Source organism: Lathyrus oleraceus, chromosome 4, assembly GCF_024323335.1.
Source record: "Lathyrus oleraceus cultivar Zhongwan6 chromosome 4, CAAS_Psat_ZW6_1.0, whole genome shotgun sequence".
NCBI lineage: Eukaryota > Viridiplantae > Streptophyta > Magnoliopsida > Fabales > Fabaceae > Lathyrus > Lathyrus oleraceus.
The window spans coordinates 426449692-426521780 of NC_066582.1; the positions used below are offsets into that span (position 1 = coordinate 426449692).

The following is a 72089-nucleotide window of genomic DNA, read 5'->3' on the forward strand; positions in this document are numbered from 1 at the left end:
AATTTACCATTGAAGACTCTTCATCTTCTTATTTCTATAATGTTTGACAAGATTCCGATTTTTATTTTTATTATTATGAGTAAATAAACCCCTCAATGCTAGGGGGTGCCCTGTTCTTGAATTGTTGATTATTATGAATTGAACCTTTTAATGACATATATGATCTATTGATCATATTTAGTTTTATCTGATCTTAATGCTTTCTCTTTCGGTCAAATTGAGATTTGATTTACGGTTACCTGTTAGAAAGTACTTTCAATAGTAATGCTTGATTCAAGTATTTATAGTAGATATCACCCACGACTAGGGTACCCTATAGAAATCGATTTGTTTTGGATAATTAAAGGCTTAATTTCATCGATATTTCACTATGAACATATATGTTATAGTGGTATTGACAAATTGGTTTTTGTCATGATTCTGATCAATGACAATATTATTGGTATCTACAAATGATTGAGAATGTAAGGAATTGTGTCATTTTGGAGATTTCTGGAAAACATAAAGGTTGTTAAGGAGTCTAACATGTCCAATCGTCCTTAGGGTAAACAAGTCCTGGATATAACAAGAGTCAGGGGAGAAAGTGAGTTGACAATTCAATTTTTTAATGAGGTATGAAATAGACATTAATGATAAAGGAAATAGGGGTAGAAACAAAATATTGTGTATGATGAAATGATCTAAAATTTGAATTATCCCACAATAATGAGTGAGTAAAGTGATGCTATTTGAAAAAAAAACAAAAAGTGGTTTTGAAAATCGTTTTGAAAGAATGTAAATCAGGGAAAACATGTCCATTAGCACCAGAATCTAATATCCAAGTAGAAGGTAAATTTAGGATATTACCCGGTTTGTTGATGCTTGAAACAAAGTGATTGTTGTAGTTTGCATCATTCTATTTTGTTTTTAGTGGAGGACTTTGATCTTGAGGAATTCAAAAGATTCACTAAGTATAGGTATTCATCTTTAGATAGGGCAATGTTGGTGTCATTTGAATGATGATACCCATGTTGTTATTGATTGAAGGGTTGAAGTTTCTTGGGTTGGTGATATGGTTGGAGGCGTTTGATTTATCTGTATTGGTTTTGGGTTGATAGTCGAGGGCCAAAACCATGTTTGAAGTAGCAATGGTCCACAATATGGTTAGTTTTATTATAGAGAGTGCATATCATATGTGTTCTAGAGTCTCTTCCTTGACCTTTGGAGGGATGGGACGTGTATTTGGGATTATTTATATTGACATATAAGGCAGTGGAATCTAAAGGTTTATCAGAGGCATTAGATTCCTATTGAGATACAAGGGAGTATACCTTGTATATGGAGGGATGAGGATCCATTAAAAGAATTTGTGTGTGAACATTATACTAGTTTCCATTGAGTCCTTTGAGGAAGCAAATGATATACTCCATGTTCTTGAAGTTTCTGACTGGACTTGAAAGTGAGCAAGTGCATGTTACCGGACACACGCAAATCGAACTAGGGAGAAGGTCTTCCAATTCATACCATAAGATATTCATATCAGTGAAGTAGTCTGAGAGTATTCGTTCACCTTGCTTAATTGAGTGAATATCACAAAGAAGACATGAAACCCTATAAAAATTCCATTTTGCAAATCGATCCTCAAGATCTTTCCAAAGCTCAAAAGCAAAATCGATACAGATGGTGCTCTAAAAAATATGAGGGGAGATATTTCAATTGATGTAAGAAATTAAAATATTTTTGCATCTCTCACAAAGATCAAAATTGAAATCAAGAGGTGATGGTTTTGGAAGAGATCCATTGGTGAAGGAATTTTGTTCTTGGAGAAGATCACTCTTCTCATTGAACTGCTCTAGTTGTGGTAGCTTTGATTGGTGAGAGAGTTTGCAACCAGAACGACGCCTGGATTTTCGCTTGGATGGAGAAAATAATGGATTCTTAGGTATTGATAGGGGTCTTTGATAGTTTTGACCGGAGGAAGTGGTGGTGGTTCATTTTTTGTTCAGAGGTTTCAGAGCTCATGATTGAGGGTGGAGAACGAAAGGAAAAAGCAAAAGGGCTTTAGCTACAGCGAAAGAAAAAGGTGGAAACCCTAGGGTTTTTGTTGATACCATATTACAACCACTGAGCTGAAAGACTAAACATGATAATTAAATCCCAAAGAAAATGAAAATATTATTTCCCACACAGTATTTCAGTCATAGGCCTAATTTATATAAGTACTGATACAATATTTATACAAGGAGAATTTCACTTACAACCCCCTAGTTATACCTGACATTGTAACACCCCAAATTTAATTAATTAATTTGATTGAATTGTTTAGAATTTTATTAGATTAATTCATATTTTAATTATTTGTTGTGTGGTTATATGGGGTAACTATCCTTGAGGTAAAGGTAAAGAAAGAGTAAGACATTGACATATTTGTTTAGAATAAACTAGAATTTTAATTAATTATTAGAATAAATAGATTTTTATTCAAATTAATTAAATAAAATAGTAAAATGATAGAATTGGGCCAATATGAAGAATTTGAAGAAATAGAGGGGAGCAATGAGTTAGGGAGTTAGGGCATTAGTTTGAATTAATAAAATTGATGATTAATGAGGTAATTGAGAAGGACTGTGTAGAAAACCCTAAGTTATATTTGAAGGAAGGGAGTTTGGAGAGTTTTACGTAAAACTAAACTTTATGGTGAGAAGAGGAAAAGTCTAGGGCTAGAGGAAGACTCCATTGTTAGAGCTTGAAGTTGCATATTGTTAGAAAGTCCAAGGTAAGGGAGGATAAATGAATACCAATTTAGGGGCATTGCATGATGGGGTAGAGATGAGAAGCCCTCAATCTAATTAAGGTTCTATGTTTTCTTTGGATGATGTGTTATATGATGAAATTCTAGAAACTGGTTGGTTGATCTTGTGTTTATCTGTGCTATTATTATTGAATCCATGTGTGAATGATCATGAATATGTATGTATGAGGTTATGCCATTGATGAGGATTTGAAGGCTTGAGTTTTATTCATGATTGATGATGAATTTGATGTTAAAATTATTGATGAGATTGCTATGGATTGTAGTGAAATAAGTGTTGTTTATATTAATGATTATGCAAAAATAAATAATTGTCGAATTCGTTTTTAAATCAATGGATTATGGGGAAAATAGTTGGATACATGTATGAAGGTTTAGAGGTAAGAACGGTGGAGATCGTATGATGAAAGTTGGAATTTTTTAAAAAACCTACAGTGGCAATCGAATGCACTAGATGACAATTGATTGCACCATATGATAATTGTTTGCCTATCCCCAAAAAGTGATTTTTTTGTGAAGTGAGCATCGAAACTTGTTTTCTTACAATCGATTGTCACCCTATGACAATCTATTGTCATAGGCCAAATGGTGAAAAATTTTGCTTTTGTTTTTGTTGCATTGTCCGACGATGTTACCCATATCTTTCATTCTGTAGGTCCAATTGAGACTCTGTTTGAAGCATTTGAAAGCTAACGCACAAAGCTAGCTCATGGTAGTACTTCCTGAAATGTTTGAGTGGTAGTCATTTACCTACTGTAGGGATGTTTGTAATAACTTGTATGATCGGTTAGCGAATCATTATGTTTATACAATTATGTGTTATTGTTTAGGTGAAGTAACATGAATGAATGCTTTGTAAGTTACATATGTTGAGTTGCTTCTATTTGTTATTGTTTATTGATGTCGTAACATTGATTGATCGTTGCGTATGATGAATTATGTGGTGCATAAATTGTGAGATGTGTATGGTGATTCTTTTGGTGAAAATGCATGTTGTTTTGAGTCATGCATTATGGTGTATGAACTTCGGTCCAGTTTTGGTGTGCTTTGGTCCAGTGGTATGGATCATGAGCAAGACTAACTCTAGTGAAGAATCAGTGAAGTGTTACCTATGGTGATGGTAACAAATTTTGGTGGCATTCAAGACTCGACTGAGGTAATATATGGCCCTTTCGACGTTATTATCATCTTCTTCAGCTAACATACTTCCTATAGTCAAGTCTTAGACAAAAACATACAACCTCGTGCACCTATTTCTAACTAGAGGGGACAAAATCAGAGGCTTCATCGAGTACTCCTTTTTTTCGTCAAAAACTCTTTGATGCTCTGACTTCCAAATGAACACTTCCTTCTTCAGGCGGAGTAACAACGAGAACGCTTGAGTCCTGCCACTTAGGTTTGAAATGAACCTCCTTAAAAAATTAAATTTCCCCAAAAGAGATTGAAGCTCTTTCTTGGTCGAAGGCGATTTAATTTCCCTGATGGCCTCAGTTTTGTTATGGTTAATCTCAATGATCTTCTTATGGACAATGAAACCAAGAAAGTCTCCAGACTGCACACAAAAAGCAAACTTAAGAGGATTCATTTTTAGTCTGTATTTTCTCATCCTTTCAAACGAGTGTCAAAGATGGTAAAGATGACTAGTTCACGATGCAGACATATTGACTATATATTCGAGATACACCTGCATAAACGTTTCGATTTAATCATGAAAGATAGAATTCATCACCCTCTAGTAAGTCTCCCCAATGTTCATCAAGCCAAATGGCATCACTACCCACTCGTAGGTGCTTAAAGCTCTTGGGTATCGAATCACCGTCTTCTGCATATCTTGATTTGCAATAAAAAATTGGTTATATCTAGAATAACCATCAAGCATACTAGGATACTCAAAACCTGCTGCTGTGTTGACCAACACCTCGGTGACAGACATTGGGTATTCATGGTTTGGGGTTGCAACTTTCAGATCTCTGAAGTCGATGCACACCCTCAATGTCCCATTTTTCTTAATTACTAGAATGATATTCACAATCCATTCAACATATCTTTCCTTTATTATGAACTTGCTTCTTATGAGTCTTTTGATCTCCTCATTTATCTTGAACATGACCTTTGGTGCAGAGCACTTAAGCATCTGCCTGACCGGTTTTCCCCCGGTTTTATTGGTAGTTTTAACACCACCAATTCCCTACTCAAACCTGGCATTTATTTATAATCCCAAGCAAAAAAATATTTAAACTCATGAAGTATATTAATTATTTCTAACCTCAATTTTGGATCTATGTTGGCACTAATGTAAGTCGGCCTTTTGGTGGATCCATCTCCCAAACCAATTTCGTCAAGTGGATCTTAAGGCTGCATCTTTGTGGTAGGCGCGACAAGATATTTTTCAAAACCCAAAAGCTCATCATCATATATGCAGTCGAGCATCTGGTCTTCTCGACCATCCTTTCCTTGGCCTGCTGACTATGAATCCTCGATTAGTTTCGGTCCAACACTTATCCTTTGACTCACGTCGAACACTTATAACTCATTGGCTTTGACAACCATGTGTCGTATTTCGGCCTCTAAGGCCACTTTTAATCTGTTTTCGGCCACATAAGCCAATATTCGCTTCAATATGTCTAATTCAGACATTGTCATTAAACTCGTTGCCCTATCCAGTTGGCGGAATTGTATCATAAGTCCTCTCGCCCATTATTTATTATCCCATGTAAAGCCATGGATTGGGTGGAGTCTCGAACAGTGCAATTGATTGCACCAGATGATAATCGATTGCCTATCCCAAAAATGAGTTTTTTTGCGAAGTCATTAGCAAAACGTGTTTGTTGACAATCGACTGCCATAGGCTAAATGGTGAAAAATTTTGCTTTTGTTTTTGTTGCATTGTCCGACGTGCAAATTGAGACTCCGTTTGAAGAATTAAAAAGCTAACGCGTAGAGCTACCTAATGGTAGCGCTTGATGAAAAATTTGAGTGGTATTCATTTACCTATTGTATGGATGTTTCTGATGACTTGTATGATCGGTTAGCAAATTGTTATGTTTATATGATGATGTGTTGTTATTTTGGTGAAGTAACATGAATGAATGCTTAGGAAGTTACATTTGTTGAGTTGCAGAATTTGTTGTCGTTTATTGATGTCATAACATTGACTGATTGTTGCCTATGATGAATGATGTGGTGCATAAATGGTGAGATGTATATGGTGATTCTATTGGTGAACCTTTTGGTGAAAATGCATGTTGTTAAGAGTCATGCATTATGGTGTACAAACATTTGTCCAGTTTATGTGTATTCTAGTCCAGTGGTGTGGATTGGGAGCGAGTATTTAATTCTAATAAAGAATTAGTGAAGCGTTACTTATGGTGATGGTAACAAAATTTGGTGTGCTCCGGTCCTATGATGGGGCTCAGGTGCGAGTAGCCGGTTCCAGGTAAGGACTGGTGAAGCGTTACCTAGGGTGATGATAACGATTTGGTGTATTTTGGTCCTATGGTGGGGATCGAGAGCGAGATGAACCTGAGTGTTCATGAATGGTACCGCATACATAATGAGACAATTGTGGAGTAAATTTGCATACTTAATTGCATATGTAGTTGATTGTTTCATAATGTTGATGATTGGTTGTGAATTTGTACATGTTGATGTGAAACTATGTGGTGGTTGATTGTGTATTGAATGTGTGCTTGTTGTGTATTGTCTATCTTAGAATTCTCTACACTGTTTATATTGGTTTGTTGTTTCTCATGCTCTTTACTTCCATGTTTTCCACCATGGACTTCATGTAGATTCTCAAGAGTAGAGTTTGCCGCTTAGTTCTTGGAGCTACTTAGTTTAGTTTCATCGTTGTTTTAGAAGTCTTACTCTGATCCTATAACATCGGGGATGAGAACGTTTGTTTGCTTATTATGTTTTACTGGAGTTTAATTGTTTATTCGGTTTATGCTGAGTTTCTTAAAGAGTTGAATATGATAACTCTTTATTTTGAAAATAGTTTATTATGATTTGAATACTGAGACTAAAAGTCTAAGTTGTAATGTTTTATCATTTGAAATAAATTGATACCGCCACAATGATACTCTAAGTGAAGATGAACATGTAATGACAAGTGTTGTATGACGTTGATTTTTCTGCTGCGTGTTTGTCAATTATTTGATTTATTAAAAGATGGTCGTCGGTGACACCTTCGATTGTCGAATAATTCTTAATATATAATTTTTAGGGTTTATGATGTTACAGGCACCCCCAAATGTTTAAAAATTCCAAAACTACCATGTCAAAATATTGAATAAAATGTTCGTACAAAATTTTTCGTAGGAAAATCAGAATTTCCGGTACAAACTAAATTTCTGCCAGTGTCTTTTAAATTTCCGATATACTAGAATTTATGAAGTTTCCGTGAATTTACAAATACTACCGAAAATTCTAAAAGTACCATTTTGTATTGGAAATTTCAACCTAAGTGAAATTTTCGGTAATGTTATTTGTTTATAATTTAAAACGCTAAGGATTTTGCCGACAGTTTTGAACGGTTGTGGTTGCATCGACAATTTTGTGTGGTCGAAAATAAATGCAAAGTTGTATAAATAGGGGGGTCCCTTGTTATTTGATAAAAACATATCAATATGTCTCTTACTCAATTTTTGATTAAGGCATAAGTGTACTTCAACGGAGCTTCATACATGGTCAACATACTAGATAAGCACCGACCGGTCAATGGGTCCTCCCGAAAATCCTCCATCAATGGATATAAATGACTCTGTCAAAGGAGTCGTAACCTTTATGTTAGTAGTAGTAGATGAGACCGGATCAACAACAACGACATATGGCTGGACCACGTCATTTGCAACAACGACATCTGGCTGGACCATCTCATCTGTCACCTCATTAGTAACCACCTCATCAACAATATGTGTCGCATTTGTCTCAACCGCTGGGTCATGAATATCCTGAGCATGAATATCATCGGCATCATCTCTGAGCTACGGGGTGCATGGAACTGCATCTGCTCAACCAAGTGTATTCAGTGTGAATAGATTGGAACCACTCGTCCAACTCGTATCTAGGAATACTCAGCCTTATCAATCCTGCTCTGCCTGCAATAGTGTTGTCTCTGCCCCTGTATTTCACTGCAAAAAATAGAAAAATAAAAAAGATTAATAACTATCAAAAATTTTACTAAATTTAAAATTTTCTTAATTTTTCCAAAAAATGTGAAATTTCTGAGAAAACAAAATTTTTATAACTATCGAAAATTCTGAAAGTTTCGGGGATTTACAGGTTATTTTGTACGATAAATTGTAAAATTTCCAGAAAAAATGTTTTTACTCTACTGTAAATTTTGAAATTTACGATAAGTAATCATGCAAATTTCTAAATTTACAAGAAGAAAAACATATTATTTTTCAAATTTCCGATATTATCCCAGAGATTTCAAAAATCACATATGTGAGAGGTCAATTTCAAAAAATGAGTAAAAATGGTTGCAGGAGACAATATTATCTATTCATATAAAACGGGGGTGTCAGTTTCAAGTGGGTTGTAACAAATTAAAGTTAAATCATACACGAGGCCCAAATAGAAAAATAAGGAACATTTCTATATACACTAATATAACATTGATCATCACTCGGATGGATGTTGATCTTCAAGCTTCAATTCCACGCCTCTAAAAGTAATTTTTCTTCTCTAAAAAAACCCTAACAACTGATTTTATTTTCAACTATAAAGGAAAAATTATGTCTTCAAGCAAACGCGCCGCAGACTATGTACTTTTCCCATAAAACACCACACTCTTGTACACGGCGTAACACGAGTTCCAATAATGCACAATGAACACCAACTTCAGGAAAAATTATGCAAAATTACTAATTTCTCCAGTTTTATTATTTTTCTTACAAATGTGTTTAACTTTTACTAAAAATCTTATATTTTTTTTATTTTTTTTTAAAATAATCACAAATTTCAAATTAAATCCGTAAATGATCTATTTTTCAAAATAACCATCTTTTATAACCGATGCGTCAGTTGAATTGGCACATCCAATAAAATTTTAAAGGAGACGCCAGTATCCTTGGCGCATGCTTCCAATGGTGGGCAACCTAGGTGCCACATGCATTGGCGCATGCATACACTACATAATGTATGCGCCAATACATGCGGCGCATGTATTTGGTCAGTTTTTTTTTAAAATTCAAATGTTAATATTAAAATTAAATAAAAAATATTGGAAATAAAAATTAAAAATTACACAGAATTAACAAGAAATTCAATGACCAACCCGATTGAAACGCCTGATTAAAAGCTATTAAAAAGTTTTACATAGAACTATCAACTGATTACAGAGTTGATAGAACTAATGCAATGAGGTACAAGATTTATTGTCGAAATGAGCACTGCATTTTCAAGTTGTCAGCTTTGTACAGGAAGACGAGTGATTCTTGGGAGATTGGATTCATGGGTCCAGTTCACACATGCATGCTCACGAACCTAATGCAAGACCATCAGAAACTTAGCTCTCAGTTAATATGCAATGAAATTTTGTCTGTCATTAGTGACAATCCGTCGTTAAAGGTGAGTATAATAATCTCGCATATTGTAGACAATATAACTATACTCCATCATACAGGAAGGTTTGGATAACTAGGACAAAGGCGATTGAAAAAGTGTATGGCAATTGGTAGGAGTTTTACAAACAACTTCAAAAATACTTGATGGCTCTCAAACAATATGCTCCAGGGACTATTGTTAAGTTGGAAACGTTGACGGTGTATACCCCAGATGGGACTTGTGCTATTGAAAATGGAATATTGCACCATCTCTTCTGGGCGTATCAACCATGCATCAAAGGTTTTGCTTTCTGTAAACCTATTATACAAATTGATGGTACATGGTTGTACGGGAAATATAAAGGAACGCTACTGATGGCAGTGACACAAGATGGTAACAACAACATTTTTCCAATCGTCTTTACCCTAGTTGAATGGGAGACTACTGAGGGATGATGTTTTTCCCTAAGAAGTCTCTGATTGCATGTTGCTCCTCAATCTAACTTATGTTTGATCTCTGACCGACACCCTTCAATAGTCAGTGCATACAAAAACATTGATAATGGCTGGCAGGATCCTCCGTCGACGTATGTCTTCTGCATAGACATATCGCTCAAAATTTTATACAGGAGATCAAAGACAAAATGTTGCGGAAGAAGGTTGTCAACGTAGGTTACGCATTAACAAATCCTTCTTACAAACACTACTATAAAGACATCGGATTGTCAAACGCAAATGCAGTACGGTGGATCGACAGTATTCCATTGGAGAAGTGGACTAGGGCATACGAAAACGGTCAACGTTGGGGCCACATGACAACAAATCTTGTGGAATCAATGAACTCTGTCTTCAAAGGCATTTGAAACCTACCTATAACCGATTTAGTTCAGACAACATATTTCAGGCTAGGGGCGCTGTTTGAGACCAAACGTTCCAAATGGAGTTTAGTGTCGCAATCTGGGCAGTTGTTCAGTGATGCTTGAATGAAATTCATTAGACACGAAGCTGCCAAAGCAAACACACACGTGGTCACAGTGTTTGACCGTACTAAGAGTTGATACAATATTGCTGAGTCCATGGATCACAATGAAGGCATACCGATGAGACAATAAAGAGTGGAACTAGATAGAGGTTGGTGCGACTGCGGAAAGTTCCAAGTCTTTCGTACGCCCTGCTCCCATGTCATTGCAGCATATTCAAAGGTTCGAAGGGATCCATCCTACTTACTATCTGACGTTTACAAAGTCATAAGCCTATTCAATGATTACAAAATTAGTTTTTCAGTTGTTGCAAAAGAGGATTACTGACCAGAATATCAAGGGGACATTCTCTGGCACAATGAAGTTATGCAAAGAAAGAAAAAGGGTCGCCCAAACAGCACCCGTATTCGAACCGAAATGGATAGGGCGGAAAAAATGGTTCGATTATGTAGTTCATGTCGTCAGGCAGGTCACAATCGTACTAACTCTCCTAGTGTTGGAACGAGCACAACGAGATAATTTTACATGTATCTTTTTTGCAATATATAAAAAACAAAATTTATTTCATATGATAACTTTGTGAGGAAATACCATCACAAACAAATACAACACATTCAACACACAAACAACACATAAACAACAACACAAACAACTACAACAATTAAAATACCATTACTATAACTAAGCGATTACAACCATCAAAATAATTTTGAATATATTATGCATCATCCTACGAACGTCTCTGTCAGTCTTAATATTCACCCATTCATGCATTTCTCCATTTTGATTGAACGTGGACTCAAGCCATTGAATCATTTTAATCCTTTCACCATCTGCAATTTTTCCTTCTAATCAACGGTTCAACGTCTGATTAAGACGTTCAAATGAATCTATATTTCAAATTCGAATCTTTATCGGAGGTGTGACCGCTGAAAAAATTAAATTGGTATTTCTCTTGTGAATGTATTCAGACATGGTTAAAGAACAAAAAATTTGAAGTAGAATGAAAGAAAATGGGGTTGGAGGGTAAGAAGTAGTGTGCAAAAAATATGGGAGATGCGGATGTTATTTATTGATGAACCATGAAATGCATGCGCCAAAGCCCTAGGCGCCACACACACAAACACATGCATGGACGCATTTACTAAATCACGCATGCATGCGCCAGCTACCATAACACCTGCATGCAATGAAATAGGGAGTGTGCGCCAATAAAGCTAACACCTCCCTTGAAAGTTTATTGGATGCGCCAACAACTGGCGCATCAGTTAAAGAAGTTAGTTATTTTGATAATTATTTTGAAAAATTGATTATCTTGATAATTAAATTGAAAAATATGGTTATTTTAGAAAAATATTCTGTATTTTTTATTAGAGTGATTTCGACCCAAGTGAAACTTTTTTAAAATTCTTTAAAATCTAATTAAAAAAAATTATATAAACTATTTGTACAAAAATGCAAAAAATTAATATAAACTATTTTAAAAATCATGTAATCTCATATCCTACTACATCTCCAATAATAATAGTTACTATGATAAATTATAAATAACAATCTTATACTAAAAAAGAGCATTTACCAGCAAACAATCGAAACCTGGCTTTGGGAAATGAGTTGGAAAAGTATGAAATAAATATCATGAATTTATTAATAACACTACTACCTAAATCTGTCCATGCACCAACAAATACTCCTGCACAATAAATAAAGAAACATATATCTGTCCTTTCTCTAATTAAACACATACATAATAATTAATTATCAAATTCATTCATTCAATTTTATATTCTACTTTAGTTTATTAATCAATACGTTGTAAATTTAATATTTTCCTTTAATTTTTTAACTTCATTTTCGTTATTAATTTAATATTCCACTAAAAAATATTATAATTTAAAGTTCCACTTTACTCATTTCATAAAAAAAAATTGACAGTATCATTTTATAAACACTATAGAGTGTAATCTAGGAATTTCTTTTTTTGGCCAAGTAGAGTCTGATTTTACCAAAACAAGCTAAATATGAGGTTCCATTTTTAATATATAAAAAATGATTTGTTTGTTATTATGGTGGCCGGTGGGGTAGCAAAATGGGATGAGGTTGATTATTATGGAAAGGTAGGTCTGTGTATTTGCTTTCTCTCTTAGCTAAAAAAACAGTCAAATCCAAAAACTACCCTTTTCTTTGAACTTACCTAAATTATATGTATTACTACTTTTGGGGATACATTGTTTCTTCTTTCTTTTGATTCCTTAGCTCTTATTCATTTTTAACCTTCTTTTCCTTTTTTAGACTCAACACTTTATTCCTATCTCTACTTGCTGGTAAGTTTACTTATATTATTTATCATACAGACTTTGACAATTATGTTAATGTCACTTTCTTTTCTTTCCTGGTTTTGTTTTTTATACTTTTTTCATTATAAGTTCCCTTTTCTTTGTTTCTTTCATCCTTCATTTTTCAATCAACCCTAAGAATATTTGTTCTTTTGGCTTGATTTGTTGGTAAGAAACTCTAATAAATCTCCTGCATTTTTTTCCATCTCCCATAGTTTTTCTAGATCTTGAAAGCTATTATACTTTCGTCCTCTTTTCCTTTTAAGATTTGAATTTCATTTTTTTTCTTCATATTTTTTGTTGTTGTTGTGATTTCAGCAAAGATGGTGAGAGGAAAGACGCAGATGAAGCGTATAGAGAACCCAACAAGCAGACAAGTAACATTCTCAAAGAGAAGAAATGGTTTGATGAAGAAAGCTTTTGAGTTATCAATTTTGTGTGATGTTGAAGTTGCTCTTATTGTTTTCTCACCAAGAGGAAGACTTTATGAATTTGCAAGTTCAAGGTATTTTCTATGTCATGTACTTGTTTTATATTTTATTTATTAACTACTTTGTTCTCATTGGTGAATTTGTGTGTGATTGAATCTGATTGTGTTTTTTAGTTATTGATTTATTCTCGTACTTTTTTTTATTACAGATAATGTGGTGTTCCAATACTTTTTTTTATTACAGATAATGTGGTGTTCCAATACTAATTGATAAACTTTTTTTAAGGGTTAAACACTCTTTTAGAAGATATTGACAACAACAAAAGATATACATAAATTAAAATTATTGTAAGTAGTGTTTTTTTACCTTAACTTAAGAGAATACTTTAAAGTAAAATTTTGGGAAGATTTAGAAGACTTATTTAGGATATACTTTAAAGAGAGAAGTTTTTTTAGGAGGAGATCTAAATTAACATATAAAGAGCGTAATAAGAGATTTTGAGGGCATACACAAGAGGTATGGTCTCGGGGAGTTAAATGTAGAGGGTAAATCTATCCTGGAGTTTTGACCGTGTTTTGACTTTATTATAGCTCATATCTACTTTAGAAAAAAAGATATCATCCACTACAACAAAAAGAACATTTTACCATAGTTGAAAGAAAGATTCCACCACGGATGGTATCACTACGGTGGTAGAAGTCAACCGTAGAAAAATGTGGAGGTCAAGGGTTCGATATCCAGCACCAGTATTTTGAGAGATTTTTCAACATTTCACCACGGTTGATCGTTTCAACCGAAGTTAAAGACTTAACATACAACTTTTCACCACTATTATACATTACAACCGTTGTGATCACTTGAGTTTATTATAACTTATGTGGAATACTTATTTCACCAACGGCTCAATAATAATATATTAGAAGAACAAGTTATATTAATCAATATTTTTGAACTTTTTACCATCCATTATCCATATCTCATTCTTTAACTGTTAGATTTTGATTAAATGTTTATAATTCTTCAACCAACAGTTCATTCTCTACTAGTACATTCTGAAAATTATTAATAACATTGCAGAATATACTAGTAAAAAAAGAAGTGTTGATTAAAGAACTACAAGTATTAAACCAAATTATAATAGTCAAATAGAGAGATATGGATAACGGACCGAAGAAAGCTCATAAAACATTGACAAATATAAGTTGTTTTCTAACATAACTTAAATTTTTATATCATTATTTTCTAATTTAATTCGAAAGGTTATATATTCAATGAGGGGTTGATAAAACACTCAAACCACATACGATATAGTAAACTCATCTTCTAGGACATGCTAGTTGAACGAAATGATAGCTGTAATGTACAAGTAATAACATAAACAATAACTTATACAAACACATCTTACAATAACACAATCAACAACATTTATCAAACATACCTTAATAAACAACATTTATTAACATACCTCAACAAAAACATCTAAACTAAAACAAATAACAACATTTATCAACAAAATACAACAACTTATCTTAACAAAACAACAACATTTATCAACAAAACATCAACATACCTAGCAAAAACATATACAATAACACAAACAACAAAATTTATCAACAAAAACAAAACTTACCATAACATAAACAACAACTTACTTTAACAATACAACAACATACTTCAACAATAATTTAAACACTTTACTTATCTCAACACTAACAACAATATAAAACTTATAATATCATCTTAACAACAAGAAAACAATAAATCCTATGTTGGACGAAGATAAATTTTTGACGTAGTTGTTGAAGAAGAAAAACAAGAAAAATAAGACTAATATTTTGAACAATAACAATATGATATTGTAACTCATAAAATATTATACCGAGAGAGAGTTTGATTACTCATTATAGAGTATAGATTATAAATGTAAGAGTTAAGAGGAGAGTGTATAAATTTTCTTGGACTGATAAGTTATCTAGGGATCAAGTGGTGGCATTTTAAGGGCGAAAAACTAGGGAGTTTTCAACACGAGATTCTGGAGGGAGTGTTCGTACACCCACACGAAAGTTCAAATGATATGAGGAACAAGATGGTCCGAGAGATTAGAAATGAGGCTAAAGAGACGTTGGGAGAATCAAAAGGTTTTGAACATAAGGGTAAAGAATTGTGGTGGTGGAATCAAAGTGTTCAGAATAAAATTAGAGTAAAAAAATGTTTTAAAGAATGGTTCAGGTTTATAAATGTCGAAATTTGAGGAAATATAAGAAAAATAAGAAAGAGACTAAGAAGGTGGTGAGTCAGACATGAACACAAGATTTTGACGGTTTATACTAATCTTTAGAAATCAAGGAGGGAGAAAAATCTATATATAGGCTTGCTAAGGGAAGAGAAAGAGACACAAGAAAATTGTAGTGGAAGACAACGTCTGGGTTCAGAAAAAAGATATAAATTAAATGTGGAAGACGTATTTCGACAATTTGTTTAATGAAGAATATGAGAAGAGGATTGAAAATATAATTACTACGGTTAGATTCAAAAACAAGAAGTGAAAGAAGTGTTGAAAATGATGAGTAAAATTAAGACGATTGAGTCCTACAATATACCTATTGATGTCTGAAAAATGGTTGGAAATAGGGTCATTGAGTGAATCACCAAACTCTTTAACGAAATTACGAGGTCAAAAAAATGCTAGATGAATGGAGAATAAAGACTTAAATTTTAATCAATGAAGACAATGGAGTGTGCAAAACTTTTACTAAGGTACAAATTTTTTTATGACCCACTACTTCGGACTAATATTAACACACAATGACTTAAGTTTCCCATTTTGGTTGAAATGGAGGAAGCCTCTTCATTTTGGTTGTTCTATTGATTTTCATTTTACAAAAATATTTGTTTCCCATTTTTTACAAAAATATTTGTTTCCCATTTTCAGTTTCTCCTTTTCTAACAAATATTTAGTACCTACTTATAATTTACATAATATTTTGGATCCTGAATTAATCTTTATCATTGGTTTTAAATTTAATTCAATTTTTTATTTTATTTTAATGTTACAGCATTCTAGAAACAATTGAACGATACTGCAGTCATAGCAGAAATAATAATACTTCAACACCATCTGAATCAGTTGAAAATACCCAGGTTAACTTAATAATTTTCTTGATGTTTGGTTAAGAAAAAAATTATAGATGCTGAAATGTATGTATATATTATTACAGCATTTGAAGGAAGAAGCAAAAAACATGATGAAAAAGATTGATCTTCTTGAGACTTCAAAACGGTGAAACATGTTCAATTTCTTTTCATTTTTACAATTATTTTTACACTATTCTATATATAAAAATATGTTGCATTTGCAATAATTTCTTACCCTCAGGAAACTGTTAGGAGAAGGTTTAGGGTCTTGTTCCATTGATGAACTACAAAAGATAGAACAACAGTTGGATAAGAGTATAGCGAAAATTCGAGCAAAAAAGGTTAGCATGATCAAAAACCCTAGAAAATTTTAAAGTTTATAGTTATTTCTTTACATAAGAGCTTTCTCTTTTTCAGACTCAGGTTTACAGGGAACATATTGATCAGCTAAAAGAAAAGGTAAACATTTTTCGCAATTATGACCTGATGCGGTTGCTAATATACCATCTTCAGCGCCACGAAAAATCGGGTGTTAGATACAATGAAAATAGTCCAACTTATCATTTCATTAAAAAGACTCTTACTAAAGCCATGTTTTGAATGCAATTCAGGAAAAAGCCATAGTTGCTGAAAATGTTAGGCTCTCTGAGAAGGTGAGTTATCACTTTCTATTTGGAGCATTCATATTCAAAGTTTTCTAGTCATGCCTTTAACTTTGATATTAAACTTGAAATATACAAGTGTTTTAATTATGGAATGAAAATCTAAATTTGTGTGCAGTACGGTAATTATTCATCACAGCAAGCAAGAAAACCTTATGCAGATTATATTAGTCTAAGTTCAGATGTGGAGACTGAGTTGTTCATTGGACTTCCAGACACAAGAACAAGAAACATGTCTCATTAATATTGTATATTGGATTTGTTTCCTTAGTTATGCTTTCATTATTTTGATGATAAATAATTGAGAGTGGAGATTGGTTTCATTCATATTCCTATATATTAAATCATGTATTTTTGACAATTAGTACTAAATTAAAATTATAGATAATTCAACTTTAAGTGAATCAGTAACTAAACATGTTAGACACATATTTGTTATTGACAATTTTCTAAGAAAAATATGGAAAAATACTTATCATTGAGATATAAAAAAAATCCATAAACAATATTGTTAATATTTGTTATTGACACTACTATAAAATATAACTTTCGTAACACCTATTTTACAACAGTTTTCTTGTTAATTGTGGTAATAACTCTTTTTTGGATGTTTTTTTTTGTATTTACTAAAAGACATTTCACTACGGTCATAATTAACAAACGTAGTGAAATGTATATGAAGTGAAAATGTTTGAATCTTAACACCAATAATTTTCCATTTATCGTGACATAATGGGTTTGACCTTGTATATCACCACGATTCATATTATCAACTTTGGTGTAAGGTGCAATCATTTCATCACGGTTAATATTATCAATCGTGGAGAAAGGTGTTACTTATTTATATATTTGAAATTATCTCTTGTTTCAGTACATTACAAACGTCTCTCTCAAACAAAATCCTTAACATCTATTTCACTCATCTCTCTCAAAACAAAATCCTAACATCTCTATCACTCGTCTCTCCCATATGGAAACATCAAACATATGCAGCGAACTCGTCTTCTTCGAGTGATTACATTTGTTACATCAAATCTTACAAATGACTACCTTACAGGTTTGTCTTCACAATAGTTTATGTTTTAAAATCTGTTTATTTATTATTGTTTATGTTTCAATAGTTTGTTTCATAATGTTTGAACTTTCTGCTTGTTTTGACTTGTAGGTAGCGATGTTTGTTTCAGTAACGAGAATGAAGTTAAAGTGAACGCTGCAAACTTGTATGAAAGACCAAAATGACATTCATTCAAATTTAATAGAATTTTGAAGCTCTCACTTCAGTTTTATCATCATTTTATTGTGGATGTCATTATGGGACATGTATGTTTCTAAAACATTCTATGAGTTGATATGTTGTTGTTATTATTAATAAAAATTGTATGTTGTATTTAGTTTATGCTATCTATTGACGATTTTCTTGTTTTTAATAAGAGTTGTATGTTGTTTAAGGTTTGTTGTTGATGAATGTTGTTGTTAATGTTTGTTTAAAACATGAGTTTATTATATCTTATGTGGTTTGAGTGTTTTTCCAATCCCTTATCGAATATATAAATTTTCAGATTTTATTAGAAAATTATAATAATATGATAGATAAAGTTATATTAGAAAACAAATAAACGTTCAATTCTAGACAAGAATTCTTCAGTCCGTTATCTGCATTTCGTTCTTTAATTGTTTGAACTTTATTTAATATATTTAGTTCTTCAACCACCCATTTCTCCACCTCTAATTTTGTTTGCAGAGTAAATAATATTTTACAAAATGAACCAAAGGTGAAGGAATGAGAGGTTGAAGAACTAGGAACATTAAACAAAGTTCTAACTGTTAAAGAGAAAAATATGGATAAGGAGTTGAAGAAGTATTGTATTGCATTGAATGTGAACTTATTCTTCTAATATAACTTAATTTGTCATATTATAATGTTCTAGATCAGATTTAAAGGTTATATGTTTAGTGAGCATTGATGAAATAAGCATTCAACATAATTTATAATAAACTCAGTGTACATATCACAATAGATGTTTATAACAACCGTCGTTAAATGTTATACATTAAAGAATATCACAATGATTGTTTAAAGTAATCGTTATGGCCGGTATCGCGTTACATAGCTTATAATCATGGTCGCACGATCGTAGTGGAAATCATCATACATACATACAACCACCCCTAACATCACAACAATTGGACAGACGTGGTGGTATCCATTTTTCAACCGTTATGAAATGACTTTTACGTAGTAATGTGATAAGTATAAAAAATACTTGACAAATATTTATCACTCATAAATAAAAAAGTGCAAGATAAATTTTTCACTAATTAATTTATAAAAAGATAAATATTTGTCATTAATACATAAAAAATTGACTAAATTATAGTTTTAGTCTTCTATTTTATCTGATTCACGAAATTAATTCTCTTTATTTTAAAATTAAATAGTTTTGGTGTCCGTCTCACTTTTTTTACACTACAAATCAATGAAGTGTCAGTTTTTTAAAATATATTTTTTATTTATAACGTTCTACCAAATATTCCTATATGATTTATCAAATTTCACAAGTGATATATTATTTAAAAATAAATAAATCTTTAATATGAAATAATGATTAATACTATTTGATTTTAAAATAGTGGGACCGATTTTATAAATTAGATCAAATAAAAAAAACAAAACTCTTTGTTAAACTAAAAAATACAAGACACAAATTTTCACGAAAATAAATAAATTGAAAAACGAGGAATACAATTTTTCTTAATATATAAAAAAATAGCATTATTATTCCTACACCCTTTTTTACACCAAATACTTACACCGTATACACTATTCACCATATTTATACGGTGAATAGTGTATTTTTAAAATAAAAAATAATATATTTTTGAACAGTACACGTGAACAGTGCGTGAACAGTTACTTAAAGGAGGGAAATAAGTTGGTTAATTAAATATAAAATGTTGGTTAATGAAGTAACAAAGTTGGTTAATAAACGTTCAGATATTAGAAATAATTTTTATTAATAAATCAAAGTTGGTTAATGAAAAGTAAAAAATTGGCTAATGAAGTTACGAAATTGGTTAATAAACGTTTAGATATTAAAAGTAACTTTGAATAGTCACAAAAGTTGGTTAATGCAAGTTATGAAATTGGTTAAAAAAATTATGAAATTAGTTAATAAACATTCCGATAATAAAAAAATATTTAAAAAAATATTTTTTTATATTTTTTTAAAAAAATGATATATTATTATAATATTTTACTGTTCACCATATTAGTAAACAGTAATATATGGTGTAGATGTACAAGGCAGTCTATGAATATCATTTTTCATAAAAAAATATGATACAAATATTTGATCTCTCAAATAAAACTCGACTCAAATTTGTAAAAGCTAGTTCACAAATTGATACCTAGTTGTTCCATAATAAATATTTCTTCTACTACATTTTGTTGTTTAGTTTTAATTGTATTAATTCATTCTATGTTACATTTTTTAATTAATCAAAGACTAAATTATACATTCTTTCTTGGATATGCTTAAATTATATTATCCGTCTTAAATTAACATCTATAGTGCTTCAATAAATACTCAATTTAAATATCATCAAATCTATAATGCTTTTTTATTTATATATTTTTTAAATACCAAATAAAAATTATAGTATCAAATTTGATATTAATTAGGTAAAAGTGGTCTAAACCTAGAAAAGCCTCTACTAGGGAAAACGAGTGAAGGGAGGCGGGCAACCACCGATGAGGATGACCAAAAATCAAGAAGCATGAAAAGGATTAAAGGAGGCAACAACGATGAGAAACAAGAATATGTTTTTCGTACCTCGAAAAATAAGAACACTCGCGAAGCGTATTGTGCGCTCGCGGGATGGATTTAATAGAGTCGTCACCGAACTTTATTTATTCCCAAAGAGGGAAAAGGAAAATATCGATAAAACCCCTAAAAAAATGACAATGATATTGCTCACCGCAACCAAATTAGGGTTCGGGAGTGGATTATGCAAGGGGAAGGTTTTAACACCCCTCACGTTTGTTGTACTCAACGGGAACCATTTGGTTGGTTGTGTGTGTTAGTGTTTGCTTTAAATGTTAGACTTCTCGAGTTATTAAAAGGGAAAAGAAAAAGGACAGATAGGTGTATGTTTTTTATTAGGGTGTCTGACGAGACTTGGAATCTCGCTCTTATGTATCTCCGGGTGCGATGGAGAACTCAAGACTACGTAGTTCTGGATAGAAAATGTTTGTTTGTTAGTCGATTTTACCGATAGCTATTTTGTCTCAATCGACAGAAAAAAATTGTTTACTACCCAAAACAAGTGGAGGAGGGGATGTTCGAATCTTAACCGAATGGATTTACAAATAAACATTCGCAGGCAACGTCACTAGCTTACTCACATGTTCAAGTGGACGAAACATAACTTTTGCACGTCTCGAGACAAAATATCTTTTGTTTGAGAAAAGGATTTGAGGATCCATCGTACGGCGGCGAGAAAAGAGTTTGATTAGTTTGAAGTATTTTTGGATGATGAGAGAGTTTGGATGGGTGAGAACTATATCTCATTTCCCAACTCTCGGGAGCTCGTGGACTACACCCCATTCTATTTTCATCTTATTTGAGAAAGAGTTTTGATATTTTTAGATATTTTGAAGTTCTGACTGAGAAAATGCACTCGATGGTGATCGAGGTTTATTACACAGTGTGGAATTGATTGGAGGATGATGAGTGTGTGGATTGGCGAGAACTATATCTCGGATCCCAACTCTCAGGAGCTCGTGGTATGTTATGCATGCATAAAGGACTCCTTTTTTTGTTTGCTAGGAACATTATGTGATATGATATTAGGCATGACAACGGGGCGGATCGAGGACGGTTTTTACCTTCCCTAAATCCAAATCGAAATCCCTAAACAATCCTCGTTCCCCGCCCCAAACCCAAACGGGGATGAAAAATCAAAACCAAAACCCGTCCCAAATGGGTTCGGATATCCCCGCCCCCGCCACCATTCATTTAGTGAAATCAATTTTTTTAATAGAAATAGTTTCCAAAATAAAATTACGTTATAGATAATAAAATAAAACATTCTAAAAAAATTTAATACATACATTTCAAATATTTTAAATAATAAATTCAAATTAAAATATCAAAATATTGACCATATATTTAATATTCTAAATTATCAAAAATAAATAATAATGTACATAATGAAATAAACGGGGCGGGTTCGGGTTGGGTACTAGTGTCCCCATTACCCGACTCGTCCCCATATTTTATAATTGGGGAAAACCCAAACCCAGTCAAAGTGGGTTTCCCCGTCAACTTCGGGGCGGGTTCAGGTGGGTACCCGCGGGTACGGGTTATGTTGCCATGCCTATATGAGATGAACCCTAGCATGATATTTTTATGATGGATGAAGAATAAAAGGTTGACCTATGGGAAATGGTGGCAATATATGGTACGTTGGCTCACATGAAATGAAAAGGACAATGAGGTGGGTGAGTACTCACTGGCGATAAGATTTATGTTGGAGAAAAGATACCAGGGAATATTCAAAGTGAGTTTTATCAATAGGTTCAGACATGACCTGATGATACCTTAGAATATATCTGACTGTTCTAGAGATTTATCATAAGAAATTCATCCAATCAAATATTTTGAAGATTCCTAACTAGGAATTTAACCAAAACAAAAATAATCGAGAATCTTCTTACGAGAAGATCATCCCCACAAAGCTTTGAAGATTCTTCTAAATGAAAACCATCCAAACAACAAGATCGAGAGTCTTCTTACGAGAAGATCATCCACACAAAAATATTGGAGTTTTCTCAAGAGAAGATCATCCAAACGACAGGATCCAAAGTCTTCTTACGAGAATATCATCCATACAAAAAGGATTGGGAGTCTTTTTACGAGAAGATCATCCATACAAAAAGGATCAGGAGTCTTCTTACAAAAAGATTATCCACACAAAAACATATTGGAGTTTTCTTACGAGAAGATCATCCACACAAAAAGGATGAGGATTCTTCTTATGAGAAGATCATCTACACAAAAAGGACCGGGAGTGTTAAAATCACAGCAGAAATACAAGATATGAGGTGAAGGAATCACAATAGTGGTTTTATTGGAGAGACAGAGGATAATTGTGAGGGGTGAAGAGTTTTAAAATCGCACAAGAAATATAAGATATGAGGTGGAGCAGGGGTTTGAATGGGAAAAATAAAGAAGGTGGTCCGGCCGGTGGATTATGGAAGTTGTGATGTGATTCATGGTGGTTGTAGGTGGTATAATAGTATTGTGAAAGGGAGCATGGTAGGGTAGGCAGAAAATGGTTGGTGATGGGTTTCAAAGGGAAGGAGGAAGTGAGAAGTAAAAATTGAGAGAGGATCCCGTTGATTGAAAATAAAAAGGAAACTTTATCAAATGCTCTCACTGAAAGCACCGTTTTTTCAATGTACCTCATCTTTCCCTATTTTCCACCAAATTTGAAAACAAACCCCCCTTCCCTATGTCAGTTGGCCGCATGTCCCTTTCTCAAGGTGGGGACCAATTTTTTTTGGATTCTTCTTCTAGTTGGCACCAAGTCATCCTCTTTTTTCTCTATTTCTTTTTATCCATTTTCTTGCAATTTGAGCTGCCAGCTGGGAGTTTAAGGAGTGATCTTTGTATGGTCTTTTGCCTTAAAAAAACTCAACATTTAATTTGTATCAAGTTAATATAGTTTTCATTTAGAGTTCCAAGAATGCCCTTAGAGTGTTATTAGTGTATAAATAAAAATTAACGAAACTAAAATAAAATAAAATTAAACTAAACTAAATAATCGAAAATGGATAGAAACAAGAACATAGAAAATTCTAATTAATTGTTCTGATTATTTTGACTAGAAAATAAAAATAGACGGATCGAAAATGAATAAAAAATAGGCATGAAAATGCCTTGAAAATTAAATTGAATCCACCAAAATGATCAACGCAAAATAAACTTCTTGAAAACATACAGGTTTTGATCAAATTTTGAAGTAAAAAATGACTAGTTAAAAGACCCAGACTGATCAAAATGGGAATGAGAAAGTAGTCGACAAAAATAAAATGAGCACGCCAGGTTAAACTACGTGAATTGTAGATCAATAAATTTGATGTCTACAAGCTTGATTTTGAAAATTTCCACCTACTTATTTCACGTACATTTGTGGATCAGTTCGATGGGTCTATCTGTAAATCTGAAAATTTATTCTGGTCAATTTTTACACATTATGCGATATGAAATGCATGATATGCTATGCTGATGATGCAAATGTTTTGACGCGTGTATCGATTTGATGATTCAGGGTCAAAACTGGGGTGTGACAATGTTAATAAGAGTCAATCTTCTCTTAGAGAAGGAAGTAGCAAGTCAAAAACCAACTATTACAAGGAGATGGTGATTGGGAAGAAATTAATGGAAGAATCCGAGCAGATTGCAAGAGCGGGGAATAAGAGGTTGCAGTTTCCATATCACTAGGAGAGATGAATATAGCAGAACAAAAGTTTAGAAACTATGAATGTCTAGAAATTGTACTCTCTAATATGAAGAGAAGCGCATATTGATTCCATGGAAGAAAAGAGTCATCGTGAAAATGTTAGGAAAGCGCATATGATACAAATCTTTGGAAAATATATTGAATCAGATGTGGGCGAGAAATGGTGTCCTAAGCATTGCTGACTTAAAGTATGAGTATTATTTTGTTTCCTTCACTAGTAATGATGATCAATACTCAACCCTAATGGATGGACCATGGATGATCTATGTTGGTTACGGTAAAGCAGCAATCAAAAGTAAGTATTTTGATTTTTATCGTCTCCATAGGGATTAGTGCGAAATCAATGTCGTTTGTAGCGGGGTATTCGTTACCATTAGAGATATTGGCTAAATCCAAGGCAAATCATACAAGTCGAGTCGCCACCGCACTTCTATTTATCCAAAGGAATGGTTAGAAAGTGAACAAAAACCTAATAGTTTTAACAAAAACTAGTAAAAGAAACAGAGATCTGGGTAAGGGGGTTGGTTATGTAATGGGAAGGTGTTAGGCACCCAAAACATCCTAGGTACTCCTAGTGAGCCCTTTTCATACTTGTGAAGGTTGTTGTTTTGTAAAAATTTGTTTGTGCAAACATGATTGAAGAGATGAGAAGAGAATATACAAGTTTATTTACATTTTTGTGTTTGGATGGATAAAACCCATTGCCTACGTACCATCTTATAAAAAGATTAGGATCAAAACCTCGTAGTTCGGGATAAAAATCTCAAAATGAGTTGGTGAATTGATTGGTCCAAAAGCCTTAAGGTCTTTTGTTATCAAAGGGAGAAAACTCAACCAAACCACAAATCCACCATGTGAGGATAGCTTCAACATGCTAGTGAGGGGTTAACCCTATAATAAGCATGGAAGACTCATTGTCCATCACTAAGGATATAGGTGAGTATTACATCTACCACAAGGATAACTCAAACCTAATAGCTAAAGTTTATGAAAAATTTTGATTAAGAAAGTGGCCATTGGAACCACAAAAAACACATTTGAATGGGTTATATTTACCAATTAGAAGTATATACAAAATGGTCAAAGTTGACTTAAGGGTTCAATTTAATATAAATGTTATGAAAAGAAAGTTAGAAAATCAAAAGCATAAGGCTTAGGTTTCTAATGTTTGAAAACAATAATTAAATGTTTGCACAAAAAGGTTTTGGCTTGGGTTAGAATGGAGAGAAGAAGAAGAATGGCTAAGTCCTAAGCAAAACAAGAGGGTAAAGGAAAAGAAATGAACCACACAAGGAGTTCCTCTCTTGAGATCATATTGATGATCCAAGTAGCTCCCATCCTTTGGAATAAGCAACCACTAAGTATAAGCAACCAATCAAGTCTCACAAGAGATCCTCAATGTATCTTGTATATTCCACTTAGATGAACATGGCAATGGTCCTCCAATTAAGCTCAAATGGAAACTCCTAGCACAAAAGCACACACATCAAAAGTTCCATGAAGTAAAACAAGAATGGACAAGAGAGAGTTAGAGATTTGGTTCTTCTAATCCATCTTCATCATTAAGATCCTTTCACTCCAATTTTGCATAAGGAAGGTCCTAGAAACTAAGTTCAATTCTCCATTTCTTTGCATAGGGAAAATCCAAGAAACTAAGTCCATTTCTTTGCATTTTGGTCCACAACAATCAAACCAAAACACAAGCACAATAATATACATACAATTATGTGCTCAAGTGAGCAAAAGGCAAATGACATTAACATAAACATGTGCTCAAATGAGCAAAGGGAAAAACAAATGGATAATATGTGTAAGAATAGTAAATTGCATTAAAGTAAATTGCATAAAGTAAATTGCATAAAGTAAATTGCATAAAGTAAATGTTAATTGTCAATAGTTAGTGTTAGTAGTTAGTGTGCCACAAGGCAAATTTAGCGCTATGTTAAGTAATCGTAATTGGACTTATGTAGAAGTCACAACTATCTGAGACCGGCCAATAATAATGTAGGAAACAAACACAAGTTAGGAGTCTTGATTAGTGAACCAAGTCCCAACAACTTGCCATGCCAAAAAAGGAGAAGAGAATTGATCTTGTATTGGTTTAAGCCTTTTGCATGATTTAAAAGACAACCTATCCTTAATGCAGAGCCATTCATTTGATCAATTGATCAAGATGAATTAGATTTGAATCAAGGAAGGTTAAATCCCTCTAATCAATGCTAACTTATCAACCTTCAACTCATTAATCAAAAAGAAAAAGAAGAAGAAGAAGAAGGAGATGGATAAGAGAAAAGGAAATGACAAAATGGTAAAAGAAATATAAATGCATAAAATGGAACATCATGTACCAATCCTCATATGTTGACCAATAACATTGAAGGTCAAGGTCAAACAATCAAAAACAGAAGTGAGATGAAGATTGGAAGTCAAGAAAAGAATAAAATATTTTTGGCATTTTTAATATTAAAAATAAACTTGAATTAAAATAAATGGAAAGGTCAAACTTCAAAATCACTTCAAATCAACCTTGAAAGGTCCAAGTGATTTATCCTAAGTTCAACAAGGTCAAACAAGGTTTGACAAAAAATTTCAGCATTTTAAAAGTCAGAAACTATTTTTAATCAATTAAAAATGAATAAAAATAACCTAATTGAACTAAAATCTCAAATAAATCTCAAATCAATTCAAAAATTGATGAGAATATTTTTCATAGATCCATCATCATTCAAATAGGTTAGGAAAATATTTTTGTATTTTTTGAATATCAAAAACTATTTAAAATGAATTAAAAGTATCCAGAAAAGAGAAAATTCACAAAAAATATCAAATGATAAAATAAAGAATATTAAAAATCAGAAATAGAAACTAGAAATTATTTGGGAAATAATGCAATTGGTCACATATTTTTTGGATAAAAAATGAAAGAGATATTGATTTTTGAAAATTATTGGAATTAAAGAAATTAAATCAGAAATTCAGAAAATGGAAAAAACCACAAGCGTCTGATCAAGCCTCATTAATTGACGTGGCTGATCAGACAGATGTGAGATGCTTATCACAAGCATGGATCCTTGAGCCAAGACATCTTCCAAAGGAAGGAAAAAGGCCAAGTTTCCACACAATACCATGAAAATGGGGAGACTTACAATCACACTAAGTAGAATGCCATGCCTTTTATGTCACAAATTTAGCGCTATGTTAAGCAATCGTAATTGGACTTATGTAGAAGTCACAACTATTTGAGATCGGGCAATAGAATTTTGGTGTTAATGCATGTTAGAGACATAGTATAATGGACTATGCTCATGAAACATACCACACACAAATATAATATGCAAAAGAGGTGGCCTAATCTCATCCATACTCATGTTAATTTTTTCAATCAACTAGCTTTAGGACTTTGAGATATCATAGGTCAAATGAGATGAATGCATAAGCAATGGGAATGAGATGAAGAGGGAGGGGAATGGATCAAAACTCAAATTAGTCAAAGGAGGACTTTTACCAAATTAATATCATCCATTCTTTTTGGGAGATGGAATGTACATTCCATAAATCCCCTAAATCCAATGATACTAACTTGACAAAGTCAAATCAACCTTGACCAAGGCCCAACAACAAGAGTCAAATTCAAACAAGTCATCACAATTGGTCAACAAAATTATTTGGTATTTATTCAAATTAAAAATACTAAAATAAGGGATTTAAATTAAATATGATTTGTCAAATTCCTAAAACCTCATCCAAACACCAAATAAATAACTATGAGATTTATCATAGGTCAAACAAGGTCAAAGGACCTTGGAGAAAAAAATTCAAAATATTTAAAGACTTAAAAGTATTTTTAAACAATTAAAAACAAATGAAAAATCAATTAAATCATGAAAAATATTAATAATGATCCAAAAAATAATTTTAATTCAGAATATGAAAGAGGAAATTATTTGAATTTTTTTGGTGAAACTCTCATATTTTTTGGATCAATATTAAAATTAATATGAATTAATGAAAATAAAGCAATTAAAATGAAATTCAAATAATCAGAAAAAACGTGGACCACTTGATCTCCCTCATTAATTGAGGTGACAGATTAAGTGGCCAGAAGCGCGCGTTCCATGGTGGATTGGAGTCAACGCGGCACATGCTTGGTATTTAAAAGCAATGCACGAGATTAAAACAATTTGAAAAGGATCAATGGCTTTGAACCATGCCAACACATCACCGGCTTCCAAAGGCCGGTCATCTTCTCTGGTGACCCTGGCAGGACTGGTTCACTTATCACCATCAAGAAAATGAAAAAAGAAGACATGATCTGAAAGAAAAAATGGCGTAGAGCACGAATCTGACCTCAATTTTAACTAACTCCACATATATTGAAAGATATGAGGAGTTGAATTTTGAGGTGTGTCAACTGAGTTGCTTCGATTTGACCTCTAAGAAACTCAATCTTCTTGCCTACATTGGAAGGACTTCAGACAACCAAATATCCAAGAGAATTGAGTGGAATTAAGAGAGAATAGAAGAGATGAAATTTTCTGGAAAATACCTTCAATGCAAATCTAGATTCAACTGTTCTTGCTTTGGCTCGTGCTTGATCTTGCTCAGGATGCTTGCAGGAGTATATTAGAATGCACAAAAGGTCTTGGATCCATGGAGTTTTGAATCTCAAAACAGTGAGAATTCAACTCAATTTCCAATGGAAATTCTCAGGATTATCCTCTCAAATGGAAGGGTTAGGGGTTTAGGATCAAAGCTGGCGCAAATGTGTGTTGAATTCTGAGCATATGGAGCTCTATTTATAGCTGGATCATGTGGTATTTGCACCTTCCAAATGACTTTCCAAAATTGGCAATGAGTGATGCATGTGTGCATGGGCGTGTACAAGCCAATGAGATCATTCCATTTGATCCACAATTGAGTGTGAGTAAGTCTGAAATCAACTTGGAATGCAAGGCAAATGTATATGGAAGCTTGAAGTTTGATCTTTGCCAAATGATGATACCGTGTTCATGCCATGTGCAGCCCTAGCAATTCTTGTCCAAAATGTATGAATTTGTACTTTTTGGAAATATTAGATCAAGAGGAACAAATTTCATATTCAACACTTTTTCATTTGGAGCTTGGAACATGAAGAATTTTGAAGTGGAAGTTTGGAAATTTTAACATGTTGAAAACTTTTCTAAGTGTCAAGCCATATATCTCAATATTCCACCTTGCTTAACATTTTATGTGCGCTTCAAATGAGAAAAGTGTCTTCATCAAACTTGTATCTCTTTTAAAGACCTTTGAGATAGTCACCAATTTAATGTAATTTGGATTTGGGATGATAGAGTTATGCATTTTTGAAGTTTGGAAAAATCACTTGATCAATGGTATAGGTCAAAAGTGACCTATAATGTAACCTCATATCACATGCTCATAAAAGTTGAATTAACTCTAACTCCAAACATAAAAGTTGAAGTAGACATCTTGAATTTCATTTTGCAACTTGGAAATATTTCATCTTATAAAAATTGAGCAAGTTATGGCCTTGGGAAGTTGACTTTCAAATTAGAGTTTAGACAAAATGACCTATAATGTTTCAACATAGAAAATGATTTTCCAAGCAAAACTAGCTCTAGGTCACAACATGAAAGTTGTTTGGAATGTCATCTAGAGTAACGTTTCTCTTGGAATCATTTTCATATGGTGAATATTGTAGGAGATAGGGTCTAAGGAGATCCAGTTTTGATCAGATGAATTCATCTGGCCAACCACCATCAACCAACTTGCTAACCTTCAATTCTCTTGACTTTCTTGGATCACGGTAGCTCATATATGCATAAGATGATGAATTTTGAAGTGTCCCTGGAGAAGTTACTCAAGATACCCAGTCAAACTAGGGTTTCCAAGGCAATTCACCCTTAAACTCATGAAGAAAACTTGATCAATATAACATGTGAGAATCAATGGAACTCATATATGATGCTCATAACCATTCTTGGATCAATTCATGGTTGTGCTCTTTATCATGAGGGTCTCAAACCCTAGATATGAACTTGATGAATTAATGGAGATCATGCCCTACCTACAAAAGAGTTAGGCAAATGCAAAGACATATTTTTGTATTTTGGTTAGTAAAATGATAATATACAAGTATGATACAATCACAAAGTGCTTGGTGATCTCTCCCAAAACAAACCCAATAGAAGAGGGGCAAGGAGGATGCCAAGGTATGATCCCAATGCTAATTCTTATGATGAAATTGCATGAGGGATCTTAGGGTCAAAATTGGGGTCTTACACATGTGTCCTACCATATTTTCAACCATTAATGTTTGAAGTGAACCGCTTCCACTTCACCCACCTATAAATATTGAATACCACCTTTCTTCAACTTTTTCCATTCTGAAACTTCTCCTAACAAAGAAAAAAGTTCCTCCTAAACTCTTAATCTCTCACAAAATAAAACTCATTTTTTTCCTCAATCCTACTGCATTAATGGTGTCTTCCACCAAAGCTACTAAAGATTCAACAAAGGCCACAAAAGATTCCAAGAAATCGTGTGATCTTGCTCCAGTTTACAAAGTATTAGGACCGAACACTATGGGTAACCAACAATATATACCCGAGCCTTCACTTGCTGAAGAAAAGAGAAGAATCTACCAATCACAGGTATTAATTCTTATTTTTGTTTATGGTAAAACGCATGCTATGTTAGGATCCTTATCAGATACAACTTCTAATCCTGATAGCCTTAGGGAATTTTTCCAACATACCATCGTTACAAACCCATAGCTAATGGGAAGAAACCTAGGGATATTGATGAAATTGAAACTGCTGAAAACCCACATCGTGACAACCAAAGTACGTCTTCGATAGAAAAACCCATATACCTAGACTATATGAAAAATAGTTTTAGGGTATTTCAATCTTGCCCTTTATTCAAGGATCCCTCAGATTATCTGGAAAAACATGGGTATCTTCGACATGATTCAATTGTCGAAGGTTGGACCTGGGTATTGCCAATCTATGTTAGTTTCTTCTTTATATTTTTGGGATAACACCCACAACAATTTTCATTTTCCTTGTGGTATGATGACACCCACACTTTTCGACACCAATGATATCACTAGGCTCAAACTAATTGGGGAAACTTACGATCTAAACCTTATAGATGGAGATACCATCTTTTTCGACACTACTAAAGCTACTTTCACCACCTACATAGCATACTACCATGATAAGAACTCCGTCGAAGTATCTGAACAAGAACACATTGCTTTCCTCGCCCTTTGGCTGTCTCGCTGTGTATTTTTCTCAAAATATCTTCAAGTAGCGAAGAAATTCCTAACCATGGCGAACCAACTTCATGCTGGACATAACCTTTGTCTCAACGAAATGATCTTGTCCAATCTCTACGAGTCCCTAGGGGAAGGCGTCATAACTATCAAGAACATTCAACCCAAAGGAAACATGTTACTTTTTGGTCCTTTCTGGCTGCTGCAACTATGGTTGAATGTTACCTTAGAAGCATCTTTCTCAATTCAAAATATCATAAATGCAGAGGCTGAAGAGATTAAAAATATGAGGGTCGAAGGAACGCACCTTGCTTTGCTGACTCCCAGTGACGAAGGACTGAATTTGAAACAAACCTTCCCTAACTATGTAATGATGTTCGTGAGATGCTATAACTTCACCCCATCCATGGCTCCCTTCGCCAATAGGATGCATGACCCAGAGTGGTTCACAAGAAAGTTTCATGCTCCGTCGAAAGACCAGGAAGCAGAATCTCTTGCTATATGGGAGGCATTTCTTACCCCCAGGCTACTACTAACCAGGCTCATGCAATCGAAGAACCAATTTACCCTCTTGAGCTACCAACCCAATCTTGCCTCTTAACAATTGGACTTATTCAAATTATGCCAAAACTAATTTTTGCCAAAAAGAACTCTCTCATCCTCTAAAACATGACACACACAGATGCCCCAAGTGACAAGTTAATAGCTCGATACTCTGGCAAAACACAATTTACTCATATTGCATTCAAGCCATACTTTGTTTGCACCAAAGAGTTTTATACTTGGTGGAGAAATTATTATACTGAAGAAGTTTTCGACGTTCCTGCTTTTACTCAACATTTGACCAAAGCTTTCACCTTTGTGCAGGACAAAGCCAAGAAAGGTACTTCAACTCATGTCAAAGAGATCAAAGCATTCCAAAAGTACTTTTAAACAGCCTATAGACCCGATGATCTTAGTCGAACCATCTGTGAAGCAGTTGTTACTCTAAAAGAGAAATTTTCAAAGAAAATGGAGGATTTGAAACTTCCTTCGTTTGTTAAACGGTACGAACTAGCTTTTAACATGTATCCCTCAAAATTTCCTCAACTGCCCAGTGCTAACTTCGGCGTGGCTTTTAGCCCTCCGTTCCCAGACTGGTTTGTCTAGGTGGTTTCGACTAAGCATACTCTGGAAAATTTCAAAGGATATCTTCATATTAGCATATAACATGTTCGCATAGAGTCTCCAATATATGAAGGTGTTGAATGGGAGGTTCTTCGACTTCATTTCTTCTCAATTCCTTAATTTTCTCCTATTTGTGATAATTATCTTGGTTTTATTTCAGCCGTGAAAATACCTGCCTAGAAAGCCACTTCCACAAACAAAGATGTCGTTGAAGAGAAAGATGAAGGAAACACCAACAAAACGACAACGAAGGTACATTTCATACATTGTTATTATATATATATATATATATATATATATATATATATATATATGTGTGTGTGTGTGTGTGTGTGTGTGTGTGTGTGTGGGTGTGTGTGTGTGTGGGTGTATGTGTGTGTGTGTGTGTGTGTGTGCGCGTGCGTATGTATTTCCTTCATGTTTTTTATTATTTTGAGACGTATTTTCTCTCAGGCAAGTCGAAAACCACCACCAACGCCCAAAAAACAAAAGCAAAAGGAACTCCAAGTTTAGATGATCGAATCAGATGATGGTGATCTCTCACCAGATACTACAAGACCAAACAAGAAGGAAAATAAGTAAATAAAGATCTCTGATGCTCATTATCAACCAAAAATAAAGGCTACCAAGACCTCAGCGAAGAAAACTTCTACTCCAAGGGTACCTTCCACTGACCATGAACCACAACCAAAAAGGACTCCGAAACAACTTGAAAGCGGAAATTCCAGCCTTGGGGCTGAAGGTCCTAAGGTAAAAAACTTTACCTTAATTTAGTAAGTTATTAATTGCTTCTCTTGGCTTTGGACTCATCCATGTTTGATTTTTTTCTCAGGGGGGTCACAGATGGCACAAAGCAACTAACAATCATACAAATCATCCCAGTAAGCAGTAGTGGTTCTTCTTATCTCCCCCTAGCACTCACTCTTATCATCCAATATCTCCCAAAGATTCGACAAAAGAGTCTACAAATGAAGTCGACAAACCTATTGAAGAAATGCCAAAGGATCACACCAGGGACTCCGAGCATGAGGATGAAAAAGAGAAAAAGGCCCCTGTTGAGGAGGAAGTGGATGTGGAGATGCATAATGCTAACGAAGTTGTCGAAGACATATCTGAAGATGTCTCTCCAACAATTGTAAACCCAGGCACTGATGACCCAGATGACGAAGAAGAAGAGGATCATTATATGTCCAACATTCACACAGAGTCTGCTGAGGATGAAAATGAGGAACAAGATAATGAACTAGAGAATGAGAAAAACAAATACATGCCCAAGACCAACCCAACTTCTGATGCTGCCAAAAGGACCATAGCACCTTCGACCGGAAACACTGCTGCTCACTCTCCAGAAGAGCTCGACGCGCTGAAAAAGAGTAAACCAGTGGAATACATGAAGACCATTATCAGTGCAACGGGTAGCTCGAATGAGAAAATCCCTAGTACTTCAACAGTGTTAGGTGGCCAATCTACAAGCAAATCTGGTGATGAATTGCTCCTTAAAATCAAATAAAAAGCCTTCAACATTGATATGGTCCAACTCTTAGAGAAAGACACTACTGCTTTCTATGGGATCAAAGATCTCTTGAAATAAGTTCACGTCTTGAACGCTTCCCCGGAAGTTACAAATGTCATCATGGATCTAGGGTTGCTGATCAATCAAGTTGTTGCGGAACTTAATCATATAAGGGAAGCTTTGAAAAAAATCCAAAACAAATCAGAGACCCAAGCAGCTGAATGGGACGTCGCCATCGAATCTACTGCAAAATTTGCAGAATTGGAGAAGGGCTCTAAGCATAACCAAAAGGAGGTCAAAACATGTGACAAAAACATCGAAGTTTGGGAACAATAGATAAAGGAATTACAATCCAAGATTACCAAGGCCAAGGAGCGCAAAGATGAACTCCAAAAGCTTGATCAAGACGAACTGGCCAAGGAAGTCCAAGTTGACATGCATCACGTTGAAAGGGCTCAGAAACTGGAAAAGGAAATTGACAGACTCGTTTCAAACAAATATGTTTATGAACGGAGCTTTAGACTTCAGAAGTCTAAGTACCACAAGATGAGGGCTTCTCATTCCTTTTAGTTTCGTTGTAATTGTTGAACCTTTAACTTTGAAGGAATTTGGTTTTTTAAGTAATGACTTTAAGCCCTTCGTGGCATTTGTGTAATGACTTAGCCATCTTGGCATTATCTATTTCAACTTTCCATTTTGGCTTCGATTGTTGTGTATGAATTATTATGTCATTATTTTTACTTCCTGAACCACCAACCTATATTTTCTTAAATATTTCCCGTTTACTCTTAGGACTCTTCGTTCTTCATTTAATTCTTTGATCTCGTATGCACCATTAGAAAAGACTTTGATAATTTAAAAGGGTCATCCCACTTAGGGGACCATTTACCCAATGCTCTATCCTTTCGATCCATGGGTAGGATTACTTTCCAAACTAAGTCTTCAGGCGAAAACATTTTAAGTTTCACCTTTTTATTGTATGCTTTCTATACTCTCTTTTTCTGCCTCTTTAATAACTTTAAGGCTTTTAACCTTTCTTCGTCTAAGTCAACTAACTCGTCCAACATCATGTTCCAATAGGATTCAGATGGAATCTCATTTTTCCTTTAAACTCTAGTTGATTGAAGATAGATTTTGAATGGTAACACTGCATCGTGATCATATGTTAGTCAAAAAGGCGTAGTATTTGTAGCCCCTTTAGGGGAGGTCTGACATGCCCATAAAATATGGTCCAATGTCTTATGCCAATTCCTTGGCTTTTTCCCCACGTGTTTCTTAATCAATCCAATAACTACCTTATTTGCTGCTTCAACTTGACCATTTTCCTGAGCATAATAAGGTGTAGATGTCAATAGCTTGGACCCCATTTCTTTAGCAAACTCATGAACCTATCGGCCAGTGAAAATTGTTCCTTGATCAGTTGTAATAGTTTATGGGATTCCAAACCTATAAATGATGTGCCTTTGGATGAATTCGATCATTGCCTATTGATCAACATTCTCCAAAGGTATAACTTCAATCCACTTGGTAAAATAATCTATACCCACTAGAATGTATCTTTGACTCTTAGATGATGATGGTCGAATTTCTCCAACTAGATCCAACGCCCAACCTCTAAAGGGCCAAGGCTTCACAATGGAGTGTAGTTCGTTTGTAGGGACATGTTGTATGCCTGCATGTGTCTGGAACACTTGGCACCCTTTATAAAATTCAATAAAATCCTTAAGAATGGTAGGCCAATACATCCCTTGTTGAAATAACAACCATTTCATCTTGTGACCTACCTGATGCGCCCCATATGCCCCATTATGGACACTAGAGAGAGCTAAATATGCCTCAGATTCGCTAATGCATTTGAGTAAGACTCCTTCAGGCGTGTTTTTAAATAATTCGTTCCCCATAAGAATAAAACGTAAAGCGCGATACCTAACTTTTCGTTCAGCAGATGTTGTTGGATTTTTCTAAGTATTCTACTACTGGCTATCTCCAATCTTCATCTACCAAGTTGTCTATCGCTAGTATCTCAAAATCCTATTTGTCAACATACCCTAACTTTGTTGTTTCCAAATATGTTTGGGATAATCTAGTTGACACAACTCTTCCTCCAACTTCGATTGCATCTTGATATTTTTCTTTTGAAATCTTATTCCAAAAGAAATTTGGGCCAAGTCATTGGCCTCTTGGTTCTCAATTCGAGGTATGTCTCAAATGCTATTCATTTCGAACCTTTGTAATAGTCTATTGGCTATTACAAAGTACATTATAAGATTTTCTTTAACACACTTATACTCCTTTTCAATTTGTTTTATGACTAAATCTGAGTCACCCAATATTTCGGCACGAGTTGCCCCCAATTCCAACAAGATCTCAAGTTCGGGTATCAAAGCCTCATATTCAACCTCGTTGTTTGAACAAAGGCCTTCGACATTGTACTTGATTTTTGTTAGGAGAAATAATCAATACTCCCACACCCGTTCCATCTTTATGACTAGAACCATCAAAGTATAATTTCCAAGGTTCAAGCTCTAGATAGTTTAGGGAGTTTTTGACTATAGAGTGGTCGACTATATAGTCTGCTACCACTTGTCCCTTAACAGCCTTTAAAGGCATGTAAGTTAAAGAATACTCAGTTAAGGCTAGTGCCCATTTACCGGTTCGACTATGTAAAATTGGTTTTGATAAGATATGCTTAATAATGTCGAAGTGAGATGAAACGTAAACATCAATTGGCTTTATATAATGCTTCAATTTTGTACATGAGAAATATAGACATAGACATAACTTTTAGACTATACTATATCTAGTTTCTACATCATTTAAGACTCTACTAAGGTAGTAAATGGCTCTTTTGACGCTATTTTCATCCTCTTGAGCCAACATGCTCCCTAAAGTCATATCAGATGGAGATATGTATAATCTCATACTTCTATTCCTACAAGGAGGCGCTAAAATCGGAGGATGAACAAGGTAATCTTTGATCTTGTCAAAATCCTTTTGTTGCACTTGCCCCTATTCAAAACCTTCCTTCTTGAGTCAAAGTATATGTGAGAAGGCTTGAGTCCTGCCACTTAAGTTTGAGATGAACCTCCTTAGGAAGTTGATCTTTCTTAGCAGCGACTGTAGTTCCTTCTTCGTTGATGGCGATTTCGCTTCCATGATGGCCTTGGTCTTGTTTTGATTAATTTTGATTCCTTTCTTATGGACCACAAAGCCTATAAAATTCACAGCATGCACATAAAAAGCACATTTAAGAGGACTCATTTTTAGATCATGTTTCCTCATTCTTTCGAATGATTGTCGAAGATGGTCTATATGAATTTTTCCTGAAACAGACTTAACCACAATGTCATAAATATAAATTTGCATGAAAGTTTCAATGAAGTCATGAAATATAGAGTTCATTTCCCTTTGATAAGTGCCCCAACATTTTTTAGGCCAAAGCGCATCATCACCCATTCGTAGGTGCCTAAGGCGTCAGGGCATCAGAATTCCGTTTTTGGCACATCTTCCTCAGCAATGAAAATCTGGTTATACCCAGAATATTTGTCAAGAATAGTACGATAATCATGCCCTGCGGCGGAATCAACAAGCATTTCAGCTACGGGCATTGGATATTCATCTTTTGGGACTGCAACATTCAAATCTCTAAAGTCAATGCCAATCCTCAAACTGGATTTTCTTAATGACTGGCACAATGTTAGCAATCCATTCGACATACTGGGTCACACGAATGAAGTTGTATTTGAGAAGCCTCTCGACCTCTTCCTTAATATTTGACAGAACTTCAGTTGTGAAATGCCTTGGAGTCTGCTTGATTGGCTTCTTCCCATGCTTTATAGGCAACTTTAGTTCGACCAGTTCCCTGTTTAGGCCCGATATCTCATCGTAATCCTAGGCGAAGCAGTTCTTGTACTCCTCCAACAACTAGATTACTTCGACCTTGAGTTCTGGGTTGATATTGGAACTTATGTATGTTAGCCTTTTGGTTGCCCCCTCTCCCAGGTCGATCTCTTCTAAAGGGTCTTGTGCTAGCATTTTTATGTCGTTTTCCAACAGATCCTTTTCGAAACCCAAAGGCTCGTCATCATAAATGGCGTCGAGCCCCTGGCCTTGAACTTTGTCTTGAACCTTATCAGGTGGTTTTGGCTTGAAGTCCTTACCATGACCTTCTAAGTGTGCTTCATTCGTTTTGGCTTCGACAACCATGTATTTGACTTCAGCCTCTAAGGACGCTTTTAATTTGTTTTCGGTTATATAAGCTGAAATATTTTTCAATGTCTTTGACTCAGACATCGTCATCAAATTCATTTCCTCAACCAGTTGGTTGGATCCCTTATGTTCTTTCGAAGCCCAAATATTCCTCACTTACTACCTCCATATCCCATTGGAAACCATGGGTTGGTGTAGATAAAGGGAACAAAACACGTTATCAGTTGGCATAAATTCGAACCCTGTAGGATTGCAAGGGGAAATGTGTGCCATGTGTTTATCAAAGTGCCTTCTATCCACCTGGTTGACTTCTACCATGTAATAACTTTGGTCCACCTCTATATTATCCACTATTCCATCATTTCGCTAGATTAAAATTCGTTGATATAGTGAAGAGGAGATTGCGCCGATACCATGGATCTATTCTCGACCCAAAAGCAGATTATAGTTGGCTTTTGACGTTATGACCATAAACATAGTCGGCCTTATGATGGTGCCGATTGTGAGGTCCACTTGAATTACCCTCATTATAGTACCAACCTTCCCCTCATAGTTCGATAGAACCATATTATGGGGTTTAGTGTCAATATCATCCTTTCCTGTTCTTTTCAACATGTAATACGACATTAAATTCACAACCGCTCCACCATCCACTAAGATTTTATTCACTCTGACGTTTTCCATTTTGCCTCTAATAAACAAAGGTTTTAAGTGGTTATTTATTCCTTCTTCGGGCCTTTCAAAAAAGGTGTTTTTCTCTTCCACACATCCATTATTCATTACGTAGTAGCAAAGTGGCATATGCCTGACCATTTCTAAATCAGTTGCATCCTCAAGTTCCTCTATCTCCATAACTTGGTCGTATTCCCTCGGCAACATAGACATCATGTTACACGTGATAACTAATGATGGCTCTAAATCTGTGTCGAAATCATCCGTCAGCATATCATCTTCTACTGCTGCTTGGTTGGACTTCTCTCCAGATTCCTCCTTTTGAGAGGAAACGAGTTTCCTTTTGACAAGCTTCTTCTCTTTGTTCCTTGTTGTGTTTGAGGGGTACATTACTACTTAATTCTACCTTTACCATTTCTCCAGCCTTTCGCTCAACCTTTCTTCTCCTCTGTTGTCTACTCCACTTAGACCTTGACATAGGGTCTTTCCCTTTGTAGTTTTTGAAGCGATATGCTAATTTTTTTTAGGTTTGGAATTCGTTACAGTATGCCAGTGAGGAACCTCTATCTACTTCAATGTTTTACCACTTCTTATGACCTTGCGCCCTTCTTTCGATAGGCTTCACCCACTTACCCTTAGGGGCATCTGTCGTAGGCTTGAAGGTGGTTGGTTTGTAGCCACGGGGTCCTGGTCTTCCTTCCTCTTGCTTCCTGGGTACCCCGTCCTATCAAAGGCAAAGCATTTGTTGGTGTCTCTCCATTTTATCCTATATTTGGCTAGTCGAACCCCCTTAACATTCTCTGTTGCCTTTCTATCAAATACTGAGCTGCAGTTTAGGCACAACATCACCTCAGATTTCTTCCTCTGGCACCGATGAAGGAATCCTACCAAGCTGTCATCTTGCTTGGGATAGGCTACTTTGACATACTCCTCTTGCCTGAGGCTTTGTTCGTCAACCTCGATTGTAGTCTCTTAGGTCACTTCGACCATGTTAACAGCTAAGTTGGCATCCTTAATGATGTCTAAATCTTGTAACTTGATTCAAAGGCCTTCAATGGCCTTAATTATGTTGTTAATCTGTATGAAACCTTCAGTAGTTTCATTTGTTGTGATCATTTGACTGGAACCTTCGGCGATTTCTTTGTTGAAGCCTTCAGTGACTCCTTAATGGAACCTTCAGTGGTTCCCTTGTCGAAGCCTTCAGTGACTCCCCGAATGGAACCCTCAATGGTTCCTTTGTCGAAGCCTTCATTTACTCCTTGACTGAAGCCTTCAGTAGCTCCGACCATTACAACTTTCTTGGCGCAGCCCTCATACGCTTCCACCATATAAACAAAAGATGGTTCAGTCAAGTGGCCATCTTCCACCTGGAAAGGATATGAGCCAATGCTTATTTGATACTTTGACTTGTATCTGAACTTAAGCATTCTATCTCTGATAGCCTTCTGCATAAGATCCCTGAAGAGTAAACGTTGTGAAGTTTTATGGTCCAAAAAATTATGATACTTACAAAACCCCCTTTTTTTTCTTTGTTATAGAGGAGGTATTTTAGCACCAGGAGGCACTATCATCTGGCCATCTTTAACTAATAAATCAAAAGTCTCGTCACACTTGGTGACGTTTAAGGTGTATGTTTTCTTAGGGAAAGCATCACTCTTTTCTGGTTCGACTAGGTTTTTCCCATTCGAAGGCGCTAGGACTTTGCAAGAGTAAGATGGTCCTTGCTTCAATTCAGTGAGGTCAACTTCGCTTTCGTCGAAATTTAAAGGACCATTTTACGTTTCTGGATCATCTTCATCCAATTCAATGTAGGATACCATTTCCCTCCTATTATTCTTATTTGCCTTAGCTTTTTCAGCCTTCAGGCGCTCTACCTGTCGAACTTTGTCAGCCAATTGGGTCATGCCTCTTAGATATTGGGTATCCAGTTTCTTCCTAATGGAATAATCAAGGCCCCCAACGGCCATTTCAACCAATTCATGCTCAAGAACTTGTGTAAAACATTTGGCCTTAAGCAAACAGGATCTATTCAAATAATCATCTATTGGCTCAGAGAGTTTTCATTTAACATTGGTCAATTCCTTCAAACTGATCTTCGATTGTCCCATGTAGAATTATTCATGGAACAACCTTTCCAGTCGAGTCCAACCATGGATTGAATTTGCTGGCAACGTGGTGAACCACATAAAGGCATTCTTCATAAGGGAACTTGGGAAGTATTTTATCCTTAGGTTCTCGTTATTAGCAATTTCCCCTGCTTCTATTAGGTACGTAGCCACGTGTTTGATAGTGGACTCATTAGTGTCCCCAGAAAACTTAGTAAACTTGGGGACTTTCTACCTAGGGGGTAATTCTGATTGCAGAATATATTCAGATAACGGTGACGTGTAATTTGGCCTACGCGGGCCAACATTCACTACAATTCGTGCCATGATTCTTTCGACCATTGTGTAGCGGGGTATTCGTTACCATTAGAGATATTGACTAAATCTAAGGTAAACCATACAAGTCGAGTCGCCACCACACTTCTATTTATCCAAAGGAATGGTTAGAAAGCGAACAAAAACCTAAAAGTTTTATCAAATCAAAAACTAGTAAAAAAGTCAGAGATCTGGGTAAGGGGGTTGGTTATGCAATGGGAAGGTTTTAAGCACCCAAAACATCCTAGGTACTCCTAGGGAGCCCTTTTCATACTTGTTGTAAGGTTGGTATTTTGTGAAAATTTGTTTGTGCAAACATGATTGAAGAGATGAGAAGAGAATATACAGGTTTATTTACATTTTGTGTTTGGATGGATAAACCCATTGCCTACGTACCATCTTAGACAAGATTAGGATCAAAACCTCGTAGTTCAGGGTAAAAATCTCAAAATGAGTTGGTGAATTGATTGGTCCAAAAGCCTTAAGGTCTTTTGTTATCCAAGGGAGAAAACTCAACCTAAAACCACAAATCCATCATGTGAGGATAACTTTAACATGCTAGTGAGGGGTTGACCCTATAATAAGCATGGAAGACTCATTGTCCATCACTAAGGATATAGGTGATCATTATATCTACCTCAAGGATAACTCAACCCTAATAGCTAAAGGTTATGAAAAAATTGCATAAGAAAGTGGCCATTGAAACCACAAAAAGACATTTGAATGGGTTACATTTACCAATGAAAAGTATGTACACAATTTTGTCAAAGTTGACTTAAAGATTCAATTCAAAATAAGTGTTATGAAAAGAAAGTTTGAAAATCAAAAGCATAAGGCTTAGGTTTCTAATGTTTGAAAAGAAGTGTTAAACGTTTGCACAAAAAGTTTTGGCTTGGGTTAAAGTGGAGGGAAGAAGAAGAATGGCTAAGGTCCTAGACATACAAGAGATAAGGGATCAGAGAACAAGACCACAAATGGAGTTCCTCTCTTGAGATCATATTGATGATCCAAGTAGCTCCCATCCTTTGGAATATGCAAGCAAAATAATAGTAAGCTCAAGCAACAATCAAACAAGTCTCTTAAGAGATCCTCAATGCATCTTGTATCTTTCACTTTGGATGAACATGGCAATGGTTCTTTAATTTGAGCTCTCATAGGATTCCCTAGCACAAGAGCACACACATCAAAAGTTTTATGAAACAAATCAAGAATGGACAAGAGTGAGTTTAGAGGTTTGGTCCTTCTAATCCATCTTCACATTAAGATCCTTTTACTCCAATTTGCATAGGGAAAGTCCTAGAAACTAAGTCCATTTGTCCATTTCTTTGCTTTTTGGTCCATAATAATCAAAACAAAAGCACAAGCACAATAATATATACACAATTATGTGCTCAAGTGAGCAAAAGGCAAATTGCATTAACATAAACATGTGCTCAAATGAGCAAAGGAAAAAGCAAATGAATAATATGTACAAGAATAGTAAATTGCATAAAAGTAAAGAGCAAAAAGTAAATGTTAATTGTTAATGGTTAGTGTTAGTAGTTAGTGTGCCATAAGGCAAATTTAGCGCTATGTTAAGCAATCGTAATTGGACTTATGTAGAAGTCACAACTATCTGAGGCCGGTCAATAACAATGTAGGCAACAACACAAGTTAGAAGTCTTGATTAGTGAACCAAGTTCCAACAACTTGCCATGCCAAAAAGAAGAAGAGAAATGATCTTGTATTGGTTTAAGTCCTTTGCATGATTTAGAAGGCAACCTATCCTTAATGCAAAGCCATTCACTTGATCATTTGATCAAGATGAATTAAATTTGAATCAAGGAAGATTAAACCTCCCTAATCAATACTAACTTATCAACCTTTAACTCATTGATCAAAAAGAAAAGGAGAAGAAGAAGAAGAAGAAGAAGAAGAATGGAAATGAAGTAAATAAAGTGCATCAAATGAAAAGGAATGTACCAATCCATAAATGTTGACCAAATATAGGGAGGATCAAGGTCAAACCCCAAAAATCATAAATGAGATGAAGATTGGAAGTCAAGAAATAAACAAAATATTTTTGACATTTTTTTAATATTTGAAAATAAACTTGAATTAAAATATTAAAGAAAGATCAAACTTCAAATTCACTTCAAATCAACTTTAAAAGGTCCAAGTGAATTATCCCAAGTTTAACATGGTCAAACAAAGTTTGACAAAAAATTTCAGGATTTTTAAAAGTCAGAAACTATTTTTAATCAATTAAAAATTAATAAAAATAACCTAATTGAACTAAAATCTCAAATAAATCTCAAATCAATTAATAAATTGATGAGAATATTTTTCATAGATCCATCATCATTCAAAGAGGTTAGGAAAATATTTTTGTATTTTTTGGATATCAAAAACTATTTAAAATGAATTAAAAATAACCAGAAAAGAGAAAATTATTACAAAATAGCAAATGATGAAATAAAAAATATAAAAAATCATTTTTAGAAACTAGAAATTAAAAGAGAAATAATGCAATTGGTCCCATGTTTTTTGGACCAATAATAAAAGAGATATGAATTTTTGAAAATGAGATGGAATTAAAAAAATAAATGGAAAAATCAGAAAATAGAAAAATCCACACGCGTTGGATGGATCCTCATTAATTGACGTGGATGATCTAATGGTCATGAGCTGCGCGCGCACCATAGTCCAAGTTCAATGAGAAACACAAGGAATTAAATAAAGTCAATAGATCTAAAGGCTATGATATAAACTGGAAAATGCATCCAACGGCTCAGGATTGATCTAGCAATGATACGGTGGCCAGCGCCACCGTCTTCTCCGGTGAGCTCCGGCGAAGGTCAAAAAATGCAGAGATTCAAATGCTCACTAAAATGGACGATCCATGCATCATCCGAAAGGTGAAGTGATGTACATCACTCCTATATCACTCACTTCCACTCTAGATTCCTATTAAGAGAGAAATCAAAGATGGAAGTTTGGTGATGTTCAACTGAACTTGCTCGATTTCAGCAATTAAACATTCAATAATGATGCCTCTATAGAGAGGACTTCAGACAACACAATATCAAGGCCAATGGATCAAAGTATAAGGAGATTCGAAGCAAAAAAACAGTTGATCAAAACCTTTGGATTGTGAAGATTTGAGTCCCTTTCCTTGGTTCCTTTTTCAAAACAAAACTTCAATAGATCAAATGATGAAGGTCTAGGAACTTTAGATCTGAAAATTCAACCAAATGCAATTGAATTTCAGATCTGAATTTTTGAAGAGAAATGAATTTTGTTCCTTTGGTATGGTTGGGGATTCACTCTTGCAGCATTTCAGGCGCCTTCAGGTTGGAGAATTATGAAGCATAGCACATGTATTTATAGCTGGAAAGGGCTGAGTGCATGAGTTAACTCGTGTGCATGGCAAATGGATTTTTCATTGCATGGGCTTGTGTGATCATGTGGAAAGCCCAATGAGGACTGAAATGACCTGCTGAGTTCATGTGAATTGCAAATGGACGTGTACATTAAGTGTAATCAGCTCATGCATGGCAATTTGAATTGAATTTCACAAAATGCACTTAATCTTCATGCCTTCGAAAATGGTGCTTCCAAACTCCAAATGCCACCTCATGAGTAATGGTTAGAGAGCATGTTGCATAAGGAACAAATGATATGTTGATCAAAGTTTCAATTGGGCCTTGGAAATTAGTGAATTTTGAGTTTAAAGTGTAGGGTGCAAAACATGCAGAAGTGAAGTTTCCAAATTTGGCCAATGTTCAAGCCATTCTGTCTCAATGATGCAAGCTCCAAATGATAAAACCTTCAACATCAAAGTTGTAGATCGTTTCAAGACAATAAATTTGGACTTGCATTTTGCATCATTTGGATTTTTAATGAAGATGTTATGGGCGCTTGAAGTTTGACTTTTTTCCATTTCAATGCATTTGGCCCAAAGTGACCTATAATGTTTTGCATTATCACATGTATTTCTTTTGAGATTTTGGAATTTTTCTCAACATAACATTTGATGTAGACACAATAATATTTCCAATGCATTTGCTTCCATCTCAAAATCATAAAAAATGAGTGAGTTATGTCCTTGAGAAGTTGACCCAAAATTAGGGTTTCAGTCAAAATGACCTATAATGTCTTGGGATGGATGATGATCTTCCATGATTCTCAAGTCAAAAACTCATATCTTGATGAATTGATGATTGAGGGCACTCAAATAAGTTCAAATATGCATGGAATGATGAATTAAATACCTTCCCTTGATGGTATTTGACCATGGGATGAGGTTGCTTCATGAGCAAGGCACAGTTGATGAACAGATGAATTAGGGTTTCCTTGGGAAACAAACCTCAAACCCTTTGACTTGCTTTGATCAAAAATGATGAATTGAGATACTAGGGAGGCATATATGATGGATGAGAACTTTGGGAACCATTGACATGCTTGCTTTCATCTCCTTTTGACTTTATCAATGCACAAAGGATCTCCTAGAAGCTCTTAGACCTTGTGATTGCTCAAGCTGCAAATAAGAAATGTTAGTGACATATTTTTGTGCTTTTGGTTAGTAAATAAAATGAGAAAAGCAATGATATACAATTCAAGCATGCTTGGTGATCTCAAACCACTCACAAGAGATCCCACCCAAAGGTAAAGGAGTCAAGATGTTATGACCCTTGAGGCTTTGCAAATGCAATGTTATGATGCCATGAGGGATCTTAGGGTCAAAATTGGGGTCTTACACATGGCTGTCAGGTTATTGCTTGTCGCCATATCATCACGTCAAATTTGACGTATGACTTCGTCAACCTCTAGGTTCATATTTGCCATTACTACTCTTGGTTGTCTTTCCCTTGGGATTTATGGCTCAGGACCTGGGGGTTCGACTCTTACTCCCTGATTTACTATGTTCGTATGGGGTACGTTTATTTGGTTTTGTTGGACTTGGTTAATGGTGGGGTCTTCTTCAAAGGCTATCCCCTGATTTTCTATCATCCACTCCCTCTAGGTATGTCGAGGAGGTTGTGGAACACCAAAAAAGTCAGTAATGCGCGTCATCTGCGCTGCCATCTGTTGGTTCGTTTGGGTAATGTTTTGGATCAAAGGGTTAAATATTGTACCCATTTGGTTAGCCAATGTTTTGACCATTTCATGGTTAATTTCATCCAACTGCTGCCTTATTACTACCGCAAAATTGTTGGTAAGATTGGACGTTTGGATGGGAAATCTCATCCCTAATGGTTGACTCATTCTAACCATGTTATCAATGGCTGAATCGGATCCTTGTAGTGGCAAAGTCGCGTTCACCACTGGTTCTATAAACATTGATGTTGTATTATGCAAACTTGTCATCATCAAAGTTGGCATGTGTAGCGGTGTATTCGTCGCTATATGATCTATCGATTAAATCATAAGCTAAGAGATACCTTGAAATTTCGAGTCGCCACCGCACTTTTATTTATCCAAAGGATTGGCTAAAAAGCGAACAAAAGCCTAAGAAGTTTTACACGTAGAAAACTAATAAAAAGATCAGAGATTCTGGGTAAGGGGTAAATTACGCAATGGGAAGGTGTTAGGCACCCACTACGTCCTAGGTACTCCTAGGGAGCCCTTTTCACACTTGTTGTAAAAGATTGTTATTTGTTATGACATAAAGATTGTGCAAACATGATTGGGATGGTGAGAAAAGAATATACATTTTTATTGGGTTATTGGGTTCGAACGGATGAACCCGTTGCCTACGTACCTTCCATCAAAGGTAAGGATCAGAACGCCGTAGTTCGGCTAAAAGATTTCCAAAAGTGGGTTAGGTTCAATTTTAAACACAAACCCTAGGTCTTACGTTATCCACGGGAGAAAACTCAACCTTATACAGACAACAACGTCCACCATGTGAGAACAGCTTCAACTGGCCAGAGAGGGGTTAACCCTATAATAGGCGAGGAAGACTTACAATTCAATCACTAAAGACAGAAGGTGAGATTAACATCAACCACTAAGATAAATCAAACCTATAGCTCATGTATGAAAAGATTAATGGACAAAGCCAAAACAAGTGAATGAGTGGAATTACTGATTATGATTATGAAAATGGAGTCAAAGTATAATTAAGATCAATTCAGATGAGTATTATGAAAATGGAGTTTGAAAAAAGGTCAAGGACTTGAGTCCAGGTTTTTAATTAGAAAAACATGAAGATGTTTGCACAACACTTATGTCAAGTTTAAAAGATAAAGTGTGAAAAGGTTCTAAGACGTAATGAATGATGAATGGATGAGGATGGAAAGTAAAACTTCTTAGAAGGTTCACTTCTTGGAATCATATGGAAGATGATTCAAGTGTGTCCTTTGGAATGGCAATTAATAATAACAAACAAACAAAGCAAGCAAAAGCGGATATCGGATGCCAATCACTGGTCTTATACCAATCTCCTAAAACAAAATGGGATATCAGAAGCCACTCAATGGTCTTACACTAATCTCCACAGGCAAAGAAATAAAAAGCGGATACCGGATACCAATAGATGGATTTACACCAGTCTCCTAAAACAGAAACAGGATATCAGAAGCCACTCAATGGACTTACACTAATCTCCTCAAAAGAAAAGCAAAGATGAGAAATGGAAGTTAACTGCCAATCTGTCTGGTCTTAGGTTAACTCCACAGTATGGTCCTAGGAAATCCAATGCCACATCACCGGGACTTACAATGGATCCTCACATACAAGAACAAAAGAAACAATATGATCACAGGAATGCAAATGCCAACTTACAGGGACTTATAATTGCAACCTCTCATACAAACAGATGAAACAAACTATGATCACAGGAAAGCAGATGCCAACTTACAGGGACTTATAACTGCAACCTCACATACAAACAGATAAACAGAAGATATGAGTGACCAATGAGGTCTTACACTCTATCCTTCCATATCACAGGAGCAAATGCCAAAAGAGATGGACTTACAATTGTCCTCAATGGGTAAGCAACAATAATAACATCACAAAACAGATGAGATGATCATGCATTAATGGCAATTGATGATGATAGATGCATAGCATACAGGCAAGCAAGTGCATATGAAGCAATCAATCAATCAATGAGCAGCAAACAACACACTCTATAGCCAAACAATGGGGGCTCACACAAGAGGGTTTGACTTTGAAAGTCCACTGTAATAGGTAAGTGTCGCTCTTAACCTGGCCATTGAGGGGCTCAGGTGAAGCAGATGAATAGGAAATGAGGGGTGTGCCTCATTGCTTCAATCTCAAATCAGAGAGAGCATCAAAGAAAGTGTGGGAGTTCAGAAAGTAGGAACTCTCTCCACATTATTGACTCGATTAGATCTTGGGTTTTTATCTCATTGCTTCAACCAGGTACTGGGAGCAAAGAGAGGACACACTGAATAGTGGGGGATAGGTTGCTTATCCCTACCTTCCACCAATTGCCTTACTTGAAGGACTTTTCCTGCTTAGGACAAATATAAACAAACACAGGCATTGCCTCTTAAGGAGGACTTCAGACAGTTTGCCTGGTCAAATAACAGACCGGGTCTCCAGACTACATGAAGAAGAAGTATTTATACCTCAAAGCAAATGCTAAAAAGCAAAGCAAGCAAGCAAGTTCAAAGAACTTAAGCAACTAAAGCACCTGCAAAAGTCAAACTCATTAGCAAACAAGTCAACAGTCAAAACCAAAAGGAAATGAACCAATAGTCACACAGTGGGACCAATAGTGCAAGGCACAAAGACTCAAGTATGAGTCACCTACAAAACAAATTGTTAGCACATGATAAACAAACCAACTCAATCAAAATTGAAAGGTCTTTGGGGCATTGGTGCTCAACCTGAAACAAACAGCTCAATTGTAAGCTCAGAAGACCACTAGGACTAGCCTAGGGTCAAAGATGAAAGAAAAAGGCCAAGGCAGCAAGCAATATTCAATCAAAGTCAAAATCAATCATGTAGGAAAGTAAACACAATTGGATTCAAACTTATATCATGCATCAAGGTCATTTCATATGCAAAAGGATGCAAAGCATGGCAAGAGAAGCATACAAAAGTCAACAGCAAAGACTTCATCCAAAAGTCAACTCAAGCATTTTCAAAAATCATGAAATAAATCACACTCAATCCTAGCATCTAACATAGCAAGCATGTCAAATTTCATGGCATTTGGATGAGAGGAAGGCAGTCAATGAAATTCATGAAGTCAAATCAAATTCAAGTAAGCATGGTGAAAGTCAACAAGCATGGGTCAACTTCAAAAAATCATATCAATTTGAAAACAGAAGATAAATGAATGAGATTAACACCAATGCAAAGCTTGAGATGTCTAGTTATCACATATGAAATTTCATGGTCATACAATATGATTTGAGAATTTCACAAAAGATTTGGCAAGGCATAGCACAAAAAGTCAACAAATGACCACATATGGAAGAAAATTCTCAATCAAATGGAAAACAGCAAGATTAATTCCAAGAAAATTCATACATCAATTAGACATACAAGGGATCATTCATGCAAAATTTGGGGTCATTTGGATAAGAGGAAGCATGTGAACAAAAATTGTGAAAATGCATGATCATGGTATGACACCAAATGCAACACACAACTTCAAAAAATCATAACTATCAATCCACAAATGATAAATGCACAAACTTTATATGGAAATGAAGATCAATGTGTCTAGTTTCACCACAAAAAATTTCAAGCTTATTGGATGCAACATGACAATTTCACAAAGAGAATGGCACAAGGTATTATTTTGGCATACATGTCAAGAAAGTAATTATCAATTAAAATCCAGCCAATGGAAAAATCATTAAAATTCATAATTAAATACTAGACTCAATTGTGAACATCATGGAAAAAGAATCATAATTTTTGGATAAAAAATGAAAGAGCAAATAATTGTGGAATTTTGATGAATAATTGATGAAATATGAACAAACAAGCATGGCAAACAAGGTCAACAATGGCATTGTGGTAATATTTGCCTTCATTTAACTAAACGACATCGTTTCAGGGGCGCCCAGGAAATGTCCTGATTGGCTCGCCCCAATGAAACAGTAACCAAAGCAATAACAAACAAACACCTTCATATTTTCTGGGTTCATGCAGCATTAGGGTTTGGCAATGGCATAGCATTCGATCACAAAACAACAAATGAATAGCAGCATATAATCATAACAATTATGCAACGAATCAAGTAGCCACAAACTATACACACCAAACACGAACCAATGGATTTCTGGACAGCTCATCGTAACAGCAACATCATGCATTCATTTTCAAACAACATCATTCATGGACAAAAACAAATTCAGCATATGGCCATGAGCCTTAACAGCAAAACAACATCTTCATAACAGCAGCACTTTCATTCATCATTCAAACAGCAAGTAAGCAATAGCATTCAACATATTTCAAATCTGCGGCAGGGTATATGCAGCCATGGCATTCAGCATCATGTTTCAACATCAAATCGAATTCAATCAACAAACACACAACAGCATGTAATACATGACATGTGGTTTTCCTGGGGAAGTTCAAAACAGCAGGGCAAGCTTCATGATATTTCCAGCAAGTTCATCATCTTACAAATAAATTCCAACATACACACACAGCAGCATGGCAATGGTTCACGCGTAGCATCAACATCATGCAGCAAATACAAACAACAATAGCATTCAACATATCATCCAATCATCAATCATCATGTAATCATCATCATGTAATCATCATCATTCAACATTTCAATGGTAACAGCATACAATATATATTTCACATGGATTTTGCTGAGCATGTGCCTAAAGTTTCAAACACTGCAGCAGGCTTAATCAAGAACAGCATTCATTATCATGTCCATCACCAAATCAAACAAAAACAACCAACAGCACATAGCAGCATAGCATTCAGCAAGCAGTGTTTATCATTGTCACAGCCACAGGACATGGAAATCAATTCATAATCAATTGAAACTCAGCATAGCAGTACATGTTCTTTAGCATAGCAGTACATGTTATCACCAACATCAAAAATGACTTAGCCCAAACATACATCAGCAAGGGTTTAGCATAGCATGGTCATCAATCATCAACATTGAAGGTCATGGCAATTGAAATTCCAACAATACACAACTGACATGGCAATTGGTAATGCTCACAATGCAACCAAACAACAGCATACAACATGTTTCAAATTTGCAGCAGGGCAGTAACAGCATGGTTTCAGTATTCAAGCACCAACCATAACCAACATCAACAATCAAAAACAAACAATGTAACAGCATCACTAAACAGCATTAGCCAACAGCAAAACAAGCAATACTCAAGGGAGAAATCTGGATATGACATCAGGTTTGAACAGCAGCATTGGCATTCAGCATTCAACTCATGACCAAAACTAAACCAAGTCTCACACAATCAACATCATCATCTCATGATCTTAATCATCAAACAACAATTGCAACAAACAAATCACACAAAAACATGGCCTTAATGCTCATGTAGCAACATAATACAAGCAAACTGAGTATGAGTCATATGGATTTCTAAGCATGTTCACACGGTTATAGCATTTAATGGTTCTTTGGGTTCAAGCATAACAGCAGCAAGGTTTAGCATGGTATCATGGTAAGTTCATGAAATAACATACAACATTTGAACAACCAAGTATAAGCAAAACCAACAATGATCATGACCTATGAAAACATCATTAGCATGTGCATTAGCTAGCAACACAACACACACAATCATGAATTCCTGTATTGGGCAGAGTTATGATTTCCAAACAGCAGCAGGTATTAACAGTATGGCAGCACATTCATCATAACAACAGGGTTTTAGCATGGCAGCATGGTATTTGCAACTTTCAAGCAATCAACATCATGCATCTTAAAAAACAACATGCCCAGAATTACAAGTTAAACACTCTGACAGCATCACTAGCAACAGGCATCAAGAACATGGGATCATATTTCATTAAATCCAAACTAACCAGGTAAATCGAACAGAAATGTGTTTGGACACACAAAATGAAAATGAAGATTTCTTGGCCAAAACACAACCAAATTAAGCATGCTTTAGTTCTCTAGAATCACCAAAAAAATCTTTCAAAACATACTATGGCATTGAAATGTATTATGCAACATGAGCACTAACAAACAACCAATGTTCATGCAAAAATGAAAGCAAGATTTCTGGAAGGAAACAGCAGGTTTCTGGCAACAGTATAACTTCATAAAAATCGAAGCATCCAGAAAGTGAAATCAAGCATGTTAATCATCATCACAAACCTCTAGCATGCATATTCTACACATAACTTTCATGTAATCATCCTCAATAGAACTATATCGACTGAAACATATTTGAGCACAGGAATGGAAATACATATATCTCAAAGCATAGTTAACTTTTTTGACATGATTCAAGACTTTAATCAACCTACTAAGTGAGACCTATATGATGTGTAGCAAGGTTTGAGAAAATAATGAAGTTGAAAAAATTACCTGATTTGAAAAACCAATGAAACAGTGCTGTCTGTATACTTCCAGCTCGATCAGATGTCCAACATGCTTTTGGAATGAAGAAACTTTGAAGAATCCTTGACTCACACTTGCTTGAAACTCTTCAAAACTTTAACTGCCACTGTTGGACTTGGTAATGACAGAACAAGAAGATGGCTGGACAGATGATATTTGATGGTTCAAGGAAGCTCACCAAGGTGTTTTTGTGGAGAAACAATGAAGGTGACTCAAGGGTTTTCAGTGTTTTAGCAGGATTTTCCGTTTTGCCAAAAAATGCAATATCCGAGTGAGAGGAGAGAGTGTTTTCTGGTTTTGTGGCTGCTGCCAAAAACTAGGGTTGGAAACAGAAAATGAAGGCTTAAATATCATCTGTTAATCATCATTTAATCATGTGGTAAATTGGTTTTGTGTGTAATGATCATTTTGCAAATTGCTAATTGTGGAACAAGTGAAAATGGTGGGTGTGTTTGTCTGCACAAATGGGCTGGAAAGGCTGCTAGCAGGCCAAACACAATGCTGCTTGTGGTTGTACAGAAAATGCTGTACTATATTTGCTTTTGTGAAGCCAATTGCCAATTTTGTCAATTTTGCAATTTGATTCAAAATGATGGGAAAATGGTGGTATGATGATGGTTTTAGGCTTGAGGCAAGTTTCAAATATGGTTTAAAGCATTTCCCAATTGACCAAATCAAGAAAAAGTCAAAAACTCAAAAAGTCAAAGTTTGGTCAAACTTTGAATTTAAATGCAAAAGGTCCAAAAATGCCATTTTGAATGGTAAGGTTTTAGGTCATGAAATTTATATTTTTGGAAAGAGGATGAAAAATGTGATGTGTAGGAAAAAACCCCACCAAATTTGGCCTTATGGTTTGTGAGTTATGGCTCTTTGAAGTTCAGAAATTGGTGAAAATGATTTGATCATATCTTGACAACCACACATGGGATTTTGATGTTCTTGGACTTTTTGAAAATGGGAGAACAAGATCTTCAACTTTCATGTTGGGCAAAAATTCATTTGAAGCTTGTATCATGATGTAAGTTTAAGATCAAGAAGTTTCCATTTTTGGCAGTTAAAATTACAGGTCCAGTTGCTATTTCTGGAAAATTTTCTGATTGACCTGATTTTCTTCCATGATGAGGTTGAACATGATATATGAGACTTATACAAGCATGAATGAACTCTTTCAAATCAATTCTATCCATCAAAATCTTGATTAAATCAACAGTTGACCAAGTTTGACTTTTCTAGGGTTTTGGATGACTGGACCACTTCTGATGATTTCCAAACCCTAATTCCTTGAGAACTTGACTTCAAATGATGTCCCAAGTTGTATGAACCTTTGATTATTGACCATGATGCCCAAATTCTGCAAGAATGGCCATCATCCATTGCTTTGACTGATCAATGACTATCTTTGACCTAATTGCTGATGATTGCTTCCACTGCAAGCAACAAGGTTAGACTGACAATATTTTGTACTTTTTGAATGATAAACATATGAAAGCAAAGATATACAAATGCAAAGTATGCTTGGTGATCAAGAAATCAACCCACAAGGCAAATCTATCCACTAGGAGGGGACAAAGACATGCAATGATCTTTGAGGTTATGATATAAATGATATGGGCCATGAGGGATCTTAGGGCCCAAAATTGGGGTCTTACAGATGCCCCTATTTAAGGTCATTCTAGCCGGAGAAGTGAAGTTTAGAAATCTTCATCTCGACGCGGTAGAATGGGCTTAAATAACAGTAATGAGACAAATTTTGGTCCCTAAGAGACCTCATGATGCAGATGTATGCATGCAAAAGACACAAACTCTGTGGGGAATATGATTCACACAGAAGAAAAGACGATCCATCGGAGTAGTACACTCACCAGGAACAGAGACTCTAACAAGACTCTATGGGGACAATACGAGAAAAAGAAACGTGTGAACAATACACGACTCTGATTAAGGAAAACAGAAAAACAGACTGGAGAACTCACTGGGGAGTGAAGGACTCACACTGGGGAAAAGAATTCCAAAGGAAAATAAATCCATTGGAGAGACACAAGCTGACTCCTGAGGAGAAGCAAAAGAAAATTCCACCGGGGAAGCAACAAAGAAATGAGATGTTACCGAGCATACGGGTAACAAACTCAGGAAAATCTGACTCCACATGGGGACCGAGGTCATAATAGGGAGCAGAAAGGAAGGAACACCAAGGATACCGGTTACTGGGTATATAATAGGTGACCGACCAAAGCGTGAATTGGATTTCACTTCCAAAACACTCATCATCCTGAAGAGAGCTAGAAAAGCAAACTTGTTTAGGATGGACATTCAATTCCGCAAGGAAAATGAATCTTACTCTGAGGGGAAAACAATCAAAAGATCGACTCAAAAGCGAACGAGATATAATATCCATTACCGTCAGAACGTGGATAGAATACTCAGATGAGACATATTATTCATTACCGGCAGACCGTGAATAATATACTCGAATGGGAAAATTATCCTGAACCGGTTACTGGGCTGTTTATAGGATAAAATCCAAAGACGTGAATTGGTTTTCACTTCCAAAACACTCATCATCCGAAAAGAGGGCTTGAAAAAGCAAAACAACTTACAGGATGGGCATTCGAATCCACAACGGGAAAACGAATCTTACTCAACTGGGGACACAAACCCAAAGAGTGCATGAGATATAATATCCATTACCGGCAGACCGTGGATAAGAATACTCGCATGAGATATATTATCTATTACCGTCAGAACGTAGATAATAAACTCGCATGGTAAGAAACACCAGAGATACCGGTTACTGGGTATATAATAGGTGATCTACCGAAAACGTGAATTGGTTTTCACTTCCAAAACACTCATCATCCAAAACACAAACTGGTTAAAGGATGGCTATTCGATTCTACAAAGAATACGAATCTTGCTCAGTTGGGGAAAATCAACAAAGGATTCCAACTAAAGAGCGCATGAGATATATTATTCATTACCGGCAGACCGTGAATAATACACTCGAAAGGAAAAGACACCAGAGATACCGGTTACTGGGTATATAATAGGTGACTAACCAAAAAGAGAGACAATCGATACCAAGCATACGGGTAAACGAAAGACAACTCAAAGGGATAAATTGCAAGCATCCGGCAATTATCCAACAACAAAGAAATATTCGACTCCACAAAGGGAAATAACGAATCTTACTCGACCGGGGAAACGCAAAAGGCTTCGACTGAAGAGTGCATGAGATATATTATTCATTACCGGCAGACCGTGAATAATATACTCGCATGGAAGATTATCCACAACCGGTTACTGGGTTAACAAAGGATAAATCAACCGAACAGAAAGGCATCGGGATACCAACTCAGGTATATAATGATAACCAATCAAAAGGAGCAACAGACATTACCAACAAAAGGGTAAATGAAAGGCGATCTGCTGAGGATAAGTTGCAAGCATCCGGCAATTATCGACAGGGACTAGCTGGGGAGGCATTGATAAAGAATCAATGATCCAGGGAACAAATCACGAGCATACGGTGAAAAGACCCATTGGGGATAAAATTGCTAGCATACGGCAATTATCCACAAAAGACTTGCTGAGGATATAAGTGCTAATCTGAGCAACTTATACAAGCAAAGGAAAATCAACATCAAAGACTAGATGAAGATAACCACAAAATTTAGGGTTTACATCTACCGAATACAGGGTAGAAGACCAACAACTCCACGTGGGGATAGAACAAATCACAAATCCGCACGGGAAACCAAAATAGGGTTTATAACAAACCACAAACTGCTGAAGAGCAGGAAAATAGGATTTACAACTACCAATAGGGTAGAAAACCAAAAAAAAACTCTGGCTGGAGAATAAAAGGTGTATAACCACAAATTCTGTCAAGAAAGCCAGGAAAGATAGGACTTACAACTACCGGTTACTGGGTAGAGGCCCAAAAACATTCCGCCGGGGAACAACCCACTGGGAAGCACAAGATATCTGACAAATAGCCGATTCGGGAACAATCCGAAAAGACAGACTGAATCAAGACACGTCCTAATGAGGATATAACTCAAATAGGAAAATCCATCCCAATATATGTGTTGGGAGGAAACGGAAGAAACCGTCATCCACGAGGATAATCTCCGTGGGGAACTGCAGAAGGAAAGACAACATTTTCTGCTTATGGGGTTGACTCTATATGGAGAGATTTTAAACACCCGACATCTGCTTGGGGAGATCTGTAAAGAGATCTATATCACCATAGCAGGAGACACGACAAACAAAAGATATATGGCAAGAAATGCAACATGAATACCTGAATGTTTATGAATATGCATGAATATGCGTGATTGATGTTTGATGAATGCTGACAAAACAGACAATTCTAACACAACAGGTTTAGAAACCAAACGTCCGGTATTATACTTCCAGGGGAAAAACCAGCTGGAAAGCCAATCTGCAGAGATCTACATGCTGTAAAGCAAAGATCTGCAAGTACTGCTGAAGAAGCAGCGAATCCTAGATATCAGGAAACGACCCAATCAGGGTACAGAAAGTCACAACGGGCAAAACAGCCACCAAGACAAATCTGTAGGGGAACAAGAGAAGTCCCAAAGTATATCTGCAGGGGATCCCAGTGTCAACTGAGAAACAAAAGAGTGCGTTAGCACGAGCGCGAACTGATGTAGAAGCAAATCCAAATAACTCCACCGGGGAACAACCCACTGAGGGAGAATGATATCATCCAAATAGAATCTGACTGCATAAGCAACTCTACTGGGGAAAACTGTCGGCTACACTCTTGGGGAACAAACCACTGAGGGAGGACAAACCAAACAGATATATTCTGCAACGAACCACTCCACTTGGGGAGAATATACAGCCAACTGATCACAACAAGTAGATTCTGCAATACAAGCCACTCTACTGGGGATCACAAACAGTCAGGAAATCAGATCCGTTCACTGGAGGCAAAAGCAATCATCCGACTATACGGGGATTGAAGGGAGTAATCAACGGGCGAAACTGCCACAACAAACATTCTGCAGACTAAGCTGAGGAAAAGATGATTGCAATACTGGGATGTCAACCCAAACAACCACTGAGTAGGAAAATAAATCCTGCTCTGCCGGAGAGAATAACTCTGATGGAGAGATAACAACAATTCCACAGACGACTTCGCCGGGGAAAAGGTAAAGTACCGGGTATCAAACCACTGACTTACCGAGTCTTCAAAAAGACAACAGACATGCTAAGGAAACAGACAAATCCTGCTGGCACGCTGCATGGGGAAGAGTGGTAACAACTCCACTTGCAACCCTGGTGGGGATGTTAATAACAGCTTTACTCGCGACTCCGAGGGGAGTATCAATCAATCAGTTACTCATGACTGCGCTGAGGCAAATAAAGTATGGGGATACGACCCACTGGAGAAAGTGACGGGGCACCAAGATGACAAACCATCAACCACCGAAACTTCTCAACAAAACACCCATGCTAGGGAAAAACTGCTGCTGGAGAAAAACGAAGTCTTCAACAACACTTACTTGCGACTGTACTGGGGAATAGCCCCAACAACAACTTTGTCTGAGGAACAACCTCAACAAAGATCTGAAGAAAGAAGATACCACCAAACCAGGAATATGAACCAATGTCTTACCTGTTGGGAATCATGCCACCCTCGGGAGAGCACTGAGATATTCTTGAGTATCCTTTCAATCTTGTGAATGTTCACTTTGTTTAAAACAAAAATTTTGAAAAATTTGATTTGTTTAAAACAATGACATTTTATCAATTTTAAAACATGCAAAACATTTGTTGAATTGAAACAAATAAGAGTGCAAATAATTGGATAAAAAGCTCAAATTGATTTGATAGAATGGTAGTCTGCAAATGGCAAGACTCCATAGATCGGTACAATTTTGAAATCAGTGATATATATTGGAAGAGGGCTACATTGAACATAATGATCCTTTCTCTACCAATTTGAATTTCGATGTATCCGAGGCTTCAGTTGACGACGAATCGAGAATCTTCTGACGAAATGACGACTGATGAACCAGAAAGTCTTGTCAGGATGCAGTTACTTGCCAAATCCCTAATTTTTTGCCTAGATTGCCCCAGGGTGAGGTACTCAATCTAGCGGGATGCAAATATATCTTTTTTTTTTCAAGCCTCTAATTTTTGCCTGGATTACCCTTGCGGATTTTCCACCGAGACGCTCATTTTTGCCTAAGCCGCCCTTTCGGGTTTTCAACTTAGCGAGCAATTCTGTTTTTTCATTCATTCTTTTTTCATTTGCATATACTTTTTTTTTAGGCAAAGTATCTCTTAACTGCATCTGAATTCACAGGACGAGTGAAATCCTCCCCATCCATTGTTGTAAGCATCAAAGCACCGCCTGAAAAGGCTCTCTTAACAACATATGGACCCTCGTAGTTTGGAGCCCACTTGCCCCTGGAATCGGGCGCGAAAGACAAAACTTTCTTGAGCACAAGGTCACCTTCTCGGAACACACGAGGCTTGACCTTCTTGTCGAATGCTTTCTTCATTCTCTGTTGATACAACTGACCATGACACATGGCAGTCAACCGCTTCTCTTCAATCAAATTCAACTGGTCATAACGACTCTGAATCCATTCAGCATCAGTCAACTTGGCTTCCATCAAGACTCGCATTGATGGGATCTCCACCTCTACTGGGAGAACGGCTTCCATGCCATAAACAAGAGAGAAAGGGGTTGCCCCTGTTGAAGTGCGTACAGACGTACGATATCCATGCAAAGCAAATGGCAGCATCTCATGCCAATCTTTGTAAGTGACAGTCATCTTCTGGATAATTCTCTTGATATTCTTGTTAGCAGCTTCAACAGCCCCATTCATCTTAGGTCTGTAAGGAGAGGAATTATGGTGTGCAATCTTAAATTCAGCGCACAACTCATCCATCATCTTGTTGTTCAGATTGGATCCATTATCAGTAATGATCCTCTCTGGCACACCATAACGGCAAATCAGCTGGTTCTTGATAAACTTCACAACCACCTGCCTGGTTACATTCGCGTACGAAGCGGCTTCAACCCATTTGGTGAAGTAATCAATTGCTACGAGAATAAAACGATGTCCATTGGACGCTTTCGGCTCAATCATACCGATCATGTCGATTCCCCACATAGAGAAAGGCCATGGTGATGAAATCACATTCAGGAGTGTCGGAGGAATGTGAATCTTATCCGCATAAATTTGACACTTGTGACATCTCTTCACATACTTGCAACAGTCAGACTCCATTGTCAGCCAATAGTAGCCTGCTCTCAACATTTTCTTAGCCATGGCATGTCCATTGGAATGAGTACCAAATGAACCCTCATGGACCTCAGTCATCAATAGGTTTGCTTCGTGTCTATCCACGCATCTGAGCAAAACCATATCAAAATTTCTCTTGTACAGCACTTCTCCACTGAGGTAGAAACTGCCTGACAATCTTCTCAAAGTTTTCCTATCTTTCACAGATGCCCCAGGCGGGTAGACCTGGTTCTGGAGGAAATTCTTGATATCAAAGTACCAAGGCTTGTCATCTTTCACGTCTTCTATTGCAAATATGTGAGCAGGTCTGTCCAAGCGCATCACAATAATGTTGGGAACATCATTCCACCATCTGACTACTATCATGGAAGCAAGCGTAGCAAGGGCGTCTGCCATCCGATTATCCTCTCGAGGAATATGATAAAATTCAACTTCTGTAAAGAAAGTTGAAATTCTCCTTGCATAATCTCTGTATGGGATGAGACTTGGTTGATTCGTCTCCCATTCACCTTTGATCTGATTAACAACCAAAGCTGAATCACCATAGACATCAAGATACTTGATTCTCAAATCAATGCATTCTTCAAGTCCCATAATACAGGCTTCATACTCCGCCATATTATTCGTGCATTTGAAGGTTAGCCTTGCTGTAAATGGAATGTGCGATCCCTGGGGATTAACAATTACTGCCCCAATTCCATTTCCATACTGATTAACAGCGCCATCAAACACCATCGTCCATCTGGAACCAGGTTCTGGACCTTCATCAAGTGTAGGCTCATCACAATCTTTCATCTTCAAATACAGAATTTCCTCGTCAGGGAAGTCATACTGAACAGACTGATGATCTTCAATTGGCTGGTGCGCTAGATGGTCAGCCAAGATACTACCTTTGATAGCTTTCTGAGCTCGATACTCAATATCATACTCAGACAACAGCATCTGCCAACGGGCAATCCTCCCAGTTAAAGCAGGCTTCTCGAAGATATACTTAATTGGATCCATTCTGGATATCAACCAAGTTGTATGATTAATCATGTACTGGCGCAAACGCTTAGCTGCCCAAGCTAAAGCACAGCACGTCTTCTCAAGCATAGAGTACCGAGACTCACAATCAGTAAACTTCTTACTGAGGTAGTAGATAGCAAACTCCTTCTTCCCTGATTCATCTTGTTGACCGAGTACACAACCCATCGAGTCTTCAAGAACTGTTAAGTACATAATCAGAGGTCTTCCTTCCACAGGCGGAGACAAAATCGGAGGTTCAGACAGATAATCCTTGATACTGTCGAAAGCTTTCTGGCAGTCCTCGGTCCAATCATGAGACTGATTTTTCCGGAGGAGCTTGAATATCGGCGCACATGTGGCAGTCATGTGGGATATAAATCTGGAAATGTAGTTCAAGCGGCCAAGAAAACCTCGGACTTGCTTCTCAGTTTTGGGTGCGGGCATCTCTTGTATTGCTTTGACCTTTGCAGGATCAACCTCAATACCTCTTTCACTTACCACAAAACCCAACAACTTTCCGGAACGGACTCCAAAAGTACATTTGTTCGGATTCAGACGAAGCTGGAACTTCCTCAAACGCTGAAAAAGCTTTAACAAATGCTCAACATGCTCAACTTCCGTTCGGGACTTAGCAATCATATCATCAACATAGACTTCTATCTCCTTGTGCATCATATCATGAAACAAGGTAGTCATAGCTCGTTGATACGTGGCTCCGGCGTTCTTCAAACCGAAGGGCATCACTCGATAACAGAATGTTCCCCAAGGTGTGATGAATGTTGTCTTCTCCATATCCTCTGGTGCCATCTTGATTTGATTATATCCGGAAAATCCGTCCATAAAGGAAAAGACTTTGAATTTAGCTGTATTGTCTACCAACATGTCAATGTGTGGTAAAGGAAAATCATCTTTTGGGCTAGCTTTATTCAAATCTCTGTAGTCAACGCACATACGGACTTTTCCGTCCTTCTTAGGAACAGGCACAATGTTGGCCACCCATTGAGGATATGTTGAAGTCACCAGAAACCCCGCATCAATTTGCTTCTGAACTTCCTCTTTGATCTTCACTGCCATATCTGGATGAGTTCTTCTGAGCTTCTGCTTCACAGGCACGCACTCAGGCTTCAAAGGCAGGGAATGTTGCACAATATCTGTATCTAAACCCGGCATGTCTTCATAGGACCAAGCAAAGATATCTGAATATTCTCGTAGCAAGCTGATCAAATCTTCTTTAACAGACCCTTCGAGAAGTGCCCCAATCTTCACCAGGCGCTCACAATCTTCAGATCCCAAGTTGACTGTTTCCAAGTCTTCGAGATGCGGCTGAATGATCTTCTCTTCGTGCTCAAGGAGACGGGTGATCTCATCAGGAATCTCTTCAACGTCCTCTTCTTCTGCCTCAAATACAGGGAATTCAAAATTGGGAGATGGCGTTGGATCATTATGTTCAATGGGTTTTAGGATCAACCTGCATAATGATTTTGGTTAAGAAAAATTTCAGAATTTAAACAAGCAAATCATTATGCAGATGAAAGAATGTTGCTTTTACAGCTTTTATTTTTGTTTTTATGGTTTTTTGTGATCACTGATTTCATAAAGAAAAGCAAAAAGTGAAAACAAAGGGAAAACAAATGTTTTGACAATGCAAAAAATTGAATGAAAATATCATTGTATATATGCTTTGCCAACAATGTCATCACTTCTCCTTTTGGCATGGGAGAAGGGTTTTAAACAAAATGAACAATTACTCTGATCTATGGATAACTGTAGGAACATCCACAGCGACCCAATTGTGGCAGACACCACCAGGAATAATAAAATTGTTCAAATCTTCTGCGTCTTCTTCTTCAATGATAGCAGCAGCTTCCTCTTCTGCAGGTTGATCAGCATGGATGAATCCTCCACTTGTGAACAAGCCTTGCTCATTGCATGCCCCAGAACCAAAGCCAATGCCAGCCCGGGAACGATTATCTTCAAGTTCAAGCACTTTCCCTAATCCAGCAACTGCACCACATTCAATGGCCAGTTTAGCATCACGGTAGGAAGTGAATGAAGGAGACTTCTTCTCGATTGGTTTATCAATAGATAAAGCTTGGAACTGAGTCCCAACTTCATCCTCTGCATCAATATACGAGAAAGAAGACAGATTACTGACCAGGAGAGCCTTTTCTCCCCCTACTACAACCAATTTCTTATTTTTGACAAACTTCAGCTTTTGGTGTAGGGTGGATGTCACGGCGCCGGCCTCATGAATCCATGGTCTGCCCAAGAGACAGCTGTAAGATGGGTGAATATCCATTACTTGAAAAGTGATCTGGAAATCACTTGGTCCAATCTTGATTGGGAGGTCAACTTCCCCAATCACGGTCTTACGCGACCCATCAAAAGCTTTAACAACAACCCCACTCTGCCTCATAGGAGGACCTTGGTACGACAAACGTGAGAGTGTGGATTTTGGCAATACATTAAGGGACGATCCAGTGTCCACCAACACATTGGACATTGCATCAGATTTGCAATTCATGGATATATGTAAGGCCATGTTGTGGTCTCTTCCTTCCTCAGGGAGATCAGCGTCACAAAAGCTCAACGTGTTGCAAGCAGTAATGTTTGCAACGATGCTATCAAATTGTTCCAAGGTGACGTCATGATCAACATATGCCAGGTCCAAGACTTTCTGCAGAGACTCCCTATGAGGCTCTGAATTCAGCAATAGAGAAAGGATGGAGATTTTGGAGGGCGTGTGTAGAAGCTGGTCTACAATATTATACTCACTCTTTCTGATGAGCCTCAGCATCTCATCAGATTCTTCATCAACAATGCCACTCGGGCCAACTGAAGAAATGGGAGTCTTTTGTACAGAGGAGGAAGGCTGGGCAACAGCAAGTGCCGGGTTCTGAACATTCACAGCATTCCCTACAGGGCGCTCAACAGATTCAGAAGAAACAGCAGGAGCTTTGGCAGGTGCGGAAAAGACGCGACCACTGCGGGTCAACCCACTAACATCAGCGATAGTGGTCACAGAAGTCGAAGGCAAAGGAACCTCTACTCCATCCTGGACAGCAACAGGATTGTACCGGAAAGGTACGGCTTTGTCAGATGAATATGGCACAGGGCCAGCTGGCTTGATAATCAAAGAAGGTGAAGCCTTAGGCTTGTTGCTATTGTACCGAATAACAACGGGCTCTGGAAGCTTGAACACCGGGGAGATGACACTCACTTCGGGCTCAACTGTATCCACATTGCGATTCTGGAGAATCTCAATGGTACCTTCATTCAACATCATTTGCAATTCCTTGCGAACCTGATCACAACCCAAGCGGTTAACAGAACAGACACGGCACTTATCGTGGTTATGCTCCAAATAACTGTGCTGACACAGCATTTTATGTAAATCAACCAACGATTGCCGGATATGGCTGACGTACCTCACCTTGTACTTCCCAAGGTCTTCCTGGATCATATTCACGGACTTCCCATGCGAAGGCAATGGGTTCCTGGTGACATTCGGGTTAGAGTCTTCAAAACTCAGAATTCCGCTTCTCATGAGGTCTTGAACCTTACTCTTCAGCGGGAAACAGTTCTCAACGTTGTGGCCCGGAGCACCGGAATGGTAGGCACAATGCTGGTCTGGTTTGTACCACCATTGCGGATTGGCAGGAATTGCAGGAGGATCCCTGGTAGAAACCAACTTTCTCTCCAACAAGGAGGGATAAAGCTCTGTATATGTCATCGGAATAGGGTCGAAGCTGACCTTCTTCCTATCATAGTTCACATTTGCTTGATTGGTTGTACTTCCACGAGGCTGGTAAGCCTGTTGCTGTGGACGCTGCTGTTGCTGTTGATATTGCGGTTGTGGATATTGCTGCTGATGCTGATATTGCTAAGCATTATCCTTGAATACAGGTGCCACACTAGCCACCTGGTGCTGATGTCTGGCACGATGTGCAGGCTTCCTCTGAACAGAGGGTCTTCTATGCTTTGGCTGAGACTGCACAGCATGCGCTTCACCTTCTTTCCTCTTAAACGCTCCATACCGTTTAGAGGAAGAACCATCATCTTTAGACAACCGTCCTTCGCGGACGCCTTCTTCAAGTCGCATCCCCATGTTCACCATCTCGGTGAAATCAGAGGGAGCGCTAGCCACCATTCTCTCATAATAGAATGACCCAAGAGTCTTCAGAAAGATCTTGGTCATCTCCTTCTCTTCTAATGGTGGAGTGATTTGAGCTGCCAGCTCACGCCATCTCTGGGCGTACTCCTTGAACGTCTCTTTGTCCTTTTGTGACATAGACCTGAGTTGATCTCTGTCAGGCGCCATGTCAACGTTATATTTATATTGCTTGACGAAAGCTTCGCCAAGATCATTGAAAGAGCGGATGTTGACACTGTCCAAGCTCATGTACCAACGTAGAGCAGCACCAGACAAACTGTCTTGGAAGTAGTGGATCAAGAGTTGATCGTTGTCGGTCTGCGTGGACATCTTTCTGGCATACATGACTAAGTGTGCCAAAGGACAAGTGTTCCCTTTATATTTTTCAAAGTCTGGGACCTTGAATTTAACTGGTATTTTCACACCGGGAACTAGACAAAGTTCGGCTGCTGACTTGCCGAAGAGATCTTTGCCTCTAAGAGTTCTCAATTCCTTCCTCAGCTCAAGGAATTGGTCGTTCATTGCATCCATTTTCTCATGCACATCTGAGCCTTCAGAAGCTTCAGAATGATAAATGGTGTCGTCTACCCTAGGCATGGTATGCACGACAGGAGGCACAGGAATAGGGACCGGGCTAGATGCCGGCATTTGAGCGAATGTAGGAGCTGGCAGATCAGGCATGAAGCCAGGAGGCATCCCCCAAGGAAAACCGGGAGGCATGGCGTTTGGCTGCGAGGCACTAACGGGCACCGTTGAGGTAGCTATCTCAGATATGACTGTCCGCTGAACCGGAGTTGCTGGCTGTTGAGGAGCAGGCTGATTCTGGGCAGCAAGAAGTTGCTCCATCAGAGCGCCAAGTCTGGCGACTTCATCCCTCAAACTCTGGTTCTCTTGTTCCAATTGCTCCATAATCCTTGCAGAGTTGACCCTTGTATAATACCGGTGAGTCAGCTTGTCTTCAAAATAAATGAAGAGCAAAGGTTAGAACCGGAAGACCAGAAAAGAGTACCTGTTTATGCAGGAATGATGCATGAAATGCTTTGTGCAAATGCTTTGATTTTCAAGGAACCCTCAGGGTATATTTGCAATATTTTGAATATTAAACATTTTAATTGCTCATGGAAAATATTTCATTCAAAATATCAAGACAAAGAAGTACAGCATTCTTTTAAATATTACAAAGAGAAAAGGTAAATAACATCCTATGGATCCCTATTAGCTCGGGGTGCTGGAAGACGAGAAGTGTACAACTTCTTGATCTCTCTCTCATAGGCAGCCTCCATATCAGCCTTCTCCTTTGCAAGTTGATCATACTTCCTTTTCCAGAATTTGGAGGACTGAGGAAGCAGAGAAGTCCAAGTGTCGTTCGGATCGTCGATCACTCGGTGCTCGAGAAATTCAATCATATCATCTTTCTCTTTGAGCTGCTGCAGCAATTCTTCTCTCTCGCGGATCCAGGCACGCGAAAGGTCTTCTTCTCTCAACTCCTCTACACGTTGGGTAGGGAGGGTTGAAGGCCCAGCCATATCCAACAGTGTAGGTCTCGGATGATCATATGGCATCAGGTAGATAGCAGCCCTCTGTCTGACCCAAGAGGTATAGGGCTCCAAAGCAATGCAGTTCTTCGGACCCAATTCATTCCTACTCTTTATGCGAATATTGCGCCAAGCGCGGACAAATCTGGCTTTCAGGCCTTGGGGATCTTTACCCTCCTGAAAGAACACACCTTCTAACAGAATGTTATGGGGTTTATCCTTTAAGGGGAACCCAAGCTGACGACGTGCAAGCGTAGGGTTGTAGGTAATCCCACCACATGTACCAAGAAGAGGCACATTGGGGAATTCACCACAAGAATTAATGATCTGGACTGTATCGTACACGCGATCATACCAGGTGATATCATCATTGGTGAGAGACATGAGTCTCTGAGACCACCGTAGACATCCCTTGTTCTCCTTGAAAGCAACTGTCTGCGGCAAGTGCGAAATAAACCACTTGTACAGCAGGGGTAAACAGCAGACAATGACTCCTCCATTCTTCATATTCCTCAGATGCATGGAGACATACGCATCACCCAACAAGGTCGGAACCGGATTAAGAACTGAAAAGATCCTAATGGCGTTCATGTCGACGAACTTGTCGAAGTTGGGAAACAGTACCAATCCATAGATGAGCAACACAAATAGAGCCTCAAAGGCATCCTCACTCATGGCCTTCCCATAGAAAGTGGCTTGAGCAATAAGGAACTCGGAAGGAAAACCCTGAATTCCGCCTTTGATAGTCAGATTAGCTCTAATCAGATCTTCATCTATGTGCAACAGACTGGAAATCTCTCGAGCAGATAGAATACTCTCTAGGCCACTGAACGGCACTTGATCCAGAATAGGAATTCCAATAAGATGAGAGTATTCTTCCAAAGTTGGCAACAACTGGAAGTCCGGAAATAAGAAGCAATGATAGAGCGGATCATAGAACTGAGCAAGAGTGCTCATCAATCCCTCATCCACTTGAGTAGTCAGCAACGGCAGAAGCTTCCCATATCGAGCTTTGAAACCCAAGGGATCTAATACATATGATGTCAGATTCCTTAACTCTTTTACATCAGGCTGCTTAAAGCTGTACTTCTTTGTATGCCTTTTTGGTCTTTCCATGTCTGAAAATTTTGCAAATAACCCTTTAAGTTCCTTGAAAATTTTCTCTTTTTTGATGACATGAATGCGGATGAATGCGTGAATGCATGAATGCAACAAACACACTCAAGGATCAAGCAAAGCACACCAAACAAAGGTCGTGGGAAAGCTCTATGTATCCCTAATATCAATCATCCATTTTGGTGGATTTAGGTTTTCACCTTATCGACACCCAAGTTCCATTGATATTAACGGTACATGAACCGGTTTAAACATTCCTAATATCAACCAGCCGCTTTGGTGGATTTTAGGTTTTACACCTGATCCGGGATCCATTGATATTAACAATGCTTGAATGACTCAACCACGAATCACGGGTTTGTTGAGAGTCACGAGCATGGAGTCTCGGTTAAGAACCACCCAAAGGGAGTGTACTAGGGTTTAAACCTGCCAGACATGTTCTACAAGAGGTTCCCATAATCATCGTTCCATCTTTCGAATATTATCGGAGGAACGAATACTCGTATTCCAAGAATATTCTCAAGAGAAACTCTTATGAGTGTAGTATCGCGTAACAATCGTGTCAGAACTGACATCTGAACGACCTCCGCACTACGGTCCTAAAAATAGGCCAAGATGGGTTTGGTAAACTAAGGTCCTTGGCTTCTGCAGAACATGATTGAAAGAATAATGTCTAACCACAAATAACTTGTGTGACATTATTAGTTCAACATGACCTCCACCAAGTGAATGGGCTCGCAAGTCAACTGGCTAAGGACTACTCCACACCAGTCGACAAGACTATGCCATTCTCCTATCCTAGAGAGCACTCGAGTTCGGGTATAGAACTCATCTCACAGATCACCAAAGCAAACAGCAAATGTATATCAAGCAATTCACACATTACAAACAATACATTCATCCCAAATTGTACAAAAATATGTCAGATGAAGAATAATAACATATATCACAACAAGGGTGAAAAGTAGGCAATACAACCAGGGATGAAGCACTTCCCCAGCAGAGTCGCCACTTTTCTGTAGCGGTGTATTCGTCGCTATATGATCTATCGATTAAATCATAAGCTAAGAGATACCTTGAAATTTCGAGTCGCCACCGCACTTTTATTTATCCAAAGGATTGGCTAAAAAGCGAACAAAAGCCTAAGAAGTTTTACACGTAGAAAACTAATAAAAAGATCAGAGATTCTGGGTAAGGGGTAAATTACGCAATGGGAAGGTGTTAGGCACCCACTACGTCCTAGGTACTCCTAGGGAGCCCTTTTCACACTTGTTGTAAAAGATTGTTATTTGTTATGACATAAAGATTGTGCAAACATGATTGGGATGGTGAGAAAAGAATATACATTTTTATTGGGTTATTGGGTTCGAACGGATGAACCCGTTGCCTACGTACCTTCCATCAAAGGTAAGGATCAGAACGCCGTAGTTCGGCTAAAAGATTTCCAAAAGTGGGTTAGGTTCAATTTTAAACACAAACCCTAGGTCTTACGTTATCCACGGGAGAAAACTCAACCTTATACAGACAACAACGTCCACCATGTGAGAACAGCTTCAACTGGCCAGAGAGGGGTTAACCCTATAATAGGCGAGGAAGACTTACAATTCAATCACTAAAGACAGAAGGTGAGATTAACATCAACCACTAAGATAAATCAAACCTATAGCTCATGTATGAAAAGATTAATGGACAAAGCCAAAACAAGTGAATGAGTGGAATTACTGATTATGATTATGAAAATGGAGTCAAAGTATAATTAAGATCAATTCAGATGAGTATTATGAAAATGGAGTTTGAAAAAAGGTCAAGGACTTGAGTCCAGGTTTTTAATTAGAAAAACATGAAGATGTTTGCACAACACTTATGTCAAGTTTAAAAGATAAAGTGTGAAAAGGTTCTAAGACGTAATGAATGATGAATGGATGAGGATGGAAAGTAAAACTTCTTAGAAGGTTCTCTTCTTGGAATCATATGGAAGATGATTCAAGTGTGTCCTTTGGAATGGCAATTAATAATAACAAACAAACAAAGCAAGCAAAAGCGGATATCGGATGCCAATCACTGGTCTTATACCAATCTCCTAAAACAAAATGGGATATCAGAAGCCACTCAATGGTCTTACACTAATCTCCACAGGCAAAGAAATAAAAAGCGGATACCGGATACCAATAGATGGATTTACACCAGTCTCCTAAAACAGAAACAGGATATCAGAAGCCACTCAATGGACTTACACTAATCTCCTCAAAAGAAAAGCAAAGATGAGAAATGGAAGTTAACTGCCAATCTGTCTGGTCTTAGGTTAACTCCACAGTATGGTCCTAGGAAATCCAATGCCACATCACCGGGACTTACAATGGATCCTCACATACAAGAACAAAAGAAACAATATGATCACAGGAATGCAAATGCCAACTTACAGGGACTTATAATTGCAACCTCTCATACAAACAGATGAAACAAACTATGATCACAGGAAAGCAAATGCCAACTTACAGGGACTTATAACTGCAACCTCACATACAAACAGATAAACAGAAGATATGAGTGACCAATGAGGTCTTACACTCTATCCTTCCATATCACAGGAGCAAATGCCAAAAGAGATGGACTTACAATTGTCCTCAATGGGTAAGCAACAATAATAACATCACAAAACAGATGAGATGATCATGCATTAATGGCAATTGATGATGATAGATGCATAGCATACAGGCAAGCAAGTGCATATGAAGCAATCAATCAATCAATGAGCAGCAAACAACACACTCTATAGCCAAACAATGGGGGCTCACACAAGAGGGTTTGACTTTGAAAGTCCACTGTAATAGGTAAGTGTCGCTCTTAACCTGGCCATTGAGGGGCTCAGGTGAAGCAGATGAATAGGAAATGAGGGGTGTGCCTCATTGCTTCAATCTCAAATCAGAGAGAGCATCAAAGAAAGTGTGGGAGTTCAGAAAGTAGGAACTCTCTCCACATTATTGACTCGATTAGATCTTGGGTTTTTATCTCATTGCTTCAACCAGGTACTGGGAGCAAAGAGAGGACACACTGAATAGTGGGGGATAGGTTGCTTATCCCTACCTTCCACCAATTGCCTTACTTGAAGGACTTTTCCTGCTTAGGACAAATATAAACAAACACAGGCATTGCCTCTTAAGGAGGACTTCAGACAGTTTGCCTGGTCAAATAACAGACCGGGTCTCCAGACTACATGAAGAAGAAGTATTTATACCTCAAAGCAAATGCTAAAAAGCAAAGCAAGCAAGCAAGTTCAAAGAACTTAAGCAACTAAAGCACCTGCAAAAGTCAAACTCATTAGCAAACAAGTCAACAGTCAAAACCAAAAGGAAATGAACCAATAGTCACACAGTGGGACCAATAGTGCAAGGCACAAAGACTCAAGTATGAGTCACCTACAAAACAAATTGTTAGCACATGATAAACAAACCAACTCAATCAAAATTGAAAGGTCTTTGGGGCATTGGTGCTCAACCTGAAACAAACAGCTCAATTGTAAGCTCAGAAGACCACTAGGACTAGCCTAGGGTCAAAGATGAAAGAAAAAGGCCAAGGCAGCAAGCAATATTCAATCAAAGTCAAAATCAATCATGTAGGAAAGTAAACACAATTGGATTCAAACTTATATCATGCATCAAGGTCATTTCATATGCAAAAGGATGCAAAGCATGGCAAGAGAAGCATACAAAAGTCAACAGCAAAGACTTCATCCAAAAGTCAACTCAAGCATTTTCAAAAATCATGAAATA

At 36.8% G+C, this 72089-nt stretch overlaps 2 protein-coding genes across 3 annotated transcripts; both read left to right on the plus strand.

Annotated features, from left to right (window-relative positions):
* Nucleotides 1–12463: 12463 nt before the first annotated feature.
* On the plus strand, nt 12464–17276 carry LOC127075843 (MADS-box protein SOC1). 2 transcript variants are annotated; one of them, XM_051017338.1, is made up of 8 exons: nt 12464–12646; nt 12977–13163; nt 16146–16230; nt 16308–16369; nt 16466–16565; nt 16642–16683; nt 16836–16877; nt 17005–17276. In XM_051017338.1, exons 2-8 carry the CDS (start codon nt 12982–12984, stop codon nt 17128–17130), a joined length of 639 nt encoding a protein of 212 aa, XP_050873295.1. In that variant the 5' UTR covers nt 12464–12646; nt 12977–12981; the 3' UTR covers nt 17131–17276. The 2 variants fall into 2 exon arrangements, with proteins under 2 accessions (XP_050873295.1, XP_050873297.1); XM_051017340.1 differs by lacking the exon at nt 12464–12646 and adding an exon at nt 12684–12826.
* A 16577-nt stretch (nt 17277–33853) lies between these two features.
* On the plus strand, nt 33854–34369 carry LOC127137807 (uncharacterized). Its single transcript, XM_051064229.1, has one exon. It carries the CDS (start codon nt 33854–33856, stop codon nt 34367–34369), a length of 516 nt encoding a protein of 171 aa, XP_050920186.1.
* Nucleotides 34370–72089: the final 37720 nt, after the last annotated feature.

What these genes read in the sequence shown, in the direction of transcription:
- LOC127075843 (XM_051017338.1), top strand. Translation starts at nt 12,982, where the DNA reads ATGGTGAGAGGAAAGACGCAGATGAAGCGTATAGAGAACCCAACAAGC. An exon ending in CTTCTTGAGACTTCAAAACG is followed by an intron (nt 16,370 to 16,465) that starts GTGAAACATGTT and finishes TCTTACCCTCAG; the next exon opens with GAAACTGTTAGGAGAAGGTT. An exon ending in ATGTTAGGCTCTCTGAGAAG is followed by an intron (nt 16,878 to 17,004) that starts GTGAGTTATCAC and finishes ATTTGTGTGCAG; the next exon opens with TACGGTAATTATTCATCACA.
- LOC127137807 (XM_051064229.1), top strand. Translation starts at nt 33,854, where the DNA reads ATGCCAAAGGATCACACCAGGGACTCCGAGCATGAGGATGAAAAAGAG.